General features: G+C 39.2%; 1 pseudogene; it reads left to right on the top strand.

Moving 5' to 3' along the window:
* Positions 1 to 33815: 33815 nt before the first annotated feature.
* LOC126082495 (manganese-dependent ADP-ribose/CDP-alcohol diphosphatase-like) lies at positions 33816 to 61440 on the top strand (annotated as a pseudogene).
* The last annotated feature ends 10649 nt before the right edge of the window (positions 61441 to 72089 follow it).

Raw genomic sequence — 72089 nt, 5'->3', positions numbered from 1 at the left:
CTTCATTGATTTACTCAAATCCAGATCCATGGAAGCAGGTTTGGCTTGAAAGAGTCCTAGAATGTTAGGGGATCTTAAGTGTTGTGTTGCTATGGAGGTCAGAAGTCATACCACTTATATTGGGGCACGTTGGTGTACAGTGGAAAAAGTACTTGACTAGGCATTAGGAGTCCTGGGTGTATTGATTCAATAAATAAATGTTTATTTATTGCCTATTTTGTGCTAAGTGCAAGGAGCCCTAGTGGTGCAGTGGTTAAGCGCTCAGCTGTTAACTGAAAGGTGGGAGGTTTGAACCCACCCTTTTCCATGGGAGAAAGATGTGGCAGTCTGCTTCCGTAAAGATTACAGCCTTGAAAACCCTATGAGGCAATTTTACCCTGTCCTATAGGGTTGCTGTGAGTCAGAGTTAACTCAACAGCAAGGGTTTTACATGCTAAGTGCTAGGGATACAGACAAATACAACAAGACCCTTTAAGGAGCTCCAAGGACAATGCAAATAAATAAATAATTTCGGTGAAAACCATGTGAACTAAGGCATGTCATTTAACTTTCATCAGAAAAAAAGAGGCTGGCATTTCTGTTTCTTGGGGTTTATTTCTTGCTACAGTGAGAAGCAATGGAAACAATGGGCTTGCACGTTTTGCAATCAGTAGTAAGTGCTCAGTAGCAAGAAGGTGGAATTGGATTGTTTTTACCTTTGTTTCTTAGGATTCCAATACAACAGATAGCAGTTAAAAAAATTTTTTTTAAAGTTATGAGACAGACTCCATTCCAAATACAGTTTTACAAAAAATTGGCCCCTAAGATCCTGTTGCATTCCAGCTGAGCTCCTCAAGCAAATGAATGATACAAAAAGGAACCTGCCAGGCTCTAAGACTCTACCCCACCACCCATTCTGTCAATCTCTCCCATATACTTCTCAGTTTAAGCTTAACATAGTTTGAAATACATTTCCTGTAGTTGGGAGTAACAGAACTGTTGCCTCACTCACACCAGAAGAATCTAAGAGAGTATATGGTTGGTCCACCTGGGGAAAGCTGGAGAGTAGAGGAGCTGCTTAACTGCTTTGGTGATGGACCCAGGAGGATTCTGCTGTGTTAAAGTTGCCCTTCTCCCTCTGAGTTTGCTTGAGCAAGAGACGTGGAATGTTTCCTATTGACAACAGTGGGCTACTAAGGAGAAAGAGTGGCCTGTGTTATTCTGTGTCATCTCAAGTTGGGTCATGTGGAAGGGTGTTATAGATAGAATTGTATCTCCAAAACTCTGTATTGGAATACTGGCCCTGATATCCATAAATATGACCCTGTTTAGAAATAGAGTGGGCTCTAAATCTAATCACTTCTGAGTTATAAAAAGAGCAGAGTGGACACAAACACACATAGGGAAAGACAGACACTAAGCCAAAGAACAGCAAGGAACCAAGGAACACTCAGGGCTATCAATAAGAAAGAAATAGTATCTGATTTGGACTTTTAGCCTCCAGAACTGTGAGAAAATAAATTTCCGTTCTTTAAAGCTACCCACTTATAGGATTTGTGTTATGGCAGTACTAGGAAACAAAGACAGAGAATGAGGTGACCTCAGTAGAAAGAGCCTGGCTGCATTCTCCAGATACCCAAGGACTAAGGAAGGAGTTTCTGGTGACTGCCTGGGTGACAGATACATCCATGGAGGTAAAATGAACTACTGTATAGAAGAACCTAGCAAGAGAAGAGGCCATGAAACTGCCCTACAGGAGAAAGAGTCAATTTTTGCCACAAGTCCCTGATAGTCAAGCTTTCCAAGGGAGGCCAGCTTTAACCATCTGCTGAATCAGAGAGGCAGAGCCACCTAGCCAAGTGATGATGGTCCTATTGCCTTATCTCACCTTTCTTCCTGCCCTTATTTTGACTCTATGAAAGAGGTGAGCAGGGAACTAAACGGAGGAAGAAGAAACAAACGTGCCCCTTCTACTGTAGACGTCCAGACTGACGTTAAGTTTTATCTGGAGTTTTGACCTTGTATGGAACTGGACATTGTTAAGACTAAATTTGTATTTGTGACTTACAAGGACTGTAGGGCTGTCTTTAAATTTATTGAACAGAAAAGACATCAGACTAGCCCAAATCTTCACCCAGAGTCAGAGGAAGACTACTCCCACTAATAAAGAATAAAGGAAAGGTAGGAAACACCAACAAAAATGCATTTGATCAAAATCTGCATGTCATGCACCATAGGTATACAGTATATAAACAGGGATAAGTCTAGTATGAAGCAAGGTCATTTTTCTTTTTCTGAAAACCAACTTTTAAAAGTAAACTATTGCCTAAGTTGTCATAGTTAGCTTTTTCAAGCTTCTTTTTTTTTTCTCTATTTTTTTAAAGACCAAACGTGAGTGAACCCTATTGATAGTACAATAATGGTTATAGGTCATGGCGCAGATCCTAAAGTCAAAGATCAACTGAAGAGCATCGACAATAGTTTTATTAGGTGGGCTGCACCTCTCTAGTAATGTTGATTCAGTCACTTCTCTGGAAATTTAGGGCTTTCTTCACATTTTGGACACAAGAGCAATAGCCCTATCATGCCTCATGCTTCAGTGCTTAAGTTTCTGTGATCCATCAGCCAAGCGGAGTCCTTGGAAGCACCAACTGGCCCCACTTGGCAATGAAATTGAACTTAGATGGATTAATTATGCTATGCACCTGTGCCTCTATGCCATCCTAATCATATCTCCAAAATAGTGTCCCCATATTTCCTCCACTTCCTCCCTACCATCCTACTCAGGAAATTTAAATTCCATACTAAGGAAAATTTAAAAGAAAAAGCTCTGTGATTCAAATAAGGATAACCTTCAAGATTCCACTATGTGGATTATTCCTAACAAATTTCTAATCTGCCAAGTAAGTCATCCTGTGGTTAATATAGTGGTTTAAATTGAAATCTGTCAAATAAATTAGGTTTATTCCTTCACTGTAGCCTTGAAAAATATAGCCCCAGGGAGTCATGGACATAAGCTGCATATAAAAAGCAGGCATTTTTTTTAAATCAAGGATCATCAGAATGGAAAAATAAGGAGAAAATATCCTCGGCTTTTCAAAGGTAGTCTTCTAGGCTTTCCTTCCCCCAACCTAAATTTTATCTAGAACAGCTTAAAGGCTGAAAAAGCACCTTTCTTAGTTTTTTGTGGTGTCATCTTGGAGCCATAATGCTTATCTCTTAGAGTTACTGCAGACCCCTTCACCCCAGCCAATTGTCAGTGACAGCAATGTTTATAAAACAATACTTTGGTGTCATGAAGATCACTGCTAATTAAACTCAATCAGAGTATTTGCTGAGTGTTTGGTCTCTGTCCTTTATTGTGCATTTTCTCAAGATCTTCTTATCCCTAAGTTAATTATACCAAAAGACAACAGAGGGGATTTTTCCCCCCACATTTGTATTTTTGTTGTAGTTGTTATTTTTATAACCTTACTCTTAATCATTTATTGAAGACAGTATTTTTAAAAGAAGAAAGAATTTGCAAAGTAAGTTTTAAACTTTGAGAAGATTGAGATAGAATTAACACTAATTAAATTGTATTAAGCAAATATTATACATGAATATATATTATTATTTCACCATAGAGGTATACCAACAGGCTTAGTAGAAACTGGGACTATAAACATTCAATTTATCAATACATTTTGAGTAGCTACTCATGTTATGCATGTTATATGCTTAAAAGAAGTATAAAGCATGTGTCATGCTCTCCAAGACCATACATTCTAGTTCAATGAGTCTGAATTTCTCAAATTTCATTGGCAAGTAATGCTTTAGGAGAAAAAAAAAAAAAAAATGGGAGGGACAGACAAAATAAAGGCATCAACTTTTTCTTTTATCCAGCTAAACAATAGTATTGGCTAACATTTACAGGGAACAAACTACATGCCAGACTAAGTACTTTATTTATTTCGTTTAGAATTAACAGCCACCCTTCTGACATTTTATTTTATATATGTAATATATATACCAAAAAAACTCAAACCTATTGCTGTCGATTCCGACTCATAGGGACCCTACAGGACACAGCAGAAGTGCCCCATAGGGTTTCCAAAGCTATAAATCTTTACAGAAGCAGACTGACACATCTCTCTACCGCAGAGCCTCTGTTGGCCTTGAATCGCCAACCTGTTGGTTAGCAGCTGAGCACTTAACCACTGCACCACAAAAACTTTCATATATATATAAACAACACCAATGGGACTTGAACACAAGTAGTCTGATCTCCCCAAGCCCTTAACCACTGAACTATCTCCCATCAGAAGTCCCTGGGTGATGCAAATGGTTACATGCTCAGTTGCTAAGCGAAAGATTAGCCATCAGAGTCTGCCCAAAGTACCTTGAAAGAAAGGCTTGGCAATCTACTCCTGAAAAATCAATCATTGAAACCCTACGGAGCACAGTTCTATCCTGAAACCACAAGGCAGAGTCAACTCGACAGCAACTGGTACTGGTTATCCCCCATCAGTTAATCCCGTTGTTTCATGAAAGACTAAATACTAAACAAACAGAAATACTAAAAGAATAAAGAAGGATTAGCCCCCAAATAAAGATCTATTAAATGCAATACATTTAGCTTTATGATAAAAGCTACATAATTCTTATTTGTGACATTTTGTTACGGACCGATAAAAACTAGTATTTGTCAGTGAACTACTTTCAAAGGACAGGACTAACACAAAGTAAAATTACAATATGAGCCAATTTGTGAACCAGGTGAACAGTACTGTACAGTCATAAGCCCTGAAGAATCAGAGTCCACTGTGGGTTGGAAAGCAGTAGAGACAGAATTCCAGACAGGTACCGGACATAAGCAAAAACTCAAGGGCAGAAATAAACAAAGTGTATGAATAGTAAACATACCAGCTTCTCTCAGTTGGTAACTTCACTCAGGATAGATGACTCAAACTGAACATCTATAACTCCCAAGACTCACATATTCTTTTGTTTGGCCTGCATTCTTTTTTTTTTTTTTTTTTTTTTGAGCCCTGGTGGTGCGGTGGTTAAAAGCTTAGGCTGCTAACCAAAAGGTTGACAGTTCAAATCTACCAGCCACTCCTGGGAAACCTTACGGGACAGTTCTACTCTGTCATATAGGGTCACTATGAACTGGAATGGACTCAGTGTCACACAACAACAAACTTTTTTTTAATATAATATACTTTCAGAAAGATGCACAAATCATATGTGTATAGCTCAATGAATTTTCAAAAGTTTTGCACTCACTTATGTAACCTCTCACAGATGAAGAAACAGATCATCTGCTAGAACCCCATATGCCCCCTCATGCCTCTTTCCACTCAGTAACGCCCAAGAGTAATCACTATCCTGTCTTCTATCACCATGCATTAGCTTTGCCTCTTTTTGAACTTCACATAAATAGAATCATAAAACCAAAAACCAAACCCAGTGCTATCAGTCGATTCCGACTCATAGCGACCCTATAGGACAGAGTAGAACTGCCCCATAGAGTTTCCAAGGAACGCCTGGTGGATTCCAACTGCTGACCCTTTGGTTAGCAGCCGTAGCACTTAACCACTATGCCACCAGGGTGTCCAAATAGAATCATAGGGTATATTATTTTGTGTCTTAATTCTTTTGCTTAACATTATGTTTGTGAGACCTATACATGCTGTTTCATCTAGCAGTCATGCATTCTTTCTTATGTGTATGTGTCAAATTTATGTGTATGCACCAAATTTTATTTATCCATTCTATAGATATAGACATTTGGGTTGTTGCCAGTTTGGGGCTATTATAAATGAAGATTCTTTAAACATTCTTATACATGTCTTTCGGTTTATATATGTATAAGTTTCTTAATGAAATGGGATTGCTGCATCACAAGGCAAGATACTATCAAATAATTTCCCAAGATGGTTGAACCTATTTGCACTTTCATCAACATGATTACCCTGCATCCCTTTAATGATTATCGAGGTTGACAACATTTTTAGATGTTTACCAGCCATTTGGATATTCTGTTTTATGAAGTTCAAGTCTTTAGCCTATTTTTCTATCACGTTGCATATCTTTTTCTTATTGATACGTAGAAGTTTTTAATATAGTCTGAGTGTGAATCATTTGGTAAATATGTATCGTGCATAAGCAAAACTTTTCACTCCCTTATTGGCCTTTTAATTAACAGAAGACCTTATTTTTTATTGTGCTTAATTAACTTCTGGCTAGCAACTGTCGCATCCTTCTTAAGAAAACTTTGCCTCCCCCAAGGTCAGGAAAATATTCTCCTGTGTTCTCTTCCTTAAGAGTTTTATTTTTCAAATTTAAATATACAATCTATTTGGAATTGATTTTTGCATGTTGTGTGAGATCATAGATCAGGATATAGAGATCAGGATTTATCTTTTTCCATATGGATTTCCAATTCTCCCAAAACCATTTATTTAAAAGATCATATTTTTCCCACTGTATTACAATGTCATCTTTGTCTTGGTTATTCTTGATCTTTTGTATATTCAGATAAATTTTAGGTTTGGCTTGTCAATTTTCACACACACACACACACACACACACACACACCCCAATGGAACTGCCTTGAATCTACAGGTCAGTTTGGGGAGAACTTTTACAATATTGACTATTTCAGTCCATGAACATGGTATAGCTCTTCATTTATTTAGGTCTACTTTAATTTTTTCCAAATATTGCACAGCATTTTTTTGAGTCATTATTTGAATATCTGAAGACTCCACAAACAAATGATGATTTTCAGTTTCTCTTGAAAAATTAGAATATCTGGCAGAACCATTTGCATGTTCTCATGTGCCAACAATTGAGAGAAGCTGCCCACCATAACTGGGAAACATGTTCTGCAGTTCATCACATTTGTCACCACAAACACAGTACATGAATCTGGACTCACCACTCTGACTTCATTCATTTGTTTTACCTATTGCCACTATCTGTGATCAAAAAAAATTGGAGAATAGTGAGAAATAATGTTTATTTATTCATTCTGAAAATATTTATTGAAGGCCAACACTACACATCAGGCACTGTGCTACATATTGGGATATACCAAAGAATAAAATTACACAGTCATTTAGATATGTTTTAACCCTGAGGACTTTAATGCAATCATTTTCACCAGAATTATAGTAACATTGATAATTTTTCAACAAGAAAATATTTTCCACAGCAATCTTTACTCAGCCAATTTAAAGGGGTGGAGGCGATAAAAGTGCAAACACACAGAATGAGGACACAGTGAAAAACTTAGACAGACACAGAGGAAAGAGGGTACAACTGTTCTGGCATATTAACAGATAAGTTCTCAAATACGCCAGCACATCAGATTGCAGTTGGGCTCAATAATAAAATGTTGATGGTTCAAACCCACCCTCCCAGTGAGAAAAAAACCTAGAGATCTGCTCCCGTACATAAAGATCATAGCCTAGAAAACCCTGTGGGCAGTTCTACTCTGTCACACAGGGTCACTACGAGTTAAAATCAATTCAATGACAACAACTGTTAAATACTATTGTTATTACTATTGTATTCTTCTTTCCAGAGCACCTGTGATGGTTTTAAAATATATCCGCAATTTTTTTGACATTTTCCCACAGTTGGAATATATTCTAACTCTCTCCCTTTGAATATGGTCCACTTCAGTGACTCGCTGTTAATGAATAGGATGCTGACTTCTAAGGCTAAGTGTAGGAGGTTATATAGTTTCTGCCTTGTTGGGACTCTTGCCCTTGAAACCCAGCCTAGGTTGTGAGGAAGCCCAGGACCCATGGAGAGCTCATATAGATGTTCTGGCCAACAGCCCCAGCTAAGGTCTCAGCAGACAACCAGCATCAACTGACATGTTAGTGAATGAGCCTTAAAATAATCCCAGCCCACAGTTTTTCAAGTCTTACACTTGAGGTTCCAGGTACCATGGAGCAGAGTAGGCTACTCCATCTAAGCCTTGTTTGAATTCTAGACCCACAGAATCTTTGAACATAATTAATGTTTATTTTACACCATTTAGTTTAGAGATAACTTAAGCAGTCATAATAAATGGAACAGCCACTTTATTTCTTCATCTCTCTCAGAACACTGTGGGGATCATCACAGTATTCAGAAGACACGGGTTATGTCTAAAACTTGGCTTCTACACTGCAGTGTCTCTTACTCCGAGGGTGCTTTATAATGGCCTAAAAGCTTTATAAAAATGCCCCACCCCCAGAAACCCTGCCTGATTCAGTACCAGAAGATGTGAGACATGTACGCTTTGAAAATATTCCTCATTTAACTTCTAATAAATCCCTATCAAGTGTCCTCTGCTGTTGGGGAGATCACTGACATAGCTACTTCCATCCCAAAGCTGGAGGGCAAGAGCTGAAGGCTTTCATCCATGTTCATGCTCATAAGGTTTATTAAGAATCTATTACGTATGTTCCTGCTTCTGCTGCCCAGCACCCTGATGGAAAGATCATGCTTCCAGTCTGTGAATGAATTAGAAATGCTTAGAAGTACATTTGGTATTTCTGATGTATAAGCTTCTCTTGGTGGAATCCAAGCATTAAAGAGAAAAGTTAGTAACAGACATCTTACTTTGATTTTAAGGTTTTTCTTACCCAAAACATTAACTGTAAAAAGTGCTGACCCAAAATCAATCCTGACAGCAGCTTTTTTCACCTAAAGTTCTAATCTTTTCTTTCCTGTCCAAAACCAGGTTTACTTAATTTTAATTTCATAAAGTATCATGGTTGCAGGGGATGGAGGCCAGTAACCATCTTGTGACAATATCAGTTGACCTCAGTAAGAGGGAGAGGTCAGGGTTCAATCAGTCATGTTAAGATTAGCCAGTGATTGGTCTTCTATTCTCCTTTTTATAAACTTCATTATAACTAGCCTACTTCAAGCCATTTGTTTTTTTGTTTTTGTTTTTTGAATCAGAATGGTCTCTCTACATGCATATAGAATAATTGCTCAGAATAAAACTCTAGCCTTCAGTAGTTCAATAGTTCTGACCTATTCATAACAATCAACTCTACACTTCAGGTGAGTTTCAGTCCAGGCTTTGTAAAACACAGAACTAAATCTTTAAGAAGCAGCTTAACTCAGTGATTAAGAGTACAGCATCTAGAATTCTACTGCCAAGGTTCCATTCTTGGCTCTTTTACTTGCCAGCCATGTGACCTTGAGTGTGGCACTTAACCTCATTGTACTTCATCTTCTTCATCTGTAGAAAGGGATCAATGATAGTGCCTACCTCACAAAGAAGTCCCTGAGTGGTACAAATGTTTAATGTACTCAGCTGCTAACTGAAAAGTTGGAGGTTTAAGACCACCCAGAGGTGCCTCAGAAGAAAGGCCTAACAATCTACTTCCCAAAAACTAGCTATTGAAAATCCTATGGAGCATAGTTCTACTGTGACACACATGGGGTCACCATGAGTCGGAGACTACTTGTTGCCAACTGGTAACTGGTATCTCACAGAGTTGATGTGAGCGTTAAATGTGTTAACAGCGTATATGAAGCAGTTAGAATAAGAAGTGTGCTTATTGTCAATTATTTGCAGTAGGGAAACTACCTGGCTGCCCCTCAGAAGCTAGACCTTGCCTGTTGTCATGAATTGAATTATGTCCCCCCAAAAAGATGTATATCAGTTTGGCTGGGCCATTCCAGGTATTTGTGATTTTCCTAGATGTTGTAAATCCTGCCTCTATGAGGTTAATGAGGGAGGATGGGCAGCAGTAGTGTTAGTGAGGCAGGACTCATTCTATAAGATTGGGTTGTGTCTCGAGGCAATCCTTTGAGATATAAAAGAGAAAAGCGACCAGAGAGACAGGGAGATCCCATACCACCAAGAAAGCAGTGCTGGGAGCAGAGGGTGCCATTTAGACCCAGGATCCCTGCTCAGAGAGGCTCCTAGTCTGGGGGAAGACTGATGGGAAGGCCAATAGAGAAAAAAAGCCTTCCCCTGGAGCTGACACTCTGAATTTGGACTTTTAGCCTACTTTACTATGAAGAAATAAGTTTCTCTTTGTTAAAGCCATCCACTTGTGGTATTTCTGTTACAGCAATGCTAGATGCCTAAGACACCTGTAGACAACTACAATAAAATGTAGTGACATCAATAACCTGTTGCCATCAAGTCGATTTTGACTCATAGCAACCCTACAGGACAGAGTAGAACTGCTCTATACAGTTTTCAAGGAGCAACTGGTAGATTAGAACTGCCCAACTTTTGCTTAGTGGCCAAGCTTTTAACCACTGCGCCACCACGGCTCCAGCAACATCAATACATGAAGGAAAAAGCACATTAAATGCTGGTTCTCTGGTCACTGTCTTTTCTTTTCTCACTTTTTCCAGGTCCCTCAGGAAGGTTATCACAGACAGCCATATTCTGTTAGACTGGCAAATTAAGGCATGTACCAACCGATCCTTCTATAGTTCGAGTCCTTTGCTTTAACAGGCAATTTCTAATCTCTAATTGGCATATTGCTGGGGTTTTGTTTTGTTCCCATTATTTTTATTTATACCATTAGCGAATTTGGCTTTCCATATTTTGTTGTTGTTGTTTTTACAGTGCATCTCACCAAAGAGTTCATTTCCAAATGCTGACATGAAGACTAATGTTCCTAAAACTTTAGACTCATAAAACATACTACCTCCCACCCCATTCACTACACTGTCAGCAAATTTGAACAGATTGCCTTGACCGTAGAGAGGCAGCTGCCAGTGTTCACAGAAATACTCCAGACTGACCAACTATTGCTCCAATGAATGGAAAAGATAAAGTTATAAAGAAAGCGTTTTTACTGTGTTTCCAAGTCTATTCCCCCAGAAACATTACTGGTCTTCCTAGATACGCAGAGAACTAAGCCTGAGGGTTGCCAGTTCAAAAAGCACAGATGTAGACCTTGTTTTTAAATTTTTTCAGTGGTAAATTAAGAACACCATTTTCTTACAGTGCCAGGTCTATTGCTTCACTGACAAGAGGGCAAAAACAGATCTCGTTGTATGTATGGCACTGTTGTATTTTTTCCATCAGCCCACAACTGTCGTTTCTTGAAGTGGCAAAAACCTGAAAAAATGAAGCAGTTCAGAGAGAAGGAATCAGAGTGGGCTGGTGACTCATGCATCCTCAGGAAGAGAGTTGGACATGACCTCTTGAATACCTTTCAACTCTGTTTTTTACAGCTTTACTCAAACAGTAGTTTATACTCAAACATTAGTTGCACCTCAAAAACAAAAAAGATGTTTTCACTGGTCCAGCCCTGCCCGGAATTCCCCCAATGTTTTGGCTGTGAACTTGTCCCCAGAAAATTGATCAGATATGCACATAAGTAAAGTGTTAACCACTTTATTCGTGTACTTCTCTGAAACTCATAACTGCTACTCAGTGGGTTTGGGTAGCATTAAAAAAAAAAAAAAAAACTCCAAACGAAATATAGCTCTGGAGTCATAGCCAGTGTTTCCCCTAAAGTGTAAGACAACACTATTTGCTCCTTTGGAGTGAGAAGAAAGGATATATCTTTGACCTTATGTGACCTATTCTTGATCCCTTGTAAACGTAAAAAGCTGGCAGCTGGGTATTTGTGTGCTAAACCCCACCCCCTCATCCACATACCATGTTTGGAGGAACTCAGAGGCACTTCCTGTTTGGGTTCATGACCCAAGGCCAGAAATTGCTCCTCCAGCAGAATTAGAGCAACAATATCTGCCCCTCCTAAGACCCTCCTTCTTTTTTTCATCCAGAAACTTAAAATAGAAACCAAACGGGAAAAGGGCAGTAAGGAAGCTGAGGAACTTTATTACTTGTACCATTTCTTACTTCTCTGCTCAAGGGCCCATTGCTCTGTACCTGGCTTCCTTTCTCTCATACGCCCATATGCTCTCCTGGGGGTGGGAAGAGTGGATCAAATACACAGGATTACAGTTCTTTGAAGTGGTGACATCCGTTTCAGATCCAAAGTCAAGTTTATACGACTAACAGTAAGGGAAAAAGATCCTTGTGAGCTGAATATTCTAAAATTAATTCATCCAAAAGCTAAACAGCAACAGATACATAAGCAGGGAATACCTACCGCATATTGAAGGAGACTTTTGCCACTTTGCAAAATTGTCAGGTTAATTAATTGAACGAATTTAAAACCAAAATATCCATCATGAAACAGAAATAGATCTGCTGTTTTTATCAAGGTAATTACCAGGATAATTGCCAAACCTCTCCTTAATTTTGTTCTATGTAAGACAAGCCTGTCAGTGGTTAAGAGCTTGGCTGTTAACCAAAACGTTGTTGTTGTTATTGGGTGCCATCGAGTCAGTTCCGACTCATAGCGACCCTATGTACAACAAAAACATTTCCCGGTCCTGCACCATCCTCACAGTGATTGCTATGCTTGAGTCCATTGTTGCAGCTACTGTGTCAATCCACCTCATTGAAGGTCTTCCTCTTTTTCTCTGACCCTCTACTTTACCAAGCATGATGTCCTTCTCTAGGGACTGATTCCTCCTGATACCATGTTGAAGTATGTGAGACATAGTTTTGCCATCCTTGCTTCTAACCAAAGGTAGGCAGTTGGAATCCACCAGCCACTCCTTGAAAACCCTATGAGACAGTTCTACTCTGTTCTATAGGGTATGTTTGGTAAAGTAGAGGGTCAGCAAAAACAAGGGAAACCCTCTATGACGTGGATTGACACGGCGGCTGCAAAAGTGGACTCAAGCATGATAAAAGTTTGTGAGGTTAGCGCAGGACCAGATAAGGTTTTGTTCTGGTATACACAAGGTCACCACGAGTAAGAGCCAACTGGACGGCAACTAACAACAACATGCTCTGAGGACAATGTTTATAGTCAGAAACTTCCCTCCTAGAGGTAAGGACAAAAATGAAAACAAGGGCTGTGTTCCTGATCCAGGACATAGATTTTATCTCTTGCTCCTCCCTCCCACCCATGCAAGGCCAGATGAAACCCTTCAGCCCTCTCGGGATTTATATGAATGTTCTTGCCTTTCCCAATATGGCTTTGCATCCACGTGAATTCTAAGGGGCTCAGCATTGAAGTTCCTAAACAAGCAGTCTTCAGTTACAACTGGCTGCTAACCTGGCCTCCAACGCACCTTCCTTACTCTGAGTCATCATCCACAAAGTCAATGACCAATTCAGCCATACTAAATGAAGTCCCAGAGAATTTTCTTTGAAGCAAGGACCTTAAACACAAACACCTATAGGGACCAGGTAGGTAAGTTATATCAACGACAGGGAATGGAACAATTAGAAAATATGTGCCCTGTTACTTCTGTGGTAATTTATGCCACAAGAAATTATAGACTCAATATTGCCATTTTTTCTCATTTTTAAGAGATTCCGGAAATCTTTTCTTTTTGTAATTTGCTGTTAAATAAATGTTGAAAACAAATTAAATTTTAGAAAACATACTGGAGAAACAAAACATGTCTGTGAAAATAACTACCAATTTGTGATCCGTGGTTTATACTATCATCTTCTGTACACCCAGACACACGTGGGCACATACATGTGCACACTCACCCACCCCTGACACACAAACAGTGCTTTCTACCTCAGAAATCATAGATCCTGTGAGTGGAAGAAATCAAACGTCGATAATCTTTGGAAGTAGCTTGAAATTGTGTAATAGTCCTAAATTTCTTCATCTATCAATTTATTATTTTGTTCAGATTTGACAGTAAAAAGGTTTTATTATAATTTAAGAAACCCACTGAACATAGGTTCAATATGGACATAGATTTTTAAATGAGATTTTCATTCATTTGCTATGAACTCCAATAAGAGAACAGTCCATTTAAAGACTAAAAAACATATATATACAGACCAATCAACAGCACTGGGTTTTATTGGGTTATACAGACCAGAAAAAAATTTGCACACATTGACCAGGAAGTAAAGAATCAATGTTCTGTCATCCAAAATGTTTGTATTTATGCTCCATAATTACTAAAGTCCGATAGTTTGAGTCATAGAACCAGAAATGATATGGAGAGAGGTCAGTTTCTTCGCCTGTGTGAGGTAAGCAGTTAGTCAGCAGCAGACAGTTGCTAGGGTGTGTCCATGAGAAGAAACTTCTAAATGTGTATTATTCCACTGAGATTAAAAAAAAGAGAGAGAGAGAAAGGTATAAACAAGGGAAAGATGTAACGTCCATATTATACATGATATTAAAAATATCAAACCCTGGGGACCATGGTTTCAGGGGACATCTAAGTCAATTGGCATAATAAAATCTATTAAGAAAACATTCTGCATCCCATTTTGAAGAGTGGCGTCTGGGGTCTTAAATGCTAGCAAGCTTCTATCTAAGACGCATCAGTGGGTCTCAACCCACCTGGAGCAAAGGAGAATGAAGAACACCAAAGATGCAGGGTAATTATGAGCCCAAGAGGCAGAAAGGGCCACATAAACCAGAGACTACATCAGCCTAAGACCAGAAGAACTAGATGGTGCCTGGCTACAACCAATGACTGCCCTGACAGGGGACACAACAAAGAACCACTGAAGGAGCAGGAGAGCAGTGGGATGCAGACCCCAAATTCTCGTAAAAAGACCAGACTTAATGGTCAAACTGGGACTACAAGGACCCTGGAGGTCATGGTCCCCAGACCTTCTGTTAGCCAAGACAGGAACCACTCCCAAAGCCAACTCTTCAGACAGGGATTGGGCTGGAATACGGGATGGAAAATGATACTGAGAAGAACGAGCTTCTTGGATCAAGTAGACACATGAAACTAGGTTGGCATCTCTGGTCTGGAGGGGAGATGAGAGGGCAGAGGGGGCCAGAAGCTGCCCAAATGGACATGAGGAGAGAAAGTGGAGGGAAGGAGTGTGCTGTCTTACTAAGGGGAGAGAAATTAGGAGTGTATAGCAAGGTATACATAAATTTTTGTATGAAAGACTGACTTGATTTGTAAACTTTCACTTAAAGCACAATAAAAATTAATTAAAAAAAAAATCAAACCCCCAAAAATCTTCTATAATCAATAAAGTATTTAGTAAACTAAAGATGAAGAAGGAATTCTCCCAAGGAGACCTCCAAGGACAGACATGTTCTGTCCTGATTTTTAATTAGATGCAAATGTCTACAGAAGACTGTTCTTTAGGAAAAAAAAAAAAATATATCTAAAGTAGGTGAAATACACACTCATTGTGGCAGTTTGAGTCCACCAGCTGCTCCTTAGAAACCCTATGGGGCAGTTCTACACCATCCTGTAGGGTCACTATGGATAGGAATATACTCGACAGCAACGGGTTTGGTTTTTTGGTGGAACGAGAATGATATACATACAAGGGATACTCATACAGTGTTTATTGTGAGTTGAACAGTCAGCATGTAATGGTGATAACTTTTGCCTCGTCCTACAAATAGTAGATTTCATTTTCCTGTGGAGTTTGTTGAAAGGGTTTTCAGTGTGCTGAGAACTGGGAGTCTTTATGACATGCACATGGAAAATAGTTGCTTATTGAGAATAAGGAAACCCTGGAGGCATAGTGGTTAAGTGCTACAGCTGCTAACCAAGAAGTCAGCAGTTCAAATCCACCAAGCGCTCCTTGGAAACTCTATGGGGCAGTTCTTCTCTGTCTTCTAGGGTCGCTATGAGTCGGAATCGACTCGACGGTGGTGGGTATTGAGAATAAACTGAAAGCAAAGGACTATTATTTCCAGTCTAAATTGTTGTAATGGGATTGAGTTAATCAGCTTCTTTCCTAGATCCTTATAAGGAAAATGTTTTCCTCTTTCTCTTACTGAAACTTCTGTTGCATGAGAGCAGAGTAATTGCATTTGCAAACTCCTGGTGAACCTTTGTGAGCACCATGATTACAAACTCAGGGCTAAACTTCAAGGCTATATGCCCTATCATGAAATAATGCTTTCAGATTGAGTTGGGGGGGAGGCAGTTTTGTTTCCAAAAAAATAAGTGTTATTGTTCTTCTATGCAGACCCATAAACCAGTGTGTTAGTTATCTAGTGCAGCTATAACAGAAATACCACAAGTGGATGGCTTTAACAAAGAAGTTTATTCTTTCACAGTCCACGAGCCTAGAAGCCCGAATTCAGGGCACCAGCTCCAGGGGAAGGCTTTCTTTCTCTGTCTGCTCTGGGGAAGGTCCTTGTCATCAGTCTTCCCTTGGTCTGGGAGCATCTCGGCACAGAAACCTCAGGTCCAAAGAACGTGCTCTGCTCCCGGCACTGCTTTCTTGGTGGTATGAGGTCCCCATGTCTCTCTGCTTGCTTCTTTCTTTTATATCTCAAAGAGATTGGCTTAAGACACTATCTAATCTTGTGTATCTCATCAATATAACTGCCACTAATCCATCTCATTTCATCATAGTGATAGGATTTACAACACATAAGGAAATAACATAAAATGGTGGACAATCACACAATACAAAGACTCACGGCACAGCTAAATTGACAGATATTTTGGAGGGACACAATTCCATCCATGACAACCAGTTTGCCTTTTTAGTTATTAGCTCTATTAAAGGATTTAGAAGATACCTCTACAACATGAAGATGAGCCTTAGAATCCAAAAGACTTGGAATCATATCCTGCTTCTGCCCCTTAATAGCTGAATGATCTTGGGTTAATCCCTCTGAACCTTTGTTTCCCCATCTAAAAATTACATTAATATCTACTTTTCAGGGTTATTGTGAAAGTAAAAGAGAAAATACTTGTAAAGTATTAAACACAATAGTAGCAACTTACTAATAAACATTTTAGAACAAAAGCATTTTCTGTTTGTCAGTGCAGTACAATCGTTAGCTTTTATATGGTCTTTCTCCCCATGATTTCGTAACTCCCTCCAAATGACTGTGTAGAACTATGCAAATGAGGTGCTTGTGGCCCACCAAGGGGATTGGATAGCTTGCTAATAATGTAAATAAGGTTCATGACCCACTTGTGTGGGTGGGATCATGCAAATAAGGCATATGGAACCCTAACAAGGAGATTGGTCAGTCTTGCCATCCCACTAGGCTCAAAGAAAGACAAAGGGAGAGAGAAAGAGAGAGACGAACTACAACACAGAAGACAGAAACAGAACAGTGGTGCTCAACGGCAGGAATCAGGAAAACAGCTAAGACAGCTACATTGAGGCTTGCTGACCCACAAAGCTAAGAGGTGAAACACCTGCCCAAGAAGGTTCCCAGCAGGGTCTGAAGACAGTAAGACCAGCAGGGCCCAGCAGCAGAGGACAAGAAGTTGCCCTGATTGAGGAAATGTGTCCTGAGTTGTTATTCCTTTTACTTCCAAGTTGATCCCAATCCTGAGTTGTACCCTGTTGCTTCCCTAATAAACTATTTAACTGTAAGTTCTTGAGTTGTGAGATGTTGCAGGGAATTATCCAACACAAAGACAGCAGAGAGAGTACTGAGTAGTTGATGTTAGAGATGATGGAGTAGTATAGCAGTTTGGAAAAGTTGGACATCTTTAACCTCTACCTCATAGGAATCAGCTTTGTGCTGATCCTTATCAAAGAAATTATCCATTTAGTTAGAATATGAGCCACAGAAACAACTTGCCAAGAGAGGTTAATAAATAGCCTTCACTGGAAGTTTTTGGGCTCTTAGAGTTGGTAATATCCATTCACTTGTAAAATAATGTTTTAGTGCTTACTGTGTTCAAGGAGAATGTGTACGAGCAGGGAAGGTGGGGATAAGGAAGAGAGTGTGAGGAGATATACAGGTAGCTGAACCAGTTCCTTAAAGAATTTAAACTCTAGTAATAAAAGGGGAGGTAAGACTCGCCAGCAAATGTCTATAAATCAGAATAGAAAATCATACCTGTTGTAAGAGAGGTACAACTGAAAAGCAATGACAGTTCAGAGGAAGAGGTAGTTTTGCCTCTGAATTCCGTTTCCTGTCATAGCAGTGACTCTGGAAACTATGGTAAAGCCCATCCTCTAAAATCATCTTTATCAATTCATAGGCCCCTAGAGAATCTTAGAATTCTAGAGTACATTTAAGAGTTTCTGGTTAGAACTCCTATGTTTTACAGATAAAAAACTGAGGTCCCCAAAGATAAAGTTAAATAACTGAGTTCAGATAGGGTCAAAAAAAGAAGTCGTCTTTTATATTCCTGCTCCTTCACCCAATTCATAAGTTCTCTTGGTTTGAGTAAACTGAAAATACTCTTTAAACTTTGCAAGTCTCTTCTACCATAGGAAAAGAAAACTCAAATTGTAAATGAAAAATCTCTATAATAGTTTGGGTTTTAGGCTCTTCCATGATTATCCTTCTGCCTTTCCCCACTCTCCTTTTTATTAAGAAATTTTAATATCTACTCTAGGTAATTTTTTTTTTTTTTTAATTTACCTAGAGTACAGGGCTTTCTTCTCCTGCTAATTTACTGCCTAACAAGCAAACCCAAGTATTCCTGGGCCAGTGTTTCTTCCTTTTTTCTTTCCTTCCTTCTTTCCTTCCTTCCCTGTTTCCTTCTTTTCATGTGATTTCCTAAGAAATTGGACTTAGACTGAGGGCTCTAAAATGGCCAATGATACCTGGGGTACAAGGGTGGCAAAATATCTGAAGGAGTCCTAGAGATGGAGGGTATCTCACCAGTATTTGGTGTAGATGAAGACCAATAAGGAGCAAGACTTCCCTAATGCCTGAGTGAAAGACCCTATGAGAGACCCTGAAAACTTGCCCCCAAACTGAAGTAGGTGGGAAGTTCAAGAATCACTGAATTTACCACCAGTCCATATCAGAGCCAAAATTAAGTAAAAAGAAAGGAAAAGAGAGAGAGAGAGAAAGAAAGGGAAAGTAAGAAGGAAAAGAGGAAGAAAAGACAGCAACGTTTCTTACATAAGATTTTGGGCTGACATGGACACTTTATTTACACAGTGATGTAATGATGGTATTATCTTTGTATCTCATGAAGAAAGTAGTTTTCATAGTTTTGTAGCTAAAAAGCAATCAACAGTAGCCAGGTTGAAGGTTTAGTGACTATCATTCTTGAGTATTGTCTTAGAGTTCTCTAAAGAAACAGAACCACTGAGATATATAGAGAGAGGTAGATTTACTTCAAGAAATTGGCTCACATGATCATCGGGGGCTGGTAAGACCAAAATCCATATGTTGGTCAACAAGAAGAGCAACGATGTTCTGGCAAAATGTCTTTTTATAGTCAGGAGGCAAAACACAACCTAGGGAAACTCCCTTTTTGCTCTTAAGGTCTTCAACAGATTGATTGAGACCCATCTGCCTTATGGAAGTTAACCTGCTTTACCTGAGGCCAACTGATATAATCACCTGTAATTACTTTATTACAGCAACTAGACTAGTGTTTTACCAAATAACTGGGTGCCATAGTCTAGACAAGTTGACATATTCAATTAGTCATCGCAAGTATCTACAAGAAGCTTGGTCTACATTATTTAGTTTTATCTAATTATCACTACAATTGTTATTAGGTGCTGTAGAATTGGTTCCAACTTATAGCAACCCTATGTACAAAAGAACAAAACACTGCCCTTCCTGCACCATCTTCACAGCCATTGTTATATGCTTGAGCCCATCCTTGCGGCCACTGTATCAATTCATCTCGTTGAGAGTCTTCCTCTTTTTTTGCTGACCCTCTACTTTACCAAGCATGATGTCCTTCTCCAGGGACTGGCCCCTCCTATAATCTTGGTTTTATTGTCCATATCTTAGAGATGAAGACATAAAGGCTCAAAAAGTTCAAGTAACTGACCCAGGATCACACAGATAATAAGAGGTAGAACTGGGATTAGGACCCATGTTTGTCAAGTGCCACAGCCCCTAAACTTCTTTCCCCTAAATTGCAGTGGCACCTGAGGATGCACTACTCAAGCATAGTGACTAGAGTCTTACCAGAAGTTGGGATATTCGGGATTTACCCTAATTCAAGCTCCTGTTGTTCTTCAGGCTTTCCCAAAGATTTTGACTCTCACACACTTTGTATTCACATTTGTGTTTTCTATTATCTGACCCTGACTGCAATCCTATCTCAATTCATGGCATCCTGTCAATGCCCTCATGTCATCTGACCCTTGGCCCACCCTGAGTTTGCTTTTGTTATTCTTGCCTCATGCTGACAGTTCATAGGGCCCATGCCCCACCATGTGGCCCAGAGAAGATAATAAGTGTCAAGGCAGCCATTTAGAAAAGAATGAGATGACCATAGGCTGCAGTAGTCAGAGGAGGATCTTGGCTGAGGAGTTTGATGAAAAGAGATCTTTGGATTAACTGGAAAAGAGAGAGAAGACCACCATAGCTAGGAAGAAGGTAAAAATCAGAATACGGGACATGAAATAGACCACAAAGGCAGTAGAAAATTAATCTTGATAATAGTAGGAAGTTACTTTGGAAAGGTGGGTTGAGATTGTGGATGGCCTAAATGTGTTAAGATTTAAACTTAATTTGTTGTACAGTATGTTTAGGAATAGGAAAGATTGGAGGCAAAAAAATCATTGATGGTCACTAAGAAATAGAGAAAATAGGAAAAGATGGCAGTGTGTTTTTTTTTTTTTTAAGAAATAGATAGGATCCAAAATTACTCATTAATACCACACGCAAGTAAAATTTTGCTGAAGATAACTCGAAAATGGCTATAGCATTACATTGACAGGGAACTGTCAGAAATTCAAGCCGGATTCAGAAGAGGACATGGAACAAGAGATATCATTGCTGATGTCAGACAGGTCTTGGCTGAAAGCAGAAAATACCAGAAAGATATTTACCTGTGTTTTATTCGCTATGCAAAGGCTTTCAACTGTGTGGATTATAACAAATTATAGATAACACTGTGAAGAATGGAAATATCAGAACACGTAATTGTGCTCATGAGGAGCCTGTACATAGACCAAGAGGCAGTCATTCAAACAGAACAAGGGGATACTGCATGCTTTAAAATCAGGAAAGGTGTGTGTCAGGATTGTATTCTTTCACCATACTTATTCAATCTGTATGCTGACCAAATAATTCGAGAACCTGGACCGTATGAGAAGAATGGGGCATCAGGATTGGAGGAAGATTCATTAACAACCTGCATTATGCAGATGACACAGCCTTGCTTGCTGAAAGCAAACAGGACTTGAAGAAGCACATACTGATGAAGATCAAAGACTACAGCCTTCGATATAAATTATACTTCAACAGAAAGAAAACATAAATCCTCATAGCTGGATCAACAAGCAATATCATCAAGATAAATGGGGAAAATATTGAAGTTGTCAAGAATTTCATTTTACTTAGATCCACAATCAACGCCCATGGAAGCAGCAGACAAGAAATCAAATGATGTATTTCACTGGGCAAATCAGCTGCAAAAGACCTCTTTAAAGTGTTCAAAAGCAAACATGCTGCTTTGAGGACTAAGATGCACCTAACCTAAGCTATGGTATTTTCAATCACCTCATATGCATGTGAAAGCCAGACAACAAGTAAGGAAGGCCAAAGAAGAATTGATGCCTTTGAATTATGGTGTTGGCCAAGAATAGGCTGGTATATTTGTCTTGAAAGAAGTACAACTAGAATGCTCCGTAGAAGCAACGATAGCAAGACTTCGTCTCATATACTTTGGGCATGTTATCAGGAGGGACCAGTCCCTGGAGAAAAACATCATGCTTGGTAAAGTAGACGGTAATTGAAAAAGGGGGAGACCTTCAAGAAGATGGATTGACACAGTAACTGCAACAATGGTCTCAAACCTAGTAATGGTTGTGGGGGTGGTGCAGGACACAGCAGTGTTTGGCTCTGTTGTGCATAGTGTCGCCATGAGTCTGAACTGACTTGACAACACCTAACAGCAACAACAACAAAATTACTCCAAAGATCCAAGCTATGACAACTAGGAGAATGACTAGTACCACTGGAAGAAACAGATATTTCATGAGGCAAACACTGTTTACACAGGAAGAATATAACGTTTTATTTAGCTATGTTGAGTCAGAGGTAATTTGGTAATGTTCTCCTGGAAATCCCAAATAAGCAGTTAGAGCTCTAAGACCAGAATTTGTGAAATTGGTATAGGTCAGATTATCCACACAAAGGTGAGATTTAATGCTATGAAGACAGATGAACTAGCCACAGCAAGTGTAGAGGCAAAATCAGAATTGATCTGCACAATCTTGGATGCATTTACATCCACAACTATTTATTAATGACTTTTATAGTAGTATTCAAGGGACCAGGGTAGATAAAGTCAATGTTTTCATTCTTAGAACAGACAAGCACACCTATTTAAATTTCTAAGCAAATTTATTAAGGTACAATTTAAATATCATAAAATTTACCCGTCATAAATGTACAGTTCAATTATCTTTATTAAATTTATTGCAGTTGTGCGATCTTCACCACAGTTCAGTTTTAGAACACTTTCATCACCCCAAAGTCTTCCCTTGTGCCTGTTTATAGTCAATCCCCATGCTCATCTTCAGCCCCGGGCAACCACTTATCTACTTCCTGTCTCTGTAGATTTGCTTGCACCTAATTCAATTTTAAAAGTCATTTTTAAATTATATATATATTTTAAAAACAAGCATTTCACAGAATTTGGGTGGCTGGGAGCATCTCACATAATCCCTCTTTCACATCTCATACTTTTTTTGGAAATTTCCCTTCACTGACTTATCATTTTAGAAACATGTTTTATTTTTGTTTTAGCCTTTGTCAAAAGCAAATTTTAAAATTGATATTCTTGAGAAGTGTCATACTTAAAATATGTTATTATAATGTTATTTAGTCCTTAGAGTGTATCTCTTACCTCTGAATCTAATTTGCTTCTAAAATAAGGCCTGACATTTCCATTATGACACCTGGTGAGTTACATGCCTGTCCTAATCAACAGCCACCTGTCATGATCCAAATAGGTTTCCAAGTTGTTTATATTCTCTCTTCCTTCCTCCCTAACCCAAGATTGAACCTCTTACCATTCAATACTTAGCACATGGACTCTGCACATACTACCACCTGTACTGCGTGGAATTCAGAGGTCTCCATCAAACCTTAAATATGCTATAAGTAAATTCCTTGAGGGCTTCATGTGTGAAGGCCCACACCCATGTTATTTTTCACGTTGAGTTCCTTCCAAAACAAGTTTTTAAAAAAACAAAGTTAAGGAAGAAAGAACAGGAGCTCAAAAAAAAGGGGGGGCTATTTTGTTTTGTTTGATGAGTAAATAATACTTCTGATACCCAGTCACGTTCGGAAAGTGTTGGTGAAAAAAGTTCACAGAACACTGTAGAAACATATTTTAAATCCAGTTTCCTGAGGTGATGAGGCATTTGTGAGCCCTGGGTTTTAGAAATAAAAAAAAGTCCACTTCAGATTAAGTTTGTGTTGGGCTAGTCGATGTCATAAGCTGAATGCTTTAGTGAGCTTCTATTGAGGTGATGCCTTTAACAGAGTGAAACCACTTAAATTAGTGTTAAGGGAACAGCATTGACACTTGAGTCATACCACGTCAAAGCCAAATAAGAGTGTGGGAGGATATTATCACGGCCGACTATGTCTGTGACTTGACATGGTACCCCACACCCGCGTTGTCTTTGTATGTCCAAATGACAAGCGCACATGTGTCTAGGAGTCAAGAAATCTCCAGGAAAAGAAAATATTCAAACTTCAACTCTAATGAGTTTCACTATTATGTAAAGGTTCCAAATGAGATCTGTGGACAGGGACAGGCCCCCAAGACATTTTCCCCTAGGATGAACTCACTGTAAGAGAGGGGAACAAGGGCCAGTGGCCTGGTCTCCATGTCATTACCTAGACAGGCTCTGGGAGAGTTCTGAAGAGAATATGTAACTGAGACAAATGATCTCTCCTTGGTTAGGTTCTACAGTACTAAGGACATAGTTTAACGAGTAGCTATGCCTGTTAATATAATGGTAAACAACCTCACTGAGTTACTGGGCATAAAATTACATGGAGCAATCAGAGCCAAGTATATCGCTGCAGAGACGTTCTCTCTCTACCCATGTCGCTTCCACACTGGTCCTGGGTTACTACCCAACAATCACAATGGACAGGACATTATTGGACAGTAAAGTTCTGCTGGTTTTCAACCGAGCCCTGTAATGTTGGATGGAGCAGTGGATTCTTCAGTCTCGTTCCAAGAGAACCATTGTTTAGAGGCCACTATTTCTAATGACAGCATCCTTGGGAGGTGTAAATGATTAATACACTTGGCTAGTAGCTTAAAAATTGGCAGTTTGAGTCTACCCACAGATACCTCCGAAGAAAGATCTGATGATCTACTTCTGAAAAAGCAGCCATCGAAAACCCTGTTGGAGCACAGTTCTACTCTGATACGCTTGGGGTCTTCTTGCGTGAGAATGACTCAGTGGCAACGTGTTTGGGTAGTTCTAATGAGAACTAATATAGAAAAATATATCGAGAATCACTAAGACGATTTATGTAAAGGACCAAGAACGTGTCTGACGTATTGTAAACACAGATACATGGCTGTGTCAAGGAACTGAAATATAAATAGAAAGTGTACGATTTTGATAGTTGCTCCATCCTGCCTAGGATTTACCGGCTACCATAATGAATGCCAAACTTGAGTTAACGCTTGTTACACACATTTAAGGTTCTTGTCTTCTCCATCCCTATGCAAAAACACTTGGCTAAAATGCCAATTAATGATTTCTCATTTCTAAAGCTGTTCCAAACCCAACGCAGTTCGAAAAAATTACTTTTCCTCAACTTTTTTTATTCTGAATTCCCCCAAGCTATTAATTTTCAATGTAGAGCTGACATGATTAGACTTTTGTGTAGAGAAGAAATCAACTTCTTTAGTCATGAGACCAGTGCTCAGTCCACATCAGAGGTAGTTATTGTGAATTCCTCCCTAAAATATTCAGTCTGAGCATATGTGGAATTCAAATCGGTTTCACTCCAAAAGGAAAGTCTTACAGCATTGTAGACCGTAAATAAGAGAAGTATACCCCTGCTATTTTATGCCTCCCCCACAAATTGTTTCCATCCACGTCTCAAGTGCCAGTCTGTTTTCAGTCTCGTGAATTTAAATTATAGCTGGCACCAGGGAGCTGCTGGGAATAACGGTTATGCTGGGAGGGAATGGAAGGCATGCTGACATCTGCCAAACCCGTAAAAGCTGTGAGATTTACATTTGAGGCTGGTTTCCCAAACGCAGGAGGAAGCTTCTGAAAGACCAGACTTTCTGAGCAGTCTAGTAGCAGACATCAAGCTCCAGGTTTTTTCCTTGGACAAATAAAAAAGCAGAACTTCTGCAGTTAGGCTAAAATTAACAGAGGAAAAGGAGAAGTAGTGGAGTCAAATACTCACTTGCTCAACAGAAGGGATCCTGTGATCCAGTGAAGAAGAATTAAAGAGAGGTTTGGAGACCTTGAGTGGTGCAAACCGTACTCGGCTGCTAACCAAAAGGTTAAAGGTTCAAATTCATCCAGAGATACATTGGAAGGAAGACCCGAAAATCTACTTCTAAAAAACCAGCCATTGAAAACCTTATGGTGCACAGTTTTACTCTGACACACATGGGGTCACCATGATTCAGGGTCAATTCAATGGCAACTGGTTTGGTTTTTGGCTGACGTCAGCCATACTGTCAGATGCCATAGTTCCTCCCAAATGGAAAACATTTTGAATGGGCATGACCACTGGGACTTGAAATTATATTTCTGTTTTGGCCAGAAAAGACATAGAGGAGGCATCTAATTTAATACAATTTGTGGTAAGAAAGTGGGGTCTTTATAGCTCAACAAATACCAAATAAATTTAAGTGATTAGGAATACCATCTCCTAAGGAAAGTGATTTGTTTTGACATAAAGTGGACAAAGCCAATATCATCAAAACCAATCCACTCTTGATCCCAGGAAACTCGTGCCACCTCCAAACATACCCAACCTCTGTAATACGCGCCCATTATTTGTGTAAGAATCAGTGAAATTCAGTGATTTCAGTGAAATCTATAATCACACAATAATTTCCCCAGGAACAAGAGCAAAAAGACAGCAGGAGTGTTACTTAGCTTGCTGCCTATGGAAGGTACTTACAAAAAGCAAATGTAATCAGTAACATCTCTAATATTTAAATAGCCGGAAGTAAAGATAGACAACACTAATATGGACAAATGCAAAATACATAAACAAGTATGAACCAATATGAAATAAATATTTATACAAAGGTGCATGAAGGAAAGAAAACCCTGGTTGTATAGCGGTTTGTGCCACAGCTGCTAACTATAAGGTCGGCAGTCGGAATCCACCAGGCGCTCCTCGGAAACTCTATGGCGCAGTTCTACTCTGTCCTATAGGGTCGCTATGAGTCGGGCTCGACAGCAATGGGTTTTTTTTTGGTTTGGGCATGTGAGGAGTTATTGTGATTTGTGTCACTGCATCCAAACCTTCAGCAGGTGAAGAAAAGTTTGGTCAAAGGAAATGTCTTCGCAGCAGGAAACCCAAAATACCCTGAGAGGAAGGCTGAATCCACACGACGCTGTTTAAATCAGTGGTTTCTAAACTTTTTGATCCCATTTGCCTATGAGTAAAACAAATTTTAAGTATACACCCTCAATTTACTATGGACTGCCAAAAGAATGAACAAATCTGTCTTGGAAGAAGTATAACCAGAATGTTCCTTAGAAGCAAAGATAGCAAGATTACGTCTCACATTGTTTGGACATGTTATCAGGAGGGATCAGTCCCCAGAGAAGGACATCATGCTTGGTAAAGTAGAGGGTCGGTGAGAAAGAGGAAGACCCTCAATGAGATGAATTGACACAGTGGCTGCAACAATGGGTTCAAGCATAGCAACAACTGTGAGGATGGCGCAGGGCCAGGCAGTGTTTCGTTCTGTTGTGCATAGGGTAGCTATGAGTTGGAATCGACTCGACGGCACCTAACAACAACAAGAACATATATATATAAATTACACCCGGTACTCATCTGTCAAAAAGGGCTCTGGTGTCACAGTGGTTAAGCACTTGGCTGCTAACCAAAATGTTGGCAGTTTGAACCCACCAGCTGCTCCATGGGAGAAAGATGTGGAAGTCTGCCTCCATAGCCTTGGAAATCCTATGGGGAAGTTCTACCTTGTCTTACAGGTTTGCTATGAATCAGAAGTGACTCAACAGCAGCGGGTTTGGTTTGGGTTTACCCATCTGTCAGTGTCTCATACTGTAGTGGCTTGTGTGTTATGATACTGGAAGCTCTGCCATCAGTGTTTCACATACCAGCAGGGTCATCCATGGTGGACAGGTTTCAGCTAAGCTTACAAACTAAGACAGACTAGGAAGAAAAGCCTGGCAATCTACTTCTAAAAATTACCCAATGAAATCTTATGGATCACAGTTTATTGTCCAAGATTTTGATTTGCTTACTTTGGACACATCATTAAGAGGGACCGATAGCTGGAGAAGATATAAGTGGAGAGCCAGCAAAGGCAAAGGAAACCCTCAATGAGATGGATTGACATAAGGGCTGCAACAATGGACTCCAGCATACCCAGGATCGTGAAGATGGTGCAGGACCAGGCAATGCTTTGTTCTATCATATATGAGGTTGCCAAGAGTTAGAGTTGATTCAACAGCAGCTAACACAACATAAATTATATATATGTACTCTCCTACTGGAGCCCTGGTGGCACAGTGTTTAATTGTTCAGACGCTAACCAAAAGATCAACAGTTCAAATCCACCAGCCGCTCCTTGGAAACCCTATGGGGCAACTGTACTCTATCCTATAGCGTCACTATGAGTCGGCATCAACTCGACGGCAAAAAGTTTTCTTTTGTTTTGACCACTATACTAATACATTATATAAATAAAATTTTTTTATTTTTATTATATGTTATAAAACATATACAAATAGAAATTTTAAAAAGATGAGATAAAGATACATATATAATGGTTTACTTTTATTCTATTTACTAATTTACAAAAAAAATTCTGTTCTCACTTAAAATATTGTTAATATTATTAAATTTTGTGTAGGCAAAGTGATTTAATATATTTAATTATTTTTTAAATTCTTGGCTTAACATTTGTGATTCAGTATGACTTTATGCTCATTGTTACTGTACTTGATTTTAATAACTGTCATAGTTGATAAGTTAATTTCTGATGACACAAGAATGTAAAAGGAAACAGGGCCTCTTTATCTTGACTGTTGAATCGTGGTACTCATTTTTTAATCTGATCTACCAATTATGCAAATGTCTTGTTTAAATTTGACATAGTATTCAATTAGGGTGAGGTTCTACAATGACAGAGGAAGTAAACTCATATTTCATATATTCTCTTCAATTTTTGAAAATTTATCAGAATTTATGAATTTACCTTTTTTCTTCTTTTGAGTGTTAAAGAACTGATTCTACAGGATTAAAAGAAATGTCAACTCTGCCATTTTTCCTACTAGTCACCAGTGGATTAATTATTATCTTCAATCTCGTATATTTTTGAAGGAATCTTTTAAATCCATTTATCAATTTTGTGAAGTAGACATTGAGATCCTTAAATCCACTTAACGTGGTACATGCAAACTGCACACATGAAACCAAGCAAGCAAGAACTCCATGGCCCATGCCTCAGGATTAGGTAACTTCCATTCTTTCCTTAAAATAAACCAGTTGCTCTCAAGTCAATTCCAACTCATGGTAACATCACGTGTGTCAGAGTAGAACATCCCTCTATAGGATTTTTAAGGCTGTTACCTTTCAGAAGCAGATCACATCTCCAGGCCTTTCTTCCAAGGAGACTCTGGGTGGACTAGAACTCCAACCTTTTGGTTAGCAGCTGAGAGCATTAACTGTTTGCACCACCCAGGGACTCAGACCTCAAACACCTCTCTGATATAATATAATTTGTAATATCTTATCACACACCAATGAATGGTCTCTCCCACCCCTTGGTGAGTATGCTCTCCACATTGGAATGAATGTCTTCATAAAGATTTGTTTCCACTCTTCTCACAGAGTAGGTGGATGTGTGCTTCATGATCCATGGAGTAATTCCGGGATGGCTTAATCAACTCAGGATAATTAATTCAGGATTAATTAACTCAGGATAAGTTAACTTCTTTTGTGGAGAATCCAACCATAAATAGCATTATTCATTCATTCATTTATTCCATAGGGGTTTACTAAGATTCTATTGACTTACTGGCTTCAAATTTCATACAAAAAATAATTTGACTACTTTAGATACAAAATGAATAATGTCTAAATAATCTAGAGATCAGAAAATTTTTTTGTAAAAAGTCAGAGATTAAATATTTTTTACTTTCCTGCACATACCATCTCTGTTGCAACTACCCAACTCTGTTATTGTAGTGTGAAATTAGCCATGTTATTGTTGTTGTTAGGTGCTGTTGAGTCAGTTATGACTCAGCAATCCTATGTATGACAGAAAAAAACACTGCCCAGTCCTGCACTACTCTTACTATCATTGTTATGTTTAAGCCTATTGTTGCAGCCACTGTGTCAGTCCATCTCATTGAAAGTCTTCCTCTTTTTTGTTGACCATCTACTTTGCTAAGCAGGATGTCCTTCTCCAGGGACTGGTCTCTCCTGATAACATGTCAAAGGACGTGCAATGAAGAAGCCTAGCCATCCTTGCTTCTAAGGAGCAATTTGGTTATACATCTTCCCAGACAGAATTATTTGTTCTTCTGGCAGTCTGAGTTATATTCGATATTCTTTGCCAACACCATAATTCAAAAGCATCATTCTTCTTTGGTCTTCCTTATTCATTGTCCAGGTTTCTCATGAATACGAGGAAATTGAAAATAGCTTGGCTTGGGTCAGGAGCACCTTAGTCCTCAAGGTGACATCTGTGCTTTTCAACACTTTAAAGAGGTCTTTTGCAGCAGATTTGTTCAATGTAATACATCATTTGCTTTCTTGGCTGCTGCTTCCATGGGCATTGATTGGGGGATCCAAGGAAAATGAAATCCTTGACAGCTTCAATCTTTTCTCCATTTATCATGATGTTGCTCATTGGTCCAGTTGTGAGGATTTTTCTTTTCTCTATGTCAAGGTGCAATCCATACTAAAGGCTATAGTCTTTGATCTTCATCAATAAGTGCTTCAAGTCTCCTTTGCTTTTAGCAAGTACAGTTGTGTCATCAACATATCATCGGTTGTTAATAAGTCTTCCTCCAATCCCGATGCTGAATTCGTCTTCATATAGTCCAACTTCTCAGATTATTTGCTCAGCACAGAAATCAGCCATAGACAGTACAAAAAAGAATGTCCATGACTGTGTTCCAATAAAACTTTATTTATAAAACTATGTGGCAGGAAGGACTTGGCTTGTGGGCCATATTTGCCAACCCTTCACTTAGGCAATTGTTTTACTTCTCCTGTCTGATATGACTATGATGATATGAGCCTACACAGTTTTATACGTCTGACTTTTGAGTCAGACTGTTTTATTTTACTTGGATAAATAAGAAAATTAAGAGAAAGAGAATCATTTTCTTATTAAGTGACTCTCTTAACTTTCATTTTCTTGTTACACAATTTCTTTACTTTTTGTTCCAAGAGGTACTGCCCAGAAGAGTTGGTCCCTTCTTCCTCACAAAATAAAATTAATTTGTATAGGGTCAAAAGAAGAACTTAAAGGCACATTTGGCCTGCGAAAGAAGAAAGGTCTACTTGAATAACACTTGTTGGCTGGAAACCTCTAGATAGATCTTGTTCTTATGTGTGTGATCATATATATATATATATCTCAAATGCTACAGGGACAGAAAACTAAGTACCTGTGCCAGGAAGGGGGTTAACTTCCACAGTAGTAGGTTAAAAGTAGCCTAGTGACAAGTACTGTGTGCTACTGGAAAGTTACACTTCACTTCTCAGTATACTCTAAGATATGTTCTACCTCAATACCTACCCAATGGTTCTAAAACTTGAGCACCCAAAAGTCTGCCTTGGAAGATTGTTAAAAAGCTGGTTATATAGGTCTTCTGAGGTGGGGTCCAGAAATCTATCACTAAAAAAAAAAGAAAAAATTGGAGCCCTGATGGCATGGTGGTTAAGAGCTCATGCTGCTAAACAAAAGGCTGGCAGTTTGAATCCACCAGCCACTCCTTGGAAACCTTATGGGGGCGGTTCTACTCTGTCCTATAATGTCGCTATGAGTCAGAATTGACTCTACGGCAATGGTTTTTACGGTTTTTTCAATACTAAAATTGAAAGCACTACAAGAATATCAGAAACTGCAAGAGTTAAAAGTAATGTTCACAGCTGCTGAGTCATTAGGTAATTATGAAACAAAACAGGAGACAAGTAATGAAGGAAAGTGAAAAAGGCTTAATGGCCATTTGCCTATATGTCACAAAAATTGAAGCAAAGACATGTTTATTATGTGGATCACCTGGGTCTTGTCCACAGTTCTCTGACTCTCTTCACCTGAATAAACCTGAATTTAAGGCAACAAAATCTAGGACATGGTGGTACCTAGGGAAAGGGAGATTTTCAAACTATCGTAGAAGACAGAGAGCCTGCTTCCACAGAGAAGGCAATCATCTGAGTAATTTGGATATGGAAACCCAGCTGGAAAAAGATGGAAATAATGCAAGAGTCCCAATTTCCTTACAATTAATTTTTGCTTTAAGGATGACAGTATCCTTTAATACAATAAGCAGACATAGGTAAGCAAATAATATACATACTTAGGATGAGTAATAAACAAGCAAAAAAAAAAGTCATTAACTCACATAACAGTATTTGGGCAAGACTCAGGGTTGACTTAATGCAGTGATTCAGCTCTCTTTCCCTGATTCCCTCGGCTCTGCTTTCCTAGTGAGAGGCTTATAGCAATATGGTCAGAATTGTTCCCAGCCTTATCTCCATATGACAATGTCCAGAAAATACCCAAAACCCAAACCTATTGCTGTCAAGTTGATTCCAACTCATAGCAACCCCATAGGACAGAGTAGAACTGCCCATAGTGTTTCCAAGGCTGTAATTTTTACAGAAGAGGACTGCCACATCTTCCTCCCATGGAGCAGCTGGTAGGTTCAAACAGCTGACTTTTTGGTTAACGAGCACTTAACCACTGTGCCACCAGGGCTCCTGTCCAGAGAATAAACCAAACCAAAACTGCTGCCGTCGAGTTGATTCCGACTCATAGCAAGAGAGTAGAACTGCTCCATAGAGTTTCCAAGGAGCTCCTGGCGGATTCGAACTACCGACCTTTTGGTTAACAGCCATAGTACTTAACCACTACACCACCTGGGTTTCCCTGTCCAGAGAATAGACCACTTTAAAAGCAAGGAAACTTTTCCCATAATGCCACATGTCTCATTGGCACTCCTTGAATAATACTGAATTCCTTGACCAATTTCTGGGGCCTAACCAGTTACCATGGAGTCAATTCTGACTCATGGAGACCCTGTGTGTGTGAAACCATGAGACTGGGTTCCATGGGGTTTTCAATGGCTGATTTTTCAGAAGTAGATTGCTAGGCCTTTCTTCCAAGGCACCTCTGGGTAGACTCAAGCACATTAAACATTTGCACCACCCAGGGACTCCCTCTAGGGCCTAGAGAATGCCATATGCTATTTGTCTTGGGCCTTAGTTTATGAAATAAACCTTGCTAACTCAGAAGTGAAGTCACTCCTGAAGTCCACCATTCAGCCAAAGATTAGATAAGCATTAAAAACAAAACAAAAAAACACACATAAGGAAAGTGCTTCTTAGTTCAATCAAGTATGCGAAACCAAATGGGCAACATCTGCCCAAAAGCAAAGACGAGATGCAGGAAGAGACAGGAAAACTAGACGAATGGACACAAAGAACCCTGGGTGGAAAGAAAGAGAGTGTGGACACACTGCAGGAATTCCAACCAATGTCACAAAACAGTTTGAGTATAAATATTTGAATAAAAGACCAATTTGTGCTGTAAACTTTCACCTACAACACAATCAAATTAAATAAATAAATTTTATGTAATACTTTTAGGTTCACATAACAATCCCTGCAAGATTGTCAGAATCTGCCAAGTGCAGGGGCAATTATGCATTTCAGTCTTGCTTTGTTCAGATTAAGTCTTCAGGTCTGAGAGCTGCCATGGCAAGGGATAAGAAATTTCCTGACTGAATAGGGTGTATCTGATCTTCAAGGTCTTCCTATCTCCAGGGCCTACTTTTGTTGCCATTGCCTGGACTGCTGGCCTGGCTTTGACGTGCTGTTTATCCTTGGCTTCCAGCTTTTTTTCTATTCTTTAGTTCCCATCACTTGGCTGGACTCCATCATCTTTCTGCCTTGACATGTGCATTTATTTCTCTCTGCTTCTTTGAGGGCTGGTTTCCTTCAACACGCATCTCATATCCTACCTTTTTCCTGAATCATTCTCTGGCCATTCTAAAGACATTATTGCTCTTCTCAATAAATCCTCAGGCATTGATCATCTTTTCCATTTTAGCCCGTGGCAAAAAATACCTTGGATTGTTTTCAGGCAGGTTCTGGTTCTTCCATTTATTTGTTCATTCATTCACTCAACCAGTATTTAGTGAGCTCCTACCATACACCATCCCCACCCAACTTTCAGTTTGTCGTACTGTGGTGCCTTGTGTGTTGCTGTGATGCTGGAATCTATGCCATCAGTATTTCAAATACCAGCAGGGTTACCCATGACAGATAGGTTTCAGCAAAGCTTCCAGACTAAAACAGACTAGGAGGAAAGGCTTGGCAATCTACTTCGAAAACTAGCCAGTGAAAACCTTATGGACCACAACAGAACACAGTCTGCTTGCTTTGGACACTTCATGGGAGAGATCAATAGCTAGAGCAGGACTTCACGTTTAGCAAAGCAGAGGGCTAGTGAGGGCAAGTGAGACCTTCGGTGAGATGGACCGGCACAATAGCCCCAACGTGAACCCGAATATGCTAGCTATGATGAGGATGACACAGGACCAGGCAATGCTTCTTTCCATCGTACATAAGCTTGCCATGAATTGGAGGCAACTTGGCAACAGCTAACTAGTTATCATCTGTCTATCTATATGTCTGTCTGTCTATTTAACATATGCCAAGCAGTGTTCTAGGCACTCAGGATACTTAAGTGAACAAAACAGATAAAGATCCCTGCCCTTGTAGAACTTACACTCTAGTAAAGGGAAACAGACAGTAAGAAATAAGCAAGATTGTAAGTAAGCAAGTTATATAAAAGGAAAAAGTAGGCAGGCAAAAGGAATAGAGGGTGTAGGGGTGTGAGAAGTGGTCAAGGTAGGCCTCACTGGGAAAGTAAGACCTGAAGGAGGGGAGGGAGCAGGCCAAGCAGCCATCAAGAGTAGAACAGAGCGCAGAGGGAACAACAAATGCCCTAGGGTCAGAGAGCACTTGCCTTTTTAAAAGATCAAGGATGTGGTCCTCCCCTGTGGCTGGAGGAGAGTGAATAAGGGCATAGTAAGAGATGAGTGCAGAGAAGTAATCCAAGGGCTGAATCTTTGCAGAGCCTTGCAGGTCACTGTAAAAAATTTGGCTTTTTCTCTGAGTGAGAAAGCCATTGTGTGGTTTTGAGCAGAGGAGTGACATGATCTAACTTAGGCTTTAAAGGGCTTAGTCTTACTGCAGTGGAGAGCAGACCTAGGACGTACCTGGGGTAACTATAGGAAGGAGCCCATCACCTTCAGCCACAGTGTCATGCTGTGGAGAACTTAGAAGATTTTGCTGCAAATACCAATCTCTCACAAACTATTCCACGTGATACTGTAAGAGTGGGCACATGACACCATGCGTTGGTCAAAATCTGTAATACTGTGTAACATATATTATGAACCGGCAGTTCGAATCTGCCAGGCACTCCTTGGAAACTCTATGGGGCAGTTCTACTCTGTCCTATAGGGTCTCTATGAGTCGGAATCGACTCGACAGCACTGAGTTAATGTAAACTATGGATTTTGTTAATAATAATGTACCTATATTGCTTTATCAGTTGTAACAAATGCACCACAGGAATGCAAGTTGTTAATAACAAGAGAAATAATATGCAGGGGGAGGAGGGTATATGAGAATTCTCTACTTTCTGCTCAACTTTTCTGTAAAACTGCTATAAAAAAAAGTCTCTTAAAAAAAAAAAGTAATAATCCTTACTTTTTGTTCTTGATCATTGACCCCTAACTGAAGGTTTAGTTATGACTGGCTACCATACTAGACTTTAACCTACAGCCACCATATAATCAAATTACATGGTCCCGGCCATCCTACTGTTCTCTCAAATTTGCCTTAGCGACTCCCAAAAGGAGTATGAAATTTGGTCTTTTTCATCCATCAATTTCCAGGGCCCATCATTAACAACAGAAAAGAATCGGTAAGTAGAAACACTGAAACCTACTATAATGGATAATAATAATATGATGTTTTTAGTTTCTTCTGTAAGTCAGATGTTGTTCTTTATGTATATTAACAGGCTTAATCCTCTTAACCCAGTGAATTCATATGATTATTATTGCAAGTTCTCAGTGGTAGAAGCCATGCTCAAAGGCATTAAGTAACAGTAAAAACAGGAGGCAAGATTCAAACCCAGAAAACAATTCCACTACCCAATAATTTGCAATTAGCTTTGAAATAAATTTTTATTTAATGTCAGAAAAAAGCTTGTTCTCCATGGTCTTATTCACACTATTCATTAGTACAGTCAGGAAACTTTGGCCCTGATGCTGACTTCACTATGACAAATTAGAGTAAAATCCTTTTATTTGGACACAATCAAGACTGGTAGTTAATTTGTAAATTAAAAAAAAAAAAAAGTCTAAGTGAGGAAACATAAGAAATTATATATGTATACCTAAAAAATAAACTATTTTTGCTTCAAACGTTTGTGTATTCATTCACCAACCTTTTGTTCTAGAACATTTTCTTACAGTCTGATTGGAATTCTGTTATTTTCTTACAAAAAACATCACCTTTGATCTCTAGTTTCAGTTTAAAGTAGAATAAAAACATTAAGGTCACCTATGAAGAAACATGAAAATAGACTTCTCTAGACACTTAAGTAGTTTCTAATTTTTTATCATGCCTTACCCATATCTTTTTGTATTGCACAGCTCATCTTTATTGATCTTATCCAAAGCATTTAGTTTAGTTCTCATAGAAATAGTTCTTTTCATACTCAAATTTCTTTGGTTTTCATAATATTTAATAAATCATGCAATTTCAATAGAAAATACCACTAGCATGAACAGTTTGGGAAACAAACTCAGCCTACCTTGGTAAGCATATAACTCAACCGACAGGGGCAAAAATGAACAAACATATTAGTCTTCTGGATGCTGGTATTCTTCTGCAGTGGGCGCCATCCAGCATGTTGTACAGTGAGAGTGGACAGCAGAGGTTATCTAGTAGTTGGCTTAATGGATGTTGATTAATTGAACATCTGTGACTCAGATTACTGGCTATCAAGTAATGCAATTATAGTTGGAATTGCAAAACATAGAAACTAGAAGGAACAATAACAAAAAATATCTAGCAGATGGTGGTATTGTAAAATGGTGCGGCCACTGTGAAAAACAGTTTGGTGATTCCAGCAATTCCACTCATGGATATATACTCAAACAAATTGAAAACAGACACAAACAGATACTTGCAGATACTTGTAGTGCTATTCACAACAGCCAAAAGGTAGAAACGACCTAAATGTCCATCAATTTCAGATGAATGGATAAACAAAACGTGGTGCAGTATTACTCAGCCATAAAGAACAATAAAATCCTGGTAAATGCTACAGCATGGATGAACCTTGAAAACATGCTAAGTAAAATAAGTCAGTCACAAAAGAACAAAATATTGTATGATCTCACTTATATGAAATATCTAGAATTTGGGAAACATATAGAGACCAAAGTTTATTAATGGTAGCCACGGGCAGGAAGGAGGGGAAAAGCGGGAGTGATTGCTTAAAGGGGCCTGAGTTTCTGTTATGGGTGATGGAAACATTTGGAAATAGATAATGGTGTTGATTGCACAACATGATGAACATAATGTCACTACATTGTACATGTAAAAAATGTTGAAATGGCAAATGTTTTGGTATGTATATATGAAGCCCTGGTGGCAAAGCAGTTAAGAGCTATAGTTGCTAACCAAAAGGTCGGAAGTATGAATCCACCAGCCACTCCTTGGAAACCCTATGGAGCAGTTCTACTCTGTCCTATATGGTTGCTATAAGTCGTAATCAACTCAACGGCAATGGGTTTTTGGTTTTATATATAAATACTTACCACAATTAAAAAAAAAAAAATAATACCACAATCCAATCACTTAACCAGTGGGAAAAACAAAACCTTGAAAGTTAGAAGAATATCTTCTTCCCAAGATTAGCTCCTTCTAAGGGAAGGAACAAATTTGATTCTCCCTGGCCCGTGTTTTTTCTCACACTAGGAAGTTTCATTTTATCACTACTTGATACAATTATTTAAAGAAGTGAATTTTCTCTTCTTTCTAGTTCTGTTTTTCAAATAGAATTCAAAGAAGGAATTTGCTCATCTGAGACTAACATTTTATTACCTAAAAAAAATTAGACATTGAGGTTTTCAGGTTAAAAAAAGACTAGGTTTTTAGACATCATTGTCAATTACATAAAATTAATTTTGAAGTCTCTTCCAAAAACTGGGAACTTGTGACCAAATTTCTCCTGTATGCATGGCCCATTGAATTCACAGAGACTCACATTCGGGCATTGGTTGGGGACTAGAAAATAGATTGAGAGAAAAAAAATGACTGCAACATTAGAAAGAATAAATAAATAAACAAGAAACTAACTATGCAGCTGACTTTTCCAGATATTTTGCCAAGATGCCTAAGGTCGTTGGTAAATAGTCAGGTCTCATGTAATACTATCAAAAATACCTAGCACAGAAATAGATGAGAAATTGGTTATATTTACTTTGCAAAAAATCAACAGTTTGTGTGCACGTGTGCTCCATGTATATTTATAAAAATGGGTCAAATATAATGTAATAATAGGCTAAAAATGGAACTGGAGAATTAGAACCAGATTCCATATTCTCTTATTTATTTTTTCTTTCTGGTAGAAAAATGTCTTGATTTGGCATCAATAAATGTATACATTTATTAACTACCATTTCACCTTCAATTGGAGCTACCTTTTAGAAATAAAAGCTACTTTTAATCCTTTAGTCCCATGATTAAAAAAAGAAAAAAAAAGCTTTTGCTATCCAATCAATTCCAAGTCAGAGTGACCCTACAGGACAGAGTAGAAGTGCCCCACAGGCTTTCTAAGGAGAGGCTGGGGAATTCAAACTGCCGACACTTTAGCTAGCAGCCGAAGCTTAACTGCCGTGCCACCAGGGCTCATGATTACTTCCCCCAAAAAGATATGGTGACTGGTTAAAATCACTTGGAATTGAGGGTGAGGACAGTGCTATTCACCTTCCTGATGGAAATCCTTACCCCACCTGGGAAGGAAGTATTATCAAGCTAGCATTGTCTTCAGGGTAACTTAATTGTTCAAGTGGACTTATAAACATAGCTTCAGTGATACTGCACTCCCCTGAGCCTTTTCAAACCTCACAATTCTGTTTCCTCACAGATAATGTTCTTTCCTATTATCATTAATTACTGGAATTCCCCTCGGGTTCCAGACTTGACCCATTGTGCTCCCTAGTCTACCTATTCTCCTAGGTGATATCAGTCCCTCCTAGAGTCTTGAATACACCTGCTAGTGATTCCCAGGTCTATGGCTCCAGCTCTGGCCTCTCACCCATAAATAAGAGTCAATTTCCATTAAACAGCTCTATTGGATGGCACTTAGGCACAATTCACCTATCAAAAACTGAACATCTGATCTCCTTTTCTCTCCAAGCTGCCCTGCATCAGGTGTTCTTTCTCTCACGTAGAGGAACCAGTTATCCAATCCAGAAATTTCTGAGAAAACACTCAGAAAGAATTCTTCGATTGGATTTTTCCCACTCAATTTAGATGTTTACAGTGGGGATGGCCCAGGACAAGGCAGCCTTTCATTCCACTGTTCATGGGTACCAGGAGTCAGGGGCCAAGTGGATGGCAGATATCAAGAACAACAGCAACAAGACAACATTAATCTTATTTAAATTCATAATTTATTGTACTTCCCAATAGTGCAACCAAAAGAACCCTAATGAATTAAGCCACTAGCAGCTTTCCTTTAGCACTGGTTTTGTCATCTGACTACTGTAATTTTCATCCAAAGGTCTCCGTGGATTAGATATTTCACGGTTCTGTATAAGAAAGTTTGGTTGTCTACCACCACTACAACCATCCTCCTGGCTCCATCATACCTTGTTTTCCCTCCTAAGGCTCTTTGCAGATTTATGGTCAAAATTATGCATTGATAATTCCAAATTTGAGGAATCTGGTTATAGTTACACAAAAGCAGCCAGCACAGCAGATTGTGTGTGATTTATTTTAAAATATATTAAAAAAAAAAATTAAATATCTAGGTACATATTCTCACTTCATGTGTATATTTGCATTTTTGTTCTCCAGAACTAGGAAATAAGGGAGGGGAAAAAAAGAAAAAAACACTTCTCTAAGAAAAGCTACCAAAAATAAAAAGGGAAGGACAGGGTGGTGGTGGGGGGCAGGGTTGGGTAGGGAAAGAGGTGGAAAAAAAAAAAAGGATACATTTTCCACTACACTAATTAAATGTAATCACAGCTGACAACTAACTATTGTGTTGTGGGTTTATAGAGTCAGCTTAAAGGCTTCGTTCTTGATTAAATCAAGTGCAAGCCGTACTAGAGGCACTAATGATAAAGCAAGCCACATTAGACTGTAAAATATAACAAGGATCCTCTTTCACACATCAACGTATTTCTCATTTAGTCAGAGTTTGCCACTCTGAAAATACATGTCGGTAATCATTCTTCTCTTTTTCTTGATCTTTTGCTACTTTCTCCAGGGCCTGCAGTAAACTGTGGAGGTGGAACAATGAAGTCTTTCATGCAGAAGGAAAAGAAGAAAAGAAAAAGCTCTCTGGGTACAAAGCTCTCTCTCCTTTTCTATGTTTCTATGAACACACTCATAGAAACAAAAGGAAAGGATGAACGCTTTTTTTAGCGGTCAAAAGGTATTTCAGAAATAAAAGAAGACATTCTTGAGAATGGCTTTGTGTCTGTCTTCCAACTGACTCTCACTGGGTAGCATGTGTTAAGCCTTTTCAGTATCAAGAATCCAAGTTCAGAACAACTAAAGCACAGACTTGGGTTTTATGAAAAGCAATGACATTTGACTAAAATGACCAACAGCCCTTGACATTATAGAGAACTCTGTAAGAAAAATACTGGTACCATTGAGCATTTTGAATAGTTAGACAAATGTAGACAAACCTCCTAAATCTGATCTGACTTGTTGTTTACAAAATAATTTCATGGGATGAGCAGTGAGATCTTGGAACTTAGGTTTAACTTTGGTGTCAGGAAAGAAGCCAAGTAAAATATAGGAAGCTTTGAAAGAGTGAAGCCTACATTAAGTCAGGATCTCAGCTAACACCTTTTCTTTAACAGAGCACAAAATAAAAGCTAGAATATTTAGAAGTAGAAATGTTATGCCCAAAAGTTCTAATCAGTGCATTACTTCTAATTCATGAGCTACTCAAGAGGCAGGGGACTCAGGAGTTCTTGTCTCTGCTGTTTTTTAAAAGTACATTGCCCTCACTAAATCTTTTAGTCCAATATCAAAAAACTCATTACCATCGAGTAAATTCTGGCCCATCAGCACCCTGTAGGACAGAGCAGAACTGCCCCATAGGGTTCCCAAGGCTGTAAATCTTTACAGAAGCAGATTGCTACATCTTTCTTCTGTGAAGCCCCTGGTGGGTTTAAACCGCGGACCTTTCAGTTAGCAGCTGAGCGCTCAACCACTTTGTGCCATCAGAGGTCCGTCCCTAGTTCGATAGGTTCTGCTTTAATATGTTAAAAAAAAATAGTGTTCCTTTATATTTGCATAAGCCTATAAATTAAAGGGGTCTGTAGGACTTAGTCATTATTAACTCATTTTATCCTCACTTCAACGCAGGTAGGTATTTTATAAGAGACAAGTAGGCTAAAAAAATTTTTTTTTTAAGTAGGCAATTTTCATCCAGTTTAACTCGTCATACACCAAAGCAAAAGTGCTTGTTTAAGAGTGTTCGGCCACATAATGAAGATACAGCCAAATGTGTTTGAAACAGGGGACCAATGTTGTGTGAATTGAGTGTACCCATTGATAAAGCTACTTATTAACATCATCTATTTTAACTGTGATCCATACTAGGGGAGGCAGGGATCAACCCCCTCCCCCCACCCCCCCCCCATCCCCGGCCACACGGAACCCTCCCTCTCAACACTTCAAGTGGGAGCAGCTTAAACTGGTTTTAATATTGCTGATTTACAAGCCATAATAAATTTGTTTGGCTGTTGTTCCCTGGAGGCTTATTTAAATGTGAAAGCAAAGGGACTAGTCATAAAGATTCTTTGTTCTGAGTTTAGTTGGAAAAGAAGAAAGGCACTAGAGAGAGTTATATATATATATTTTTTATATAATATCTTCCAGTACACTGCTAATGTTCAATCAACTTTAAATCACAAAAACAATGAAAATTTTCAATTTCTCTATTTTTAATTTAACTAATATTCATTTTTTTTTTCATTAAGTATTTAGTATCCAGAATGCACTGGGATAGGTAGTGTAAGGATGTAATTGTCAATAACAAGGCATCCTAGATCTGCCTTACAGACACATCCTCTTCCTCCCAAACCCATTAAAATTATATCAAGGAATAAAAAGTTATAGACAGGATTTTGGAAAGGTGGACAAAGGATTAAAGAAAAAAGTATAAATTTGCTCTCTCCAGAAACCCCTGTAAAGCCACAGTAAAGGAATAAGTAGGTAGGTAGATAGATAGTTTTTAAAGGCATAAACGTAAGAAGAAATGGAGATAATCCAACAGCACAAAATTTAGGAGGGCAGTAAAGCAGATAGATTTTTATTGCTATTCCCTGTCACTGAGTTACTTCCCTTTGCCAACAATGGCAGTAGATTGGAAAAGTTCAGAGTCTCTACTCTGGGGGAAGCCCTGCATCCTTGAGGATGTCAGTACTATCCTGAAAATGCATGGATTAAGTGAATAACTACCAGCTGAATGACCCCTACTCCTGCCCTCCCTAGCCTCCTTCTCTCCCCTCCCCCCAGCAATCCTCCAATCCTCTTCTGTCACTAGCTACCAGGTTCTTAGTATGCAGGCCTTGCTCTCTAGGCAGGAGATCAAAAGATATTTCTCTAGAGAATCAGGCTAGTCCAAATGGAAAGATTTAGCATGATTATCAGAGTTTTCCCCCAAAATAGTCCAGCCAAATCACCCTGATGGGAAAACTCAGAGTTAACAAGACATAACTCAGAGATTCCAAATGGAAACTCTAATCAGAAAATCAGATTGCTCCCATTCTGAATCATGATTGTCAAGCAAAGATTACCAGAAATCTGAAGAAAACTTCTAATATGGAACATAACCTGTTGCACCCGCTGCCATCGAGTCAATTCCAACTCATAGTGGCCCTGTAGGACAGAATAGAACTGCCCCACAGGGTTTCCAAGGAGCAACTGGTGGATTCGAACTGCCAACCTTTTTCTTAGTAGCCAAGCTCTTAACCACTGGGCCACCAGGGCTCCAGTGGTGAGAATAAACCAAATGACTAACTTAGAGAATATGGCCTAAAAAGAGAGACTAAAAGTTCAAAAAAAATCCCATTAATATCCCTAGAGAGAGGATTCTCATAGATGCAGTTTGCCAGCTAGCTTCTATGAAAAATTAATATAAAAGAATAAAACAAAACAAAACAAAAAAACCAAACCCACTGCCTTCAAGTCATAAGATGGTATAAAAGAATGCAGAGAGCAAAAAGAACTATTGGAAAATACAATTTGATAGCATCTGAATCAAGCCATGATCTTTCAATCAACTCACATGCAAAAGGTGAATAATGAAAAAGGAAGGCAAAAGAGGAATTGATACATTAGAACTGTGATGTTGAATATACTATGAACTGCCAGAAGAACAAACAAATCTATCTTAGAAGAAATAGAACCAGAATGCTCCTTAGAAGCGAGTATGGCCAGACTTTGACTCACTCACTTTGGACATATCATTAGGGAAGCCAATCGTTAGAAAAGGGCACAATGTTCGGTAAAGTGAGGGTCAGTGAAAGCAAGGGAATCCTTATTGAGATGGATTGACACAATAGCTGTGATGATGGACTCAAACAAACCAAAGATCATGAAGATGGTGCAGGAGCAGGCAACATGTCCTTTTGTTATACATAAGGTCGCATGAGTTGGAGCCAATGCTACAGCAACTAAAAACAACAACATAATAAAAACACAGTCATCAGCTTCACTGAATACTAGAAGACAATAGATCACTGTCTCTGAAGTTTTCAAGTAAAATTTTTTTCACCCTAGAATTTTTAACCCAACCAAACTACTAATCAACATAAAGGCAACATAGGCATATTTTAGACACATAGGGACTTAGAAAGTTTACCTCACATATACCCTTTCTTATATAGTTACTTTAGGGATTTGTAATGAATTAATCAACCAAAAAGGAGGAAGACAAATAGGTCGTGAACAGAGTAGATTCAACTTAGGGAAGTCATGAAGGTAAGTTCAGGATAACAGGTTTGCACCCATTCTAGAGAGCAACCAGCCCATGTTGGAACAGGAAGAGTCCAAGGAGGGTGTATTCAGAAGAAAGGAGAAATCTAGATATTTGATCATTGAGACACTGGAAGAGTTAAGCATATAATGAAAGCAGAAAATGCAAAAAAAAAGGCAATTAGAAACCACAGGCAAAACAAAAAGTTGTACAAGAAAATAAATATGTTTGGGCGGTAAACAATATTAACATAATCTTAATACTACAAGAACTATTTTCTAGACTTAATCTTATAGAACCCACTGATAAAGCACAGAAGCCTTAATTACAGTTACAAAAGAGAAAATAAATGCTATGAACTTTAACCATATAAAAAGTATAAATGACAAAAGTTACAAAATAAAACGTATTCAAAAAGCTGAAGGGAAGAGTAGAGGTGGCAATGCCCCAATCTTACAACATAGGGAATCAAGAGATACCACATATAATTGATAGAAAAATAAAATATTTGGGGCTAGGTTAATTTGTGCATACTATTCCTCAGCTGGGCTCTCCCCTCAGAAATTTTTTTTAGGCATTTTTGGTCAGCAACTTATTCCTTTCCTTGGTGTACTTTTGTTAAATTTTCACTACCTCCTTAAAAACTTAATTTGCCTATTTCCCCTCCTCCTCCTCCTCCTTCTTTCAATTCTAATTCTAGTTCTCCTTCTTCCCCTTCTTCCTCCTTCTTCTGCTTCTAATTCTCCTTCTCCTAATTCTTCTGTTTCTTCCTCTTCCTCTTCTTCCTCATCCTTTTCTTCCAATTCTAATTCTCTCTCTCCATTTTCTTCTTCCAATTCTAATTATTCTTCCCCTCCTTGTAATTCTAGTTATTTTCCTTCATTTTCTCCTCTTTCTTTTAATCTTGCTTTCTTATATTCTCTCTCTCTCTCTCTCTCACACACACACACCTTCCACTACTCTAGGAAAGACAGTCTTATCACCCATAAACCCAATAAACCTCTACCCCCACCTATTGCTTTTCTCCCATGTCAGAAGAAGAGGAGCCCTTTTCCTAGTCAAAGCCAACTTCTCTGCTTGCGTTTTTTATCCCATTTGTTCCTGCTTCTCCAGGAATCTGCACCGTCTTTTTATTATCATCTCCCCCCTGTAATTTCTACTCCTCTTTCTCTGTGAGCACATTTCCCTTGCCTTAAAACATAGCTAAGCTTCTCGCACAGATGAAAATCCTTCCTTTCTTCTCAAGTCCACTCTTTCTTCTACAGATGGTTGTGGAGTACCTGTTATATGCTAGACAATGAGACTAAAACCAAGCCAAACCTATTGCTATTGAGTCTATAACGAATCATAGTGACCATATAGGGCAGAGTAGAACTGCCCTATATAGTTTCCAAGGCCGTAATCTTTATAGAAACAGATTGCCACATCTTTTTCCCATGGAGCAGCTAGTGGGTTCTAACTGCCAGCCTTTCAATTAGCAGCCAAGCACTTAACCACTGTGCCTCCAGGGTTCCTTGACAATGAAAATAACTTTGGCAAATGAAACAGACATGGACCTGCTCTCATGGAGCTTACTGTCAATGGGGGAGCAGATGATAAGTAAGCAAATAATCACAAATTTCAAATAATTACAAATAAATACATCCTAGGAAAGAAACAAATAGGGTACCATGATAGAGAGTAAAAAGGAGGTCCACTAAATGAGTGTAGCCAAGAAAGGAATCTTAAAATTCGGTCACTTCCATTATCCAAGTTCAGGCTGTCATCGTCACCTGGGTTCCAATGAACTCTTAACCAGATTCCCTGCTTGCAAATTTCCCCTTTTGGTCCTTATATGTGGCTACCATAGTTGAGTTTCTAAAACAGATCAAATATTTTCATTTTCATACTTACTTAAGCGTTCAGTGGTTTCTCAATACCTGCAAGCCCAGGTACTTGAGCCTGACATTTTAAAATGACTAGGTGATTAAGAACAGATTATGAGGTCTCTATGTAAACAGAGACCAGTGCTATGAGGAATGCTTGGTGCTGACTTTAATCTCCGGAACTCCCTTGGCTTTGTTATTTTTGCCAGCCAATCTCTGTTTTGTTTTGCTTTGCCTTGTCTAACAAAACAAAACAAAAAACCTTACAAGGAAAAGCCTCCAGTGGAAGAGCCTAGCAACAGCATTCTCTCCTACAACCAGTATATGAGAAAGAAGCCCTAAGAGACAGACTTGGCTGTAGAACCAGAGAAAGAACTGGTTGAATCTCCACAGAAAGAAAGGGTGACACAGAGCAGAGAAAAGGACTCTGCAAGATGAACAGCAAGAAGAACTCAATGCGGGCTCCTAGAAAAGCATTTAAGACAGTTCCCTCTCTTTCTGCCCCTTTCCTCTAGCTGTTGCAGGAGGCAAATTTTAACACTTTTCCTTAAAATGCTATTAGGAAAACTAGTCAATTAAATAAAATAAAAGTATACTTGGTGAATTTCTCATTTGGAGATATGGGCTTCTGTGAATTGGGCATTGAGTGAACTTGCCTCAAAAGCCTAGGAGAATAAGTCATTCTGCATATTTGCCTGATTCCACCAGGAAGGAAGTACATTACATAGTCCGAGGTTAAAGCCAAGGGCAGAAGGGCTTGCGCCTCACTTCCTTTTTAGTATTTGAGAGAATATTTTGTCTCCCGTTGCTTCTGCTTCAGCTTGTGGACAATAGAGGGTGGGTCTCAATTTAGCTCTCCCAAGCTACCCTAAAGGGAACTTGGAATTTAGTTGAGGGTCTGACTAGGTGTTTACCAGAAGCTGTAGTGACAAAGGAGATAAGGTTACCTGTCAGGGGTGGGCCAGAACTGACTCACCAGTTCAGAGAGTTGACCATTAAATTTTTTAAAAGTTTTCAAACCAGTGGTTAAACACACCAAAAACCAAACCCATTGCCATCAAGTCAAATCTGGCTCATAATGACCCTGTAGGGCAGAGTAGAACTGCCCCCAGGGGGTTTCCAAGGTTGTGATTCTTAAGGAAGTAGACTGCCAGATCTTTCTCCCTTTGAGTGGCTGATGAGTTCAAACTCCGGCCTTTTCATCAGCAGCTGAGCGCTTGACCACTGGACCACCAGGGCTCCTCAATTAAACTTCAAATTAAATAAATTCTATTAAAAACAAAGCAATAAATACTTAAAATTCATCACATTTTACTATCATCTACGCTCTTAAGCCCGGTGGTTAAGGGCTACGGCTGCTAACCAAAAGATCTGCAGTTTGAATCAACCAGGCCATCCTTGGAAATTCTATGTGGCAGTTCTACTCTGTCTTATAGGGTCGCTAGGAGTCAGAATCAACTTATTGGCAAAAGTTTGGTTTTGGTTTTTTTGAGACTATTTACATCTATGATATCTGTATTGTGTGTCTCTTCCCAACTCCACAATCAGTGACATCACACTGATAGCTTGAAATGCCAAGAGGGGAGCATTTATACCACAGAAATCTGCAAATACTGCAAGGCAGGGTTCCCCCTCAACCCAGAACCAAACATTAATCATTTTCTATCACGCCACTGCCTATGGTCTATGCATTAGGATTCCTTGTCCAAGGAATCTACAGGAGTCACATCTGGACTTATGCAGTGCTAAAAGGACAGAGCCACGTCAGCAAGGAATAGTTCGTGAGTTCTATCACCTGGAGACTTCAGCATCAGACACCAGCAGAACACCTTGGGATGGCACCAGTTCGCCTCAGTGATCACCACCAGTGCAGGGAGCAGCCCAGACCAGCCATGAAATAGCAGAGACCAGCAAGGATCCAAAAGACACTAAAAACCCCACAACTCCTTCCACCACCAAGAGATCACTTAAACCTCATATTCAGATGCCGTCTTGGAGAAAAATGCAGAAATCTGTAAAACTGAGCACTTTATCCAAAAGAGATGGGAATTTACCTAAAGAAACTGATCCCTTTGTTTGTTTGTTTGCTTAGTTTTGTTTTGTTTTTAATAGAATTGAACTAAATTCATCTGGTAGGACTGAAACTGACCCTATCTCCCTTATCCTGCTGAGGAGGGTTGGTTGAATGAGGGTGCACTTTGGTAAGGACAGACCAACATAAAGGAGCCATATTTTGTTGTTTTTGCACATTTGAGAGTAACGTGTATAAATTTACACCCCTGATAAATATCGTGACGGTGATATTTACCTTTTATTGAGTGGTTACAGGTCATTTTCCATACATCATGTCAGTGTGTCCTCCCAACAACTTATTATGGTAAACATTACCAGTATCTTTCATATGCAGATGAAGAAACTGAGGCTCCGAAAGTTGTGTAACTTACACAAGGTCACACAGGTAAGAAGGGAATGTAGGCAGGCCTCAAAAAGAAGACTGGTATGGCTCCAGGAACTGAGCAGTTGTGTTACCCTGCCTGTCATCAACCTTACACAAGCCTTCCTCGGGTCCTTTTGGCTGTCTAGGCACTGCTTGCAGGATTAACACACCAGGACAGAGTCTCCTCACAGGAAGGCATCTGGAAGGGACAACCTGGGAGCCAAGTCAAGTCAGGAGGGCTGCTATTACGTTAAAGGCTGATCATGAGTACTTTAGGGCCTAGAAGAAGAAATGAATTGTCACTGGAAAGGAAGCTGAGGACAGAAACTAAGTGCACAAACCATCGTGAAGGTAAATGGGCAACAGATTTGGCAGCTAATGGGGTTGAGAGACAAGTAATGAATGAGATGTGGATCAGGGAGGCTGGACCATGTAGAACTAAATCCAGGAAAACTGTGCAAGCATTCATTTTATGCAATGCCCAACTCATCTTTCCAAGGCAGCAGTGGTATCCCAAGGGAGTCAAGCCAGGCATGAAACCAGCCTTTCTCCAAAGTGTGATTATTATTCAAACGTTCCCTCCTGCTGCTCTGCATGCCCGATGACTGCTATCTCTGTCCAACTCTTATTTGTTTTGAAAAATAAGTGTTTTTTATTAGTTGATCAAAATAAACCATGCATATAATTTAAGAAACTCATATATGTTGTTGTTGTTAGGTGCCGTCGAGTCAGTTCTGACTCATAGCAAACCTGGGTACAACAGAAGGAAACATTGCCCAGCCCTGCGCCATCCTCACAATCATTGTTATGCTTGAGCCCATTGCTGCAGCCTCTATGTGAATCCATCTCGTTGAGGGTCTTCCTCTTTTTTCGCTGACCCTGTACTTTACCAAGCATGATGTCCTTCTCCAGGGACTGATTCCTCCTGATAACATGTCCAAAGTATGTGAGATATAGTCCTGCCATCTTTGTTTCTAAGGAGCATTCTGGTTGTACTTCTTCCAAGACAGATTTATTCATTCTTCTGGCAGTCCGTGGTATATTCAATATTCTTCTGAGTTCATAAGAAAAAACAGCAGTCACCTGCTCCAATCCACCCCCTTTCCAAGTCCAACTCCCCACAGTTTGCACCCAACTTCTATAAATGGCTCTCACAGAATAGGACAAGCCAGAACCTGTCCCAGTATTTCTACCCCATTTTATTATCCTGCAGAGAGTGGGAGGAGCAGAACATAAAGGTCTGTAAATATAAAGCCTCAGTTAACACAAACAGACTGAGATTCAGAGTAGCACAGGAGGCAAGGGTGGGTATCTACCCATCCCTCTTTTGTTTCACTGATTTCCATGGGCGGATGGATAGTTTCTCCCCATTGTCTGGTGTGTGGCTTTAGTATTGTCCACTGCCCCAGCTCCAGGGAATGAGTCAGCATTTCCCTCCTCCTTTTTACTTCCCATCCGCTGATATTGCAGCTCTCTATAACTCCCCTTAACACCAAGAAGGCTCCCAAACACAATTTGAGTTCAAAGGGACATTTTCCCAGCTCAATAGCAAAAGTTTGTTCTTGGGTATAGGGTTGCAACAACTTAAGCTTCCCTTTCTCTGCTGCCCTAAAAGATGTCATTCTTGTGCCCATTCATGTATTCAATGCGAATTTTCTAAGTATCCACTCTACACAAAGCCCATGACCAGCATGGAGGATGCAGTTTAAATGCACATTCTATGCCCTCATGTTGGCTGTGGACAAAGTCAGGTGAACGAGCCAACACAAGGCGTGTGGTGAGAGCACCTGTGGAAGCACCTAGGAAGGGCACTTCACACCTGACGGAGTAGTTAGGGACAGCTTTCCAGAGCCAAAACACTGAGGTCACACTTTGTTCTTCTGTGCATGTAGGAGCCTGTAAAGGGGCAAGGGACTAGAAAAAACACTAAGAAGGAGATAGTAATTCACTGGTTGTTTCAGCCTTATCTCCTGTTGACAGGTTATGGTTCTTATTTACCCAACTTCTAGATGGTAATCTCTTAATAGCACTTTTGTTCCGCCAGCGCAGTTAACCCTACCTGTCTCACAACCAGAGGTGCCTGAGAAGAAAAGCCTGGCGATCTACTTGCAAAAAATCAGCCTTTGAAAACACTATGAAACACAGCTCTACGCTGACAGTTTTTTTTTTTAAAGACCTGCCTTTGTAGAGAAAGAAGAGTAAAGAAGTAGAAAAGGAGCAGGAGGAGAGAAGAAATAATAAAGACAGCAACAGAAGGAAAGAGTGATAGAGCTAAAAACAAGGGCAGGGACTGGGACAAGGTGAGTGTTTTAGTTTATTAGTGCTGCTGTAACAGAAATACCACAAGTGGGTGGATTTAATGAACAGAGATTTATTTTCTCACATTTTAGGAGGTAGAAGTCTGAATTCAGGGCTCCAGTTCTAGGGGAAGGTTTTCTTACTCTGTCAGCTCTGGGGGAAGGTCATGGTGTCTATTTAGCTGCTGTTCCTTGATTTCTTGTCCAACTTTGTCCTTCCTTCTCTGTGCCTAATCTGCTCTTTTTACATCTCAAAAGTGATTGCCTTAAAACATACCATACACTGATATGGCTTCATGAACATAACAAAGAAACCCCTGTTCCAAGATGGGATCACAGTCACATGTATAGGGGTTAGGATTTACAACACATATTTTGGGGGGACACAATTTAATCCGTAAAAGTGAGGGTGCAGAAGAATTCCAAAACAAAGACCACATAAATGAAGGATCTTATGGGAAATATATGTTGAAATAAAAAGAAAGTCCAAATCAGGGACAGGAGATGAGACAACAAAGTATACATGGTATCAAAATTACACGTGATCCATAGAGAATCATTTTGGCTTTGGCTAATCGTGATAAAGTCCAGCCAAGGACCAATCAAATGTGCCCGTTTCTCTGTGGTCTTCTATACATAACGTATTTCAGCTAACTCACATCCTCAACAAGGCAGCTCTGGCAGAAAATACACTTGTAACTGGGAGAGGAGTCACCTTTCCTACTTAATACAGGGAGGAGGAGTTGAATTTTGCTCCTTTTCACGGCTAAAATTAAATTTCCTCTAGCCTGCCTTTGTGAATTCCTTCTGAAGTTACTCCTCCACCCCTCCCTGCCTCATTTTCTCTGGGGAAACAGTAAGCTGAACAAAGAGTCCAATTATTCTCCATGTGTAGGAAAAAGGGACTACAGTAACTCTGAGAAAAGATATCATTCCAGAATTAATTCATGGCATAAAAAATTCTACACACACACACACACAAAACCCACCTCCAGGAGCCTCCATCTTAAAAACAGTGTTTCACTAACAACCCACTAAAAATGCAAATACAGTTCCAGCTCAGATGGGGACACATGATTTTAAGCTGTCTACTGGTACGCACTTGTCTGCAAGTTCAATACTATAGGGCGCAACAGGAAATTATAGCTTAATATTTTAGAAATCAACCTGCTGGTGAGAAAATGGTATGTTCACATTGTTTATCCAGTACTGAGACATCCATCTTTCCAATCCAGAAAAATATCAGAGGAGGGATTTCCCACCCATGTGTATCTCCTGACAAAAATAGAGAAGCAAATATTACTGTAGTTGAGAAGATCAGAAAAAAACTGGTGAGAGCTCACTCAGGAATTTTTTGAAACACCATTGGGTACTACTTACTGAATTTAACGGTAAGTAGTAAATTTTGAAAACTACGCTACCCTGAAATCATTATTTTTCTCCATGAGCTTTGGAGAGTATTGATTTGGAAGTATGGATTTATTTGCCCACTGAGTCTTTCGGAAAACACGTTCTGGTTTTCTTTATAATCCCAGCCTGTCTCTCTAGGTTTATATGGAAGCTAATTTCTTCTGGTCTCACACCCATTTCTTCAACTAAGGCATATAAAAGGTTCAACTACATCTCTTCAAAGTTTTACAAATACCTGTCCTGAGGCTTTCTAGAAAAGGAAGAACTTTAACTCCTCCTGGGGAACTTTGGTCAGTAAGGAGGATTGTGGATCACTTTAGTAAGAAATAAGGGGCTTTCCCTGGAGTAAAAGGGACGTAGATAAGCAAGAACATGCTAGGCTATGCGTTAAGGAAGAAATTTTTTTGACAGATATAATGCCTAACAAATTCTGAAACTGACTGTCAAGTAATATCTAACATAGGAGATGCATAACAGAATAAATTGTGTTATACCACCATTTCTTTTAAGTGATTTAAAGCAGTAAGAAGCTTAAAATGATGAAAGTCCTTAACCACACTGGGGGAAAAAACACTCACAAATCACCTATATTATGGAGGTTTACTGAAAAGATACGTAAAAATATGGGCTCAAACAAGAAATCCCTCATCAGCCTCACAGCCTCCTTGGGTCCTAGTTCTTCCAACGCTGAGTTATGCTGCAGGCTTCCAGAAGTACAGAAGAAATACCTCAACATGCAAGACTGCAACCCGAGCTCGAACTGCCTATCAAGCTATTTTTAGCTAGCATGTTTCACTTCTAAAAGAAGAAATCTGTTGAGTAAATTTTATAGCACCTTTTATAAAGGGACCATGTTAGGTCGAAATCAGGCAAAGATGTATTTGTGCACCAAATCACACTCATCTATATACAGACTGCCTGGTTAAATTGACGTTTTTTTTTTTTTTTTTTTTTTAATTAGCACAGCTAGGCTTGTTTGGTTAAAAAACAATGCTATGGGGATTGTATCAGATTACACAGGAAAGAACTGGTTGGGGTCACTTAAAAAGTAACTTTGTCACAAAAATATCCAGGATAAATAAGACTGAAAAAAGAAAAAAAAGATATATGCAACACAGATGACAAAATGTTAATATCCCCAATATGAAAAGTGCTCTAATAAGTAAATAAGTAAAAAAAAAAAAATGCAATAGAAAAACTGAACAAAAGATATTTGTCTTTTTGGAGAGGGCATACCCAGCATCTGAACACCCATCTAACCCTTGATGGCCATGGGATATATGGTATCTGTCATGGATTGAATTGTGTCCTCCAAAAATATGTGTGTCAATTTGGCTAGGCCATGATTCCCAGTATTGGGTGATTGTCCATCATTTTGTCAACTGATATGATTTTCATATGTGTTGAAAATCCTATCTCTATGATGTTAATGAGGTGGGATTAGCGGCAGTTATGTTAATGAGGCAGGACTCAATCTACAAGATTGGATTGCATTTTGAGCCAATCTCTTTTGAGATATAAAAGAGAGGAGTAGAGAGACACAGGGACATCATACCACCAAGAAAGCAGCGCAAGGAGCAGAGTGCATCCTTTGGACCTGAGGTTCCTGCGTGGAGAAGCTCCTGGACCAAGGGAAGATTGATGATAAGGACCTTCCTCAAGAGCTGACAGAGAGAGAAAGCTTTACCCTGCAGCTGGCTCCCTGAATTAGAACTTCTAGCCTACTAGACTCTGAGAGAATAAACGTCTGTTCATTAAAGCCATCCCATTTGGTATTTGTTATAGCAGCACCAGACAACTAAGACAGTATTCCAACCACTTTTTATGCCTCTGGATTTCTTTGGGAAGGAGGAACCCTGGTTGCATAGTGATTAAGAGCTCCTTGGAAACTCTATGAGGCAGTTCTACTCTGTCCTATAGGGTCACTATGAGTCAGAATTGACTCCACAGAAATGGGTTAGCCTCAAGGTAGGAGGCTTCTGACATGTGTGAAACTCAAGAACCCTGAGTTGGAGCCTCGTTTTTGTGTAGATTGAGCATAGTCTTAGATGGTGCCTCCTGGATGTGTAAATTTTCTAAAGTTTTGACAGATTTTCCTTTATTTCTGTGGAATAAGCCTGCTTGCTGTGTTTCCCAGCTATTATGTTCTTTTGAGAATGTACTTACCCGGAGACTAAACTATTCTTAGTCTTCATTCAGTCACAGTGGCCATTTTCTCCTTGATGCCATTCATTGTTTCCAAGTATTACTGGCTCCATGCTTTCCTAGCTTCTGAACAGTAAATAATGCTTTTGCCATAAAGAATAACGCATTGCAGTGCTACTTTTCAAGAGACTCTTACCCCGCATTCAGTCTTAGGGCCAATCATTTCTTCCACATGTAGCAGGTGGAATGCACTGCTACGAGCAAGTTCTGCAATATTCCAGGGCACCTTTTCTGCTTCTTAGCTGTTAGTACTGCATTTGTTGTATGAAGAATTCATACTAGTGGTGATTTTCCTGAAATTCAAATTCCTTTAGCTTTATTTATTTGGCCTGTCAGTACTGTTTTGGAGTAATGAAGAAAGCATTGCAGTGGTAATTTTCCTGAGATAAAAAATCCCTTGGCTTTATTTATTTGGGCTGTAAGTACTGCTTTTGCAGCAAGGAAGAATACATTGTACCCTGTTTTGAAAAGCTTCATGAAAAATAATAAAAAAGCTAAGAAGGAGACTAGAATAAAATGTAAGCGAAGTTATTGCCAGGTGCCTTCATGTTTTACCTTATGTTCTGCAAATTTTCAAGAAATTAAAAGATTTTATCATTGACTCATATCAGCAGTATTTAAAATGTCCGGGGTCCTGAAGGACGTATGTGATCCCAGATAATGGGTATCAAAATCCATAACTCATACCAAAAATTCTGAATTGGTCCTTCAATCAGCATGCCTTCTGTTAGTGAAAACACATGATGTCAACAAAAAATTCAAAGCAGAAAATAATTGGGTAACCAAAGGGCTAATACAGGCAAGTACTGGAGGAAAGCAAGGTCCCATTTTCCTCTGTAAGAGCCAAGGGGACCAGAGAATCTTGCTCTTACCCACTGAATGCTACAGTACAGCATGTGACCTAGGCTCAGTCAATCAGGTGCTGCCACCCAGGACTCTGAATCTTGAGGGACTGATTCAAAGACATAGGAACAACTGGGAATTTATTCACGGTAGTACTGCGAATCCCAAGACAGTGACAGTGGGTTGTGCCAAGGATGGCCAGTGACAGCATATTAGTCCTATGCTGTTAGCTTTACTTCTTTCTTCATTACCCAGCCTTTCTTTTGCTAGCTTGGTTCTCCAGCCTTCTCACTAATTCTGTAAGCCCCTCCTCCCAACTATTTCCAGCAAAATTCATTTCTGTTTAGTTTGTTGTTGTTAGGTGCCGTCAAGTCGGTTCCAACTCATAGCGACCCTATACACAACAGAATGAAACACTGCCCGGTCCTGCGCCATCCTTACAGTCGTTGTTATGCTTGAGCTCATTGTTGCAGCCACTGTGTCAATCCACCTTGTTGAGGGTCTTCCTCTTTTCCGCTGACCCTGTACTCTGCCAAGCATGATGTCCTTCTCCAGGGACTGATCCCTCCTGATGTGTCCAAAGTATGTAAGACTCAGTCTCGCCATCCTTGCCTCTAAGGAGCATTCTGGCCACACTTCTTCCAAGATAGATTTGTTCGTTCTTTCAGCAGTCCATGGTATATTCAATATTCTTCACCAACACCACAATTCGAAGGCGCCAACTCTTCTTCAGTCTTCCTTATTCATTGTCCAGCTTTCACATGCATATGATGGGATTGAAAATACCATGGCTTGGGTCAGGCGCACCTTAGTCTGCAGAGTGACATCTTTGCTTTTCAACACTTTGAAGAGGTCCTTTGCAGCAGATTTACCCAATGCAATGCATCTTTTGATTTCTTGACTGCTGCTTCCATGGCTGTTGATTGGGGATCCAAGTAAAATGAAATCCTTGACAACTTCGATCTTTTGTCTTTTTATCATGATGTTGCTCATTGGCCCAGTTGTGAGGATTTGTGTTTTCTTTATGTTGGGGTGCAGTCCATACTGAAGGCTGTGGTCTTTGATCTTCATTAGTAAGTGCTTCAAGTCCTCTTCACTTTCAGCAAGCAAGGTTGTGTCATCTGCATAACGCAGGTTGTTAATAAGTCTTCCTCCAATCCTGATGCCCCATTCTTCTTCATATAGTCCAGCTTCTTGTATTATTTGTTCAGCATACAGATTGAATAGGTATGGTGAAAGAACACAACCCTGATGCACACCTTTTCTGACTTTAAACCAATCAGTTTCCCCTTGTTCTGTCTAAACAACTGCCTCTTGAACTATGTAAAGGTTCCTCATGAGCACAATTAGGTGTTCTGGAATTCTTATTCTTTGCAGTGTTATCCGTAGTTTGTTATGATCCACACAGTCGAATGCCTTTGCATAGTCAATAAAACACAGGTAAACATCCTCCTGGTATTCTCTGCTTTCAGCCAGGATCCATGTGATGTCAGCAATGATATCCCTGGTTCCACGTCCTCTTCTGAAACCAGCCTGAATTTCTGGCAGTTCCCTGTCGATATACTGCTGCAGCTGTTTTTGAATGATCTTCAGCAAAATTTTGCTTGCGTGTGATATTAATGATATTGTTCTATAATTTCCACGTTTGGTTGGATCACCTTTCTTGGGAATAGGCATAAATATGGATCTCTTCCAGTCAGTTGGCCAGGAAGCTGTCTTCCATATTTCTTGGCATAGACGAGTGAGCACCTCCAGGGCTGCATCTGTTTGTTGAAACACCTCAATTGATATTCCATCAATTCCTGGAGCCTTGTTTTTCGCCAATGCCTTCAGAGCAGCTTGGAGTTCTTCCTTCAGTACCATCGGTTCCTGATCATATGCCACCTCTTGAAATGGTTGGATATCGACTAATTCTTTTTGGTATAATGACTCTGTGTATTCCTTCCATCTTCTTTTGATGCTTCCTGTGTCGTTTAATATTTTCCCCATAGAATCCTTCACTATTGCAACTCGAGGCTTGAATTTTTTCTTCAGTTCTTTCAGCTTGAGAAGCGCCAAGCGTGTTTTTCCCTTTTGGTTTTCCATCTCCAGCTCTTTGCACATGTCATTATAATACTTTTCTTTGTCTTCTCGAGATGCCCTTTGAAATCTTCTGTTCAGTTCTTTTACTTCATCAATTCTTCCTTTTGCTTTAGCTGCTCGACACTCAAGAGCAAGTTTTGGAGTCTCCTCTTACATCCATCTTGGTCTTTTCTTTCTTTCCTGTCTTTTCAGTGACCTCTTGCTTTCTTCATGGATGATGTCCTTGATGTCATTCCGCAACTCATCTGGTCTTCAGTCAGTAGTGTTCAGTGCATCAAATCTATTCTTCAGATGGTCTCTACATTCAGGTGTGATACACTCAAGGTCATATTTTGGTTTTCATGGACTTGCTCTGATTTTCTTCAGTTTCAGCTTGAACTTGCATATGAGCAATTGATGGTCTGTTCCACAGTCGCCCCCTGGCCTTGTTCTGACTGATAATATTGAGCTTTTCCATCATCTCTTTCCACAGATGTAGTCAATTTGATTTCTGCATGTTCCATCTGGCAAGGTCCATGTGTATAGTCGCCATTTATGTTGGTGAAAGGAGGTATTTGCAATGAAGAAGTCCTTGGTCTTGCAAAATTCTATCATTCCATCTCCGGCATTGTTCCTATCACCAAGACCGTATTTTCCAACTACTGATCCTTCTTCTTTGTTTCCAACTTTTGCATTCCAATCGCCAGTAATTATCAATGCATCTTGATTGCATGTTCGATAAATGTCAGACTGGCAGCAGCTGATAAAAATCTTCTATTTCTTCATCTTTGGCCCTAGTGGTTGGTAGGTAAATTTGAATAATAGTCATATTAACTGGTCTTCCTTGTAGGTGTATGGATATTATCCTATCACTGACAGCATTGTACTTCAGAATAGATTTTGAAAAGTTCTTTTTGACGATGAATGCAACACTGCTCCTCTTCAAGTTGTCATTCCCAGCATAGTAGACTATACGATTGTCTGATTCAATATGGCCAATACCAGTCCATTTCAGCTCACTAATGCCTTTTTTTTTTTCTAGGATATCGATGTTTATGCGTTCCATTTCACTTTTTTTTTTTAATAACTTTTATTAAGCTTCAAGTGAACGTTTACAAATCCAATCAGTCTGTCACATATAAGTTTACATACATCTCACTCCCTACTCCCACTTGCTCTCCCCCTCTTGAGTCAGCCCTTTCAGTCTCTCCTTTCTTGACAATTTTGCCGGATTCCCTCTCTCTCTATCCTCCCATCCCCCCTCCAGACAAGAGTTGCCAACACAATCTCGAGTGTCCACCTGATATCATTAGCTCACTCTTCATCAGCGTCTCTCTCCCACCCGCTAACCAGTCCCTTTCATTTCTGATGAGTTGTCTTCGGGGATGGTTCCTGTCCTGTGTCAACTGAAGGTCTGGGGAGCATGGCCGTCGGGATTCCTCCAGTCTCAGTCAGACCATTAAGTTTGGTCTTTTTATGAGAATTTGGGGTCTGTATCCCACTGATCTCCTGCTCCCTCAGGGGTCCTCTGCTGTGCTCCCTGTCAGAGCAGTCATCGATTGTGGCCGGGCACCAACTAGTTCTTCTGGTCTCAGGATGATGTAGGTCTCTGGTTCATGTGGCCCTTTCTGTCTCTTGGGCTCTTAGTTGTCGTGTGGCCTTGGTGTTCTTCATTTTCCTTTGCTCCAGGTGGGTTGAGACCAATTGCTGCATCTTAGATGGCCCCTTGTTAGCATTTAAGACCCCAGACGCCACATTTCAAAGTGGGATGCAGAATGATTTCATAATAGAATTATTTTGCCAATTGACTTAGAAGTCCCCGAAAACCATGTTCCCCAGACCCCCGCACTTGCTCCGCTGACCTTTGAAGCATTCATTTTATCCCGGAAACTTCTTTGCTTTTGGTCCAGTCCAATTGAGCTGACCTTCCATGTATTGAGTGCTGTCTTTCCCTTCACCTAAAGCAGTTCTTATCTACTGATTAATCAATAAAAAACCCTCTCCCACCCTCCCTCCCTCCCCGCCTCGTAACCTCAAAAGTATGTGTTCTTCTCAGGTTTACTATTTCTTAAGATCTTATAATAGTGGTCTTATACAATATTTGTCCTTTTGCCTCTGACTAATTTCGCTCAGCATAATGCCTTCGAGGTTCCTCCATGTTATGAAATGTTTCACAGATTCGTCACTGTTCTTTATCGATGCGTAGTATTCCATTGTGTGAATATACCACAATTTATTTATCCATTCATCCGTAGATGGACACCTTGGTTGCTTCCAACTTTTTGCTATTGTAAACTGAGCTGCAATAAACATGGGTGTGCATATATCTGTTTGTGTGAAGGCTCTTGTATCTCTAGGGTATATTCCCAGGAGTGGGATTTCTGGGTTGTATGGTAGTTCTATTTCTAACTGTTTAAGATAATGCCAGATGGATTTCCAAAGTGGTTGTACCATTTTACATTCCCACCAGCAGTGTATAAGAGTTCCAGTCTCTCTGCAGCCTCTCCAACATTTATTATTTTGTGTTTTTTGGATTAATGCCAGCCTTGCTGGTGTGAGATGGAATCTCATCGTAGTTTTAATTTGCATTTTTCTAATGGCTAATGATCGAGAGCATTTTCTCATGTATCTGTTGGCTGCCTGAATATCTTCTTTAGTGAAATGTGTGTTCATATCCTTTGCCCACTTCTTGATTGGGTTGTTTGTCTTTTTGTGGTGGAGTTTTGACAGAATCATGCAGATTTTAGAGATCAGGCGCTGGTCGGAGATGTCATAGCTGAAAATTCTTTCCCAGTCTGTAGGTGGTCTTTTTACTCTTTTGGAGAAGTCTTTAGATGAGCATAGGTGTTTGATTTTTAGGAGCTCCCAGTTATCGGGTTTCCCATTTAACTTTTGATGATTTCTAATTTTCCTAGATTCATACTTCGTACATTCCAGGTTCTGATGATTAATGGATGTTTGGAGCTGTTTCTTCTCATTTTGAGTCATGCCACATCAGCAAATGAAGGTCCCGAAAGCTTTACTCCATCCACATCATTAAGGTTGACTCTGCTTTGAGGGGGCAGCTCTTCCCCAGTCGTCTTTTGAGTGCCTTCCAACCTGGGGGGCTCATCTTCCAGCACTATATCAGACAATGTTCCGCTGCTATTCATAAGCTTTTCATTGACTAATGCTTTTCAGAAGCAGACTGCCAGGTCTCTCTTCTTAGTCTGTCTTAGTCTGGAAGCTCAGCTGAAACCTGTCCTCCTTGGGTGACCCTGCTGGTATCTGAATACCGGTGGCATATCTTCCAGCATCACAGCAACACACAAACCCCCACAGTACGACAAACTGACAGACACGTGGGGGCTGTTTAGGTTTAGACATAATTCCCAAATAAAGAAATGTGTATGGATAATAAACATACAGAAACATGCTCAAACTCATTAATAATCAAGGAAAGGGAAAAAAGAGAATGTATCTTTTTACTAGATCAGGAATGATTAAAAGATCATTATATATGTATATATATATATTTACTCATTGCAACCCTATAGGACAGACTAGAACTGCCCCATAGGTCTCTCTCTCTCTCTCTCTTTTTCTGTGGAAACCCTAGTGGTATAGTGGTTAAGAGCTATGAGTCAGAATCAACTCGATGGCAATAGGTTTTTTTCTTTGTTTGTTTATATGGTTTCTTAGTATATCTTGAAACTATTTTTGAAAAAAAAAAACTGATACAGAGGAGTTCGGCTTGATAATCAATCATTAGGCAGCTTGTATATATATGCAACTTATTTTTCCATCAAGGAATTGTCAATAACTGCCTGCTTTTCTCAGATGTACCTGTTGACTTTCCTAAAAGGTTTATAAGAGCTTCAGTTATTAATTGAATTTAATCAGACTTTGATTAAACCTTTTTAAGTTTTATTTTAAATAAAACACTTCAGTCTGGTTAACATATATATACATATACCCTATTGTATATTTCAGCTTGGAGATATTATTGATATCATTAATAGATATAATGTGCAGTATGAAGTACCAGAAAAGTCATTAGAACTTGTTATAAACACATTCACAATGCTTAAAGTCCCAGTTCACTATACATGAGGAAATCATGAATTTTAAAACTTCAACAGGGACTATTTAACAAACTCCAAACTTAACGTAAAGTTTCTAGAAGACCAGAGAATTATTATGCTTATCATTTTTTACCATTCCCTAAATTCCAGTTCATTTTACTTGATGCTTATGACTTGAGCATCTTGGGTGTGGATCAGTGTTCTCCAAGATACCATAATGATGAAGATACTGCAAGAGCATAATCCAAGTGCAGAATTCAATAGTCCTCAAGGACTTTCTGAGTCCCAGTTTTTCCAGTTTAATGGAGAATTCAGCCAAGAACAGCTGAACTGGCTGAATGAAGTTCTTATATTCTCTGATACAAACCAAGAAAAGGCAGTGATGATGAACCATCTTCCCATTTACCCAGAATCCTCTGACAGCATGTGCCTAGCCTGGAATTACAGAGACACCCTTACAGTCATTTGGTCTCATGAGTGTGTGGTATGCTTCTTTGCTGGTCATACTCATTATGGTAGATACGTGGAGGATCCTTGTGGTGTCCACCACATCAGTCTAGAAGGGGTCATTGAAACAAAGCCTGACAGCCAAGCTTTTGGCACATTTCCTATCTATCCTGATAAAACGAGTTCCAAACAGAATTATGAATTACAAGTAAGAAAAAGCTTTTAAAAAAAATATATATATATATATACACAGAGAGAGAGAAAGAGAGAGAGCCCTAGTGGTGCAGTGGTTAGGAGTTTGGCTCCTAACCAAAAGGCCGGTGGTTTGAACGTACCAGCTGCTCCAAGGCAGTCTGCTTCTGCAAAGCAAGAAACCCTATAGGGCAGTTTTATTCTGTCCTATATGAGTATAGAGTTGCCGTGAGTCATAATCGACTCAATGGCAATGGGTATTCGGTTATTGCTGTCTTTGGGCAATGGATTTGTGGATACTTACTTACTTTATTCTTCATATCGCTCTATATTATTTGCATTTTCCTTACAAATGTAATCATAAAAAAATTATTTTAACTTCAGGAAAAAATAGAAACCATGTACCTGGAAGGCATTTGAGTCTCCATGGGTTTCTCCTGCAGCCTGTACAGGAGAGAGGCCTTCCTACACCACATCTAAGCAAGGAAAGTAAGGTTTTAGGTCCACTGTTTTTTGTTCCCCTCCCCTCCCTGAATCAAGAAGGATTTGAAATGCAGGAAAGAGGTTGGTACTCAGAATCAAGACAGCTGGGCTCAAACACAATGCTAGCAATCACTTATCAACCTCTTTAGAGTGTTTGCACAGTTGAGAAATGGAGATACGATAACATCTAATGTAAGGCTGGAGCCTTGGTGGTGCAGTGGTTAAGAGGTTGGCTGTTAACCAAAAGATTGGCAGTAGGAATCCACCAGCCGCTCCTTGGAAACCGTATGGGGCAGTTCTACTCTGTCCTGTAAGGTTGCCATGAGTCAGAATCAACTCCATGACAATGGGTAGTGTAAGGCTGCTGCAAGGGTTAACCAAAATAATGTTCGTGAAAACATAAGGCTCAGTGCCAGATGGTAATAATCACTAACATATTGAATGCTTACGATGTGCTAGGCACCGTTCCGTGAACTTTAGATCCTTGCTACTGAAAATGTGGCCTGTGGACCAGCAGCAAGGGTGTTGCCTGAGAGCTTGGTAGAAATGCAGAATCTCAGACTTCACCCAGACCTACTAAATCAAAATCTGCATTTTAACAGAATCCCTGGGTCATTTGTGTGCACATTAAATTTGGAGAAGCACAGCTTTACATGTCATTTAATTCCCTTCATCACCCTAGAAGGTGCTATGTTGTTCCCATTCTACAGGTGAAGAAATTGAGCCTCAGACAGAGTACTTCACTCAAGGTTAGTAAGACACAATCTGATTCCAGTAGTTCAAGCTCCAGAGCCCACGAGCTTAACCATTCTGCTTTACTGCCTCTAATAGCAGCTGTCCTGCCAGAGACAGTGGAAATTACCTATAATTCCATAGCCCTTCCTGCTCCACTCAAGCTGTTTCCCCTGGTGCAGGAATGGCCTGGAGCACATTTTCCAACTGTGAAAATGAAACTGGGAGAAAATAACACTTGAAAGCGCTGGGCTTACTAAGCCAAAATAGATTTAAAATAAGTCCTTGTAGTATCTTATTCTTTCTCATTTTCTTTTACCATTTATTATCACCAAAGGTAGTTCTCTATGTTAGCATTTGTCTAAATGTCTATTTGAACAGTTCTTTTCTTCATATTAATAGATCCTGCCCAGAGGGAGACACTTAACGTTAATGGAAACCTCCATGCCTAGTAAAATGCACATCATGTGTTCAAGTTATAACTAAGGCCAAAGGTGGATTACAAGTATTTAATTTAAACAGCAAGTTCAAGGTGGTGGTATTTTAAAACTTTGATTGCTAATAAACCTAACATTTGTATATCACCTTACAGGCTGTTTTTTGCATATGCTGGGTATGTTATGGAAACCCTGGTGGTATAGTGGTTAATTGCTATGGCTGCGAACCAAAGGGTTGGCAGTTCAAATCTGCCAGGCCCTCCTTGGAAACTCTATGGGGTGGTTCTACTCTGTCCTATAGGGTCACTATGAGTCGGAATAGACTCGAAGGCACTGGGTTTGGTTTTTTTTTTAGGTACGTTATCCTGGCAGTAACCCTGAGGGCAGCTGTTACTATTGCAGCCTTATAGGTAAGGTTTGGTTAGTAAGCAGTAGAACTGGGGTTTGAACCTTTGCTTCAAACACATCCAAAGCTAGGACGTGCCTTATTGTAAAACATCTACCTTCAATGATTATATGTTAAAGGACAATCCCAATAATTATGACTGACTGGGGCAAGACTCGTCTGAAATGCTGAAATCTAAATTTTAATTATTTTTAAGAAACACAGGTTTATTTTAAATAACATGAAAAAAATATACTTCCTTCAAGACTTAAATATTTTCTCTACATTTCTCTTTGTATTATTTATTCGTATAGCTATTTTTTCTCAGAGATTTTACAGCAAAATGGCACTTGTGAAAGCAGCTGGAGAAACTGGATAAAAGTTACTTGAAAAAAAAAAACAAAACTCTAGGCCAGCACTTGTTCATTTTGTCAAAAATTCTATTTCTGAAATTAAATACAATGAAATCCTTTTTTGACATCATTTCAGAGGAAAAGAACTACCGCCTAATGAATGGGCTGACAGTGTTCAGACCAGCTTTGACTGCCTGTGACTATGGCTTTTTTGTCCGCAGTACCTGATCGATGGTAGAGACGGAATTCAACAGCGTTAAGAGTGATGATCTACCTATTTTTTATTCTTTTTCTTAAATACCGATAGCTTATCAAATCTATTCAGGAAAGAAAAACAACCCAGAATTCTTTGCTCACGAATGAGATGTTCTGTTATTATCCTATGTCCCCAGATTATTCCTGAGCATATAAGGTTCTGAGTTTGACACATTTTTTAGAACTTGAAAGGCAGTCATGAGGGCGAAATTTAGACTTCATCTTTTTGACAACATACATCAGGCTCAATGGCCAGGTGTTCTAGTGGTCGATTCATGCCGTCAGTAATTTCAAAATAGAACTTCCCCCTCTGAGGTCTGAACTCAAGACCTTCAGATCATGAGACTGATGTGTTCTCTACTGTGCTAAGGAGGCAGATAAGACATGTCTTTTAGCAATCATTACAGTTTTATAGCAAATTTATTTTATGATGGAGACTCCAGCAGAAAACATTTTCTGTATACGCAAAAAAAATTTCTCAAATTAGAATCACTGAAGATTCTGAATTCTTTCTCCAGAGAAAAATATCCAGAAAGTGAAGAATGGATGTTGTCTTACTATTAAAGTAGAAATCTTGAGGTTAATGATATTTGTAGGCCCTGTTGAGCCTCTCATTCTGCTGTGATGCGTGGTGTCCTCTTCTTTCTGAGAAGGAAAGCCAAATAAATGTCCTCTTCTCTGTTTCAAAACGCATGCCCTACTTCTGCAAGATTGCCAGGTTGGGACCTCTCTTTTGTCAATAGGAGCTTAAATGGAAGCACCTGTTTCTGAAAGGTTTCTCCTGGACACTGGCTTTCTAGTGTTATATTGGCAGTGGGACGAGTACACCCTTTGCTCTCTAGCTGAAGGAAAGTATGTAGCAAGAAGAGAAAATTCATTTGATCTCATGAAGAGTGTCATTCGTGACAGCTACTCTTCTCTGCTAGCTAATTTCATAGGTTACTGACATTTTAGCTCAAGGTCCATCCCAACGAGTTAACCATAGAAAAAAACAGGGAGAAAGAATGCTGCTAAGTCCAGAAAAAAAAACATAAGTACCACCTACTGAGGACTTATTATGATCCAGGCTTTGTAAATGCCAATAAAACAAAAATAACAACTGACATCTACTGAGCACTTACCACGTGCTAGTCACTATTATGAGTGCTTTACATGTATTAATTTATTTAATTATCGCAACAACTTTATGAAATAGGAACTGTGGTTATCCTCATTTAGCCATCCAGGAGCAAGAAGCACAGAGAAGTAACCTGCCCAAGATTACACCACCAATAAGGAGCAGGGCTGAGACTTGAATCCAGGCAGGCTGGTTCCAGGGCCCATGTTGATAACCTCTCTGCCTTTGTCCTACTTAATCCTCACAACATGCTCCAGAACTTTTATCATCTCACTACTACCACCTCCATTATAAAAATAATCAAACTATGTTTTAAAGATGTAAAGTGTCTTCTCTAAAATCACTCAGCTGGTAAGAGTGAAAGAAAAATTGGAACTTAATCCTAGCCCCACATGACACCAAACCTGGGTTCACTAAGCACTTCATGATTCTCTGCTGCATGAAGCGATCTGTGCAAAGTAATTAGAGATGGAATACAATAGTGGAGAGAAACATCTGAAAGTCATTGCTGGTTGTTAGAAAAAGGCTAGCGATGACAGCCTGTAGTATTCTAGTCAACCAGTTCACCTTTGGGCTTTTCAAAGATCTAGTAACGTAAATATGTGATGGAAAGAAATGTTTATTACTTAGAGCCAATGTCTGGCACCCTTAAAGACTGTCACTTATTTCAGAATCCAATGTTCTCAGCTTCTACCAGAATCTTGGAGGTGGAGAGGAGATGGGGGACAGAAACAACAGCAACACACCTGAAACAAAGGCAGGTATTTCAAATAGAAGTAAACACTTGTATTATGTATGGACCTTTGTAGAACATCAGACAGATTCAACAGAACCCTAAAAGAAAACTTGCTTGAAATAAAAGAGAACTAGAAGAGGTAAAAACATGCAGAGATAAAAAGATAGGAAGAAAATCCACCAAGACAGGTCAAATTATGGATGATTTTCTACCTCTCTTTCTAACACTTTTCTGAGTTTTCTAGTTTTTTTATAATAAATATGCATTATTTTTAAGATAAAAAATAAAATTTCTAAACTTTAAAGAAAGTAGCTGTTGGTAACTTTAAGATAAAAAGTAAAGTGAGATAATGGAATTTGTTAGTTATTGTCATGGACTGAATTGTGTCCTCCAAAAATCTGTGTCAACTTGGTTAGGCCATGATTCCCAGTATTGTGTGGTTGTACTCCATTTTGTGATTTTCTTATGTGTTATAAATCGTAATCTCTGCCTGTGGTTACAGAGGATAAGAGTGGAATGTAATACCCTTGCTCAGGTCACATCCCTGATCCAATGTAAAGGGAGTTTCCCTGGGGTGTGGCCTGCACCACATTTTATCTTACAGGAGATAAAAGGAAAGAGAAGCAAGCACAGAGGGGAGGACCTCATACCGCCAAGAAAGAAGCACCAGGAGAAGAGAGAATCCTTTGGACCCGGGTTCCTGAGCAGAGAAGCTCCTAGTCCAGGGGAAGGTTGACGAGAAGGACCTTCTTCCAGAGCTGACAGAGAGAGAAAGTGTTTCCCTGGAGCTGACACCCAGAATTTGGACTTCTAGACTTTCAGACTGTGAGAAAATAAATTTCTTTTTGTTAAAGCCATCCACTTCTGGTATTTCTGTGATAGCAGAACCAGATGACTAAGACAGTTATCAATATGGTACATTAAAAGGCATTACTCACAGCTGCCTAAAATTCTCCAAATAAATGCTCAGTTGGTTATGAGTTTCTTTGAGGCCAGGATTACGGCCACAGTGGAGGTCTTAACATGGTTATCTATTACAATTTTGCTGAGAACAAAGAGATGAAGATGCTATAGGAAACTAAGATCAGAAAACAGGGAGGGCAGATACTTCACTGTCCTTAAAATAAAAACAGAAGGATCGGTCTCTACCATTAGGCAACCTTATGTGAACTTTTCCATTCAAAGAGCCTCTTCTAGAAGCATTTAAGAAATTACCATCAAGAAATCTGGGTTTAATTTTATCCTTAGAGATAGAAACTATAACCAGTTATAGTGCTCCAAATTATGCTTCATTCTGAAGAGTTTTCTTCATTTAATTGTCTAAAATTTTTACTTAGCATTATATGATATATTTTAGAATTATTCATCTCTTCAAATTTCATATTTATGTTCCATTTCAGATGAAAATCAGTATCATATAATATGCTTTAGGTATTTCCAAATATCAATCAAAATTTTAAAATCTGTTTGCTGTTAGCTAATATTTTATTTTTTTACCTCAAACTAAGTACAGAGTAAACAGAAAACATTAAAAATAAATATAAATTAGAAGTTCAAACTTGCCAAGTTTCCTTTTTCTCTACGGTTTCTCAGGGAGATGAATCCCACTTACGGTTAATAATATGCTAGAAATAGTGAGGCTAGAAAGCAGATCAAATTTTAACTTTATGAAATCTTCCTTATCAGTAGAAAATTCACATAAATACAGTCCAAATGGTCACCTGGGAAACAGAAAACTACCCCCATGGTTGAACCAGTGAGAAATTTCACCTATTGTGTGGTGTCTCCATAATAAATAACATTGCGATTCCTTTAAAGCAGAATTTCTGAACCTCAGAACCATGGACGTTTAGGGCTGGATAATTCTTTGATGTGGAAGGATATCCTGTGCATTATAGGATATTCAGTGGCATCTCTAGCTCTACTCAGAAGATGCCAACAGCACACACCTCCCGCCACAGTCGTGGCAACGAAAATCTTCTCCAGACAATTGCTGAATGTCCCTGGGGGTAAAATCACTCCCATTGAAAACCAATGCTTTAAAGTGACTCAATTATGCAGGAGAATATTCAGTTAAGAGGAAAGAAGTCAGAAACAAATGTTGCTTATCTTCCTGTTAACAGCCAAGAGCTATGCCAAGGTGACTTCCTGTGGGCAATTTCATTAAAACACCATAATATCCTTGAGAGGTCTGTGTTAGCATCCCTGTTTTCTAGATTAGGAAAATGAATCTGAGAGGATGAGTGACTTATCCAAAATCACACAGCTGGCAAGTGGTAGAATAAGGATATAAATCTAAGCGGGCATCAAAGTCTGTGTTCTACTATTAGGACCAGAAGTACACTGTCAAGCACATACACAAAAATCTCACACACTGACACACATACTCACAAAGAGACTAAGATCTCTGATCTTGTGGAGATCATACACAGACACACACACACGCATACATACAGAATGGTGCCATTGTCGTTTTCTACTTCAGGAGAAACTGGAGAGTTTAGGAATTAATAGATAAATAAACAGGAGTGAAACTCCAACTCTGCTACCAACCATCAAAGAATCGGGGAAGTAAATGAAACCTCTCTGAGTCCTCACATATAACAATGCATACCTTGTATGGTTGTTGTATAGGTTCCCTGAGACGTTGCACATTAAGTGCTTAGCCCAGGGCCTGGCACACAAAGGTTGGCTATTATTACCCATATACCAAACCAAATAATTCAACCAAACACAATTGCTGTGATATTTCTACACAATCAAGTAATTGGGAATGTAGATTATATTATTTTGAATGCTGTTCCTCTCATATCTTTAAGACAGGCCTTCATATTTTTTAGGGCTGATTATGTTTCAGGCACTGTCATAAGCACTTAGGATATATCAGTGAACAAACAGGAAAGAATCCCTGACCTTTCAGAGACCAAATGTTTCATTTTAGGCTAAGTCTCCACAATTATATTTTAATATTTAACATATATTGAGCAATTACCATATGCCAGGCACTGTTCTAAGTGCTCTACATGCATTAATTGATTAAGTCATTAGAATACCTCTATGGAGTAGATATTAAAAGGATCCCTATTTTACAAAGACACAGAGAGGTTAAGTGAGTTAACCAAAGTCACACAGCTAGTAAAAGGAGCACAGCTAGAACACAAACCAAGCAGACTGGCTCAGAGACAAGCTCTCAACTACTACATACGTCCTTCACGGGTAAGGCATCAGCAGAGTGGGAAGCACATATTGAAATGTCTCTATTCTTATTTCTGTTACATTCTTTAAATGTTGTGGTTTTCCATAGTATCATCCAATCTCAAAAGTCAAAAGGCTTCATCAGCAAGTTTGTATACATGAGAAGTAGTTTTGAGAGGCTAGGTGTAAATAAAATGTTAATAAATCGAGTCACGTATCCTGCTGGACTGGCATATTTTCAGAAATGATTTCACTTCATTTTTGGCTAATCTTTTGTTAATTATGAAGTTTACTTGTTGAAACATAACTGATAGATAAATAATTAACATATAATTATTGATAAATAGTTCCTGCCTAATAATTCTACCTCTACGCCCATCTCTGTTGAGGTGTGTGTGTGTATGTGTGTATGTGGCTTTTCTCCCCATCCCTCTCTCTCTGTAAGCTAAAGCTTAAATACATTAAGAGAGATTGCTATTTAAAGGAACCACAAACAGAATGCTTTTGAAATAAGAGTAAGTGAATTTTAAGTTAGAAGTTCTCTGATATCAGGACCTACGTGCGGCATTGATGTGGAATGATTTTTATAAGTATTATTTTAAGATAAATTCAGACCCAGTATAGTCAATTTTCTTGAATCCCACACCAAGGCCATGACAGGGAGTGAAAACAAAAACAGCTCATGGTATTTTTTAAACACATTTATGGGAAAACATGACTGTGACTGGAGGGCAAAAACACTACCCTCCCTTCTCCATCCCTGAGAATCCACAAGCTTGGCAACAGTCTTCCAACTGTAATTAATTTTATACACTACTTAGAATGATTCAGTTCCCCGTGTAGAAGAAAAATGAGAGCCAATTCTTCTCAATCAAAAAGTCTTTCCTTGTAGTTTTTCTTTGCAAAGTTTAGGGAAAGAACATCATAGACAAAACTATTAGCATTTGAGGAGTTCCTTCACTCCACTTCCTACAAAGCAACATGCAGGGTGATACTCTGAAAGCCCTGGTTCTTGGGAGGTTGGGAAGAGAAGACAAGAGCAGTCTTGCTTTGATCGCAGTTGACAATCAGTATTGAGACTCCTCTCTAACATAATATTTCAGGCCTGACAGTCACACACACCAGAATTAATATAAATGCTTCTTTGTTTCATGTCTGTATACCTAATTTCTCCAGCCTGATAGATCCTTAGGGCACAAAACCTTGTTTTTGTTTTCTTTCTATTACCCAAGTAATGTCCACTCAGGGAATAACTGGAACCCTACTAGCATTTTCAGATCAAGTTACTAAGATAACTACACAAATGAATATACTATAAGTTATATGTCATAATATAAAATCCAAGACATACAAAATATATAAAATGGAAGGCAGAAGGCAATAATTTATAAGAGTTTATAACGATCACAGGGAAGCAATTGTCATGGAGTGGTAAGAGTTTTGGCCTTGGCAAGCACTTGAATCTTTGACTCTCTGCAATTCTTCATTTGTGGAGTCTTTGGCAAACCCCTTAACCTTTGATCCAGGATGTCTTCATCTTCACATTGTTAAAGGCACTGCATGGGATATCTAAAAATTTGAAACCTAAAGCTTTGCTCTCTAGGTAGTTTCTGACCTGGGGACAGATAAGACACAATGTGAAGATTAACTGAAAGGTATACATCAACAAGGATGCTTAATACATGGGATATGATAACTATGCCCATAGGATTATTATAATGAATAAATGGAATAATGTGTGTGTTGTAAAACACATTTGAAGATTCCACTTCATGAGATCAGGTTTTCTGTTTTTATTGCATTATTTGACTAAAACATTTGCTGTGGAATTCCCACATCAGGTAGTTTCCAAACAGTCATGCTCAGTATGTATCACTCCCAAGGTAATTCAGGTAAGAGTCCCATGCCATCCAAGGAGAATTAAATTGCTCACTCTCCTGCAGCTTTCTATCCCAAATTTTTATCCAGATATGTAAGAATATAGTGCCATACCTGGGAGACAGATGCCAACCAGCCCTGTAGAATGAAAATCTCTTCCTTACTGTCAAAGAAAACATAAACTCAAAGTATGTGTGACTGAAATACTTTTTCCTCAATTAGTTGCACCATAATAAGCCCTTCCCTCCCCAATTATTTTTTGCTGCCTCTACCTTAAAGAGATTATAGACTAAATATTCAAACCAGTCACAGGGATCACAGTAAAGCGTCCTGGACAAAGATGGAGAAAAATGTAGAACAAAATTCTAACTCAAAAAGAAAGACCAGACTTGCTGGCCTGACACAGACTGGAGAAACCCTCAGAGTATGGCCCCCGACACTCTTTCAGCTCAGTAATGAGGTCACTTCTGGGGTTCATCCTTCAGCCAAAGATTGAACAGGCCCATGGAACAAAACAAGACTAAAGGGGCACACTAGCCCTGGGGCAGGAACAAAAGGCAGGAGGGAACAGGAAATCTTGTAATAGGGAACCCAGGGTTGAGAAGGGCAGTGTTGACATGTCGTGGGGTTGTTAACCAATGTCACAGAACAATGTGTGTACTAACTGTTTGATGGGACACTAGTTTGTTCTGTAAACCTTCCTCTAAAGTACAATAAAAAATAAGTAAATAAATATTCGAACTTGTGAAGCTTGTCGAATATTAACAAGGAAAGTTAGCAAATGTAAGACCAAAAAATCTAACTGACTTCTTTTAAAAGAAATATGCATGACCACCAAATTGAATGGTGTGGGAGTTTTCTCCTTCAAGTTACATGGGAGTGTCTTCAATATTATTCCTTTTCCCTGAGCAAGCATAATGATGTGTTGGGTACAGAGTGTGAATCTATCAAATTCCAAAGGACCTAGTACCAAATGGACAGAGGAATGAGTATGTTGGGACTCATGGTCATCTCTGCACATAGCTTTCGAGGACATCAAAAGGGATCTCTCTGTTTGATCTTATAATGGAAATCAGGGGAAAGCCTAATTGTGGAGGA

This window comes from Elephas maximus, chromosome 9, assembly GCF_024166365.1.
Source record: "Elephas maximus indicus isolate mEleMax1 chromosome 9, mEleMax1 primary haplotype, whole genome shotgun sequence".
In the NCBI taxonomy this organism is placed as follows: Eukaryota; Metazoa; Chordata; class Mammalia; order Proboscidea; family Elephantidae; genus Elephas; species Elephas maximus.
Note: the sequence above shows the minus strand (reverse complement) of the source record. Positions and strands in the feature narration are given on the sequence as shown.